Raw genomic sequence first — 72,089 nt, 5'->3', positions numbered from 1 at the left:
TCAGGAATGGATTCAATGACTCTTGCTAACATCCATGAATTCCTAGGGGCAGAGTAATCGACTACCAGAACAATGTCTCCCACAAGAGAAGTTTCTCATTTTGTTATTCCACCTTTGTCTCTGTTGCAACTCTGGCAAGTCTTCCCAACACCAGCGCTTCCAAAACAAATCAGAAATGTACTGCACCTGTTTCCATCTGCGTCTAGAATACAGATCAGCTTGGTCAAACATTCCTGGAGGCAATGTAGGCTTTATCTTGAGTAACAACAAGTGATTTGGTGATGTAGCTTCTAGATCATTTATGTCACTTAATGCTGCTGTAACTGATCGACTGTTGTTTATAGACTTTGCCTGACAGAAAACAATTTGAGGGCATTCCTCATCAAGAACTTGTTCTCTAACTGTATCATTAAGGATTTTTCATACTGAGCTTATCAGTCTCTCCCATGCTCCTCCAAGGTGAGACCCAGTGGGAGGATTAAAAAACCCACTTAATTCCTTGTTGACTGAGGTGGTCTTGAATTGGTGGTCTTGCAATCTCAATGTGCACTGCATGAATAGCCAAGCAGGTAAAGATAACTCCATATTTCTTGTGAAGGCTTCTTCCACTTTAACCATGAATGGTCCAAAGTAATCTACACCTACTCTTGTAAAAGGTGGATCATCTGGTATCACTCTGTCCAATGGTAAATCTGCCATCATTTGTTTTCCTGTTGAGCCATGTAAATGACGACAAGTAACACATCGTGCAAGCATTTTTTCTGATTGCAGATTTGGCACCTGGCATCTATATTTCTGTTGCAGTGTAGAAATCATGTGATTTCCACCACTGTGTCTTGTTTTCTCATAAATATTCTGGTAGATCAAGCTGATGACATGAAGATCCTTCCAAATAATTATGGGCCGCTTGACTTCTTCTAACATAGCAGCATTGCAAAGTCTTCCACCAACATGTAAAATTCCATTGTGCATCTAAGGGTTTAACCTGTAGAACGAACAGCCTCTTTTTATGACTTTGCCATTTTGCAAAGCTGACCTCTCCTGAGCAAATTTCTCTTGTTGACAGTACTTCACTATTTCAAGTTCAGCCTCCTTCAAATCATCAACTGAAATGCTAGCTCCTTTCCATATCACTTTGATGTCCATATTTTTTTGTCCACTCTAATTGAGTTAGCTGGAGTCTCTGCAGTAAAGTTCCAACAGCATAGATTTAAACTTCAACATCCATGCTACAATGCACTGAAGCTTTATCCAAGATGATTCATCAGTTGTTTAACTGAATATTCGCATGAATTTAAGTAATGCTTTGCACTGTGAGACTCGTCCCCGATTTGACACATTACATAATAAAAAAAAGTGTGTGCAGTATATGCCGTGCACTCTCTTGACTTTGCATATTGGGGACACATAAAGCGCTGTTATGCACAGATCTCGTTTATGTCCGCTGGTGCTGCCGTTAATCCACGGGTCATGTAATCAAAAAGTAGGCTACATGACATTTAATTATGGATAGCAGGTTAATAAGACCAAACATTCATGGTGCTAACTTTGCATACTTCCTCTAAAATATTAACGTGTTTCAAGTTATATTATATTTTTATTGACTGGTATAAATACGCATCATGGCCAGACATTTATAGTTTATATAAAAACGAGCGCTTACCTCACTTGACTATGTGGATCATATTGCAAATTCAGTTAATTCTTCAGTAGCCTTGACAATAATATATTTTATTAATTGATTGTTTTTAAGTGTCACAATCACCAGCGACCTCTAACCATCAGAGGTCGCTGAAAGACATGATCACTCATACCAACTACAAATCTGCCAGTTTATGGACTACAACTTCATACAAGCACTTCACCCACACCCACCTGCTTCCTCATTTAGACTGATTACACTCGCACCACCTGAGGATGGTCAAAGACTGATTACACACACTATTTAAGCAGCACACACACTCATTCACATGGCTGAGTGTTGTTTACTGTTAGTGACATTACAATGGGTTCTCCTAGTCTTGTTTTCCTGTGTTTTGATCTTAGCCTTGTTTATCTAGTTCTCCTGTTTAGCTGCCTGCCTTCTGACCTCTCGCCTGTGTTTGACTACGATTCTGGACTGCCTGTATATATCTGTTTGCACCTGTGTGACCATTGCTAGCCTGACTTCGAATAAACCTGCATTTGGATCCAAACCTCAGTTGTCAGTGTCACTCCAAGTGTTACAATAAGGACTGAGCTATTAAATATTGTAATTCTTTGAATGGAAGAAAAAACTTTATCATGTTTATGATCTGCCCCAACCTTCAATATTACAGAACGATTTATCAGATGATTTGTTAAGAGAAATATTAACAAAAGGATTTTCTTTATGGAGACGCATCTAAAATAATCAACAATCAATAATTCATTTTGTATAAATGCAACTTTTATTAGCAATAACTTAAACTGAAACATACCTTTGTACATGAAAGAGCCAGGTTCTTGGTAACCTTTCAGACAAGCTTGTTGCATAAGAAATGACGCTTATGGCGTCTGCTTCGCGGGCATTTCACGTTGTATGCGTCACCGTCGGATTTGCATGCATCATTTTGATTAAGGCTTTTGTCTCCCAAATTCATATAATAAAAAGAACGATAAAATAAAATGAATACTGAATACTGTATACTCTTAACTGGAAATGTTTCTGTTCAGATTAAAGTTTTTTTTTTTTTTTTTTTTTTTTTTCCTGCAAAATGTCATTAGTTTGCATTTTTCATTTCTGCTCCTTGAACCCGGATCAGATCCCTGCATCATGTCCTGTGTATTTATACCCCTTAGTTTGGTTCACTCATTGTCCAGTATTCTCAGGTGTGCTTTGTTGGCTTTCCATGTTGTTCCTGTGTTATTGATGTCCTTCCAAGTGAATGTTTGTAAATAAATCTACATGTCTGATAAGTCCTAAATCCTTTTGCCTTTCTGAGTAAGTCAAAGTGTGACAACAGCCAATTTAGTTAATCCTGTTTACCAACAGTGCATGTCTTTGGTTTGTGGGCGAAACCGGAAGACAGGTAACACAGGTAGAACATGCAAATGCCGCCACACAGAAATGCCAGCTAGTCCAGCCGGCACTCGAAGCAACAACTGTTTTGCTTTGAGGCAACAGTGCTAACCACTGAGCCACCATGACACTTTTCTGATAACTGAAAACTTTTAATTAACTGAAACTAATAAACTTAAACAGATCAATTTTGCTAAGGACATTTTGACTAAAAGGAAAAAAGTGTTGAAGAAATGCCATACAATATAGCATGCTAAAAACAGTATGCAAGTCGAGTAGTATGTCCGAATTCATTGTATTCGAAAAACCGTTTGTAAGAAGAACCTGAATGACCTACTATGAATGGAAGTAAAGCGACACAACCGCCTTGGGTAGGTCATGTGAGAATGACAAATGGTTAATAAAGAACATCCATGTTCCATTCATACTTCTCACGTTCATTCTACATAGAAAATACCTTTCTGACAGCCATGACATAAATTTAAGTTCAAATGTAATAACTATTCAAGTAGTAGGTGCTTTTTCTCACATATAAAAAGAGTTTTATGACAACTTGTAACTAATTTTAACTTTATTTTTGCTGTTTTGTTAATTGTATATTCTTGTATTATGTGTGTTTAGGGTTTAGGGGTGGAGCAGGGGTTGGTGATAAACGTTAATCCTTTAACAGTACAAAAACAAATTACAACAGAAGATGTAAGGTCAAATTGTTTAGAAGATGCATAACCTAAACAGCTCAAAGCACTAACTGTACTACTTTAAACTTTGACATAATGATCTAATTTGACTCTAACCTTTTTCAAGGTGGCAAATTGCAATTTTAGAAATATTTTCCCTGCTACTTGCAACCAGAAAGGTTAATTGCATGTTAGCTGTCCACTGTACATCATTTGGTGAGTTCAGGAGTAATCAGCTTCTGCTGTGTGCCATAAATGTCTGCTGATTGTTTAGTGCCCTCAGGTTAGAGTAGAAATGCTGACCATCTTCTCCTGAGTAATCATCTTATTAAACAGCAGTGCTAGCAGCTTGGACCTGAGCATATCAAACACCCCCCATCTCCCCGCCCCCTGATTTCACTTTTTTGCTTTCATTTCTCTGTATCATTTAAAATATTATTTTTATGATGGACTGTTTTTCTTTCTTTTTTTTTTTCAAATAAATTTTGGTTATATTGGTTTAATAACTTAGTTCTGTGTGTGTGTGTGTGTGTGTGTGTGTGTGTGTGTGTGTGTGTGTGTGTGTGTGTGTGTGTGTGTGTGTGTGTGTGTGTGTGCGTGTGTGTGTGTGTGTTCCACCAACTGTGTGTTTTATTACTGAAGCAGCTCTTCCAAAACCGAAAGTTACTTCGTCTGCCCGGCAATGTGTTGGCTTTCAATTGAATGAAAAACCAATTTAGATCTTGAGCCTAAAGTAAAATTTTGTAGAAACTGTGAAATGCAGCCACACATTGAATCTGAGGTCTCATCTCATCTCGCTATCGCTGTCATCCAGACATCAATAAGTAGACGCCACATAAACGTCAAGTCGCGAAACCGAGGCCAGTACCAGCTGAAACCCTTGCGAAATGTCACAATACAGCAATGAAATTAACAGGTAATGTCTTTCAGCCAAAAGTAGGATGCTGTAAAAATGCAATTAGAGCCAGTGTTATAGAAGTAGAGTTGCCTGGCTAAATTTCTAATAAAATGAAAACAAACACACTTGGAAAACAGGACCTGACAGCCGTAGTGTATGAGTGTGTTTGAATGTGTTTATGGGTGTTTCCCAATACTGCATTACAGCTGGAAGGGCATCCGCTGCGTAAAATATATGCTGGAACAGTTGGTTCATTCCACTGTGAGAATATAAAAAAACACTTTCTTTGCTGCCATCTAGTGCTTCTTTGTTTTTACACACATGTGCCTTTCAGTAAATAGTGAATTATGAATAGTGTGAAATGCTTTTGGCTTAATACAATGGCCTTAAATATAAAGCTTATGCATTTTGATAATGCTCCATTTTGGATCAATTCTTTCCATCACTTTTCTCCTCCTACATTGACTATGTTTACATGGACATCAGTAATTGTATCATTTGCTTTAATCTAATTAAGAGAATAATTAGACTAAGGTGTTTACATGAGTTGCTTGTTGAGTGTTTCTTTCATGATCGCGTTTTACATATTATAGCACATAATTCGATTAACGTCATTTTGTCACCTCGCTATCCTCATTTTCCTCCTTTCATGTAATTTGGGGGTTTCATTTGTCAACTTTAACTGCAGTTTGGCACTTTCACTTTTATTCACGAACATTGCATGCATTCGTACCGTGGCAAATGAGATATTGGATGCAACTATGTCCTACATGACGGTAATAGTTCAATTAAGGTGTTTACATGTATGTACTGCACTTCAATAATGTGATAAAAATCGACATACTCCACAAGTCTTCATTTGATTTCTATTTTATTCGATTATACCCTAAATCTGATTAAAATAATACAAAAAAAATTCTGTTTTAATGGTAGACTCTTAATCAGAGTACTGTCTTAATCACATTAAAATCGAATTATTGGTGTCCATGGGACCGTAGTCATTGTCTAGCACCCTGTGTATAGCATGTGTTTAGATGGTGGACCCATTGAAAACTGAGAGATGCAATCTCACACCTTGTCTTTTTTTTTTTACAGGGGAGACAGAGACACAAACTTCATACACATTCACATCAATTCTACACCAATTTCACACCTGAACAATGACCACAGTGTGTGAAAGAGCTGCCCCTGTTGTGACTGAGTGAGAGGTAGCTTGTTAAAACATTTGAAGGGGAGTGAACAAATACTGCACACCTGCATTGTCCGTTTCTTTCTGTCAGCAGGTGAGATTTTATAAAAGGTTTTCAAAATTTTGGGGAAAATCTGGAAGTACAGGAATTTTATTCATTCACTGTAAAAAATGCAGGGTTTCACAAAGTTCATTAATGTTATCCCATTACAAATTGACTGTATATTTGACACAATTAAGTAGACTGAACATAAACAATTAAGTGGTTACAGAAAAATCTCAATAATTGTGATATTTCAGTTCATTTTAAATAAGTAGTTTGAACAAGCATTTTTGTGTTGCTGTGAAATGTATTTCACTAATTTCATTGAAGAAGTGAACCTTATGTAATGCATACATTCATTCAACACAGACTGATATTGTTCAAATGTTCATTCATTCATTTTATTTTATTTTTAGCTTAAGAGGTTTTTTAATCAGGGGTCACCACAACGGAATGAACCACCAACTTATCCTACCAGTTTAATGCAGGGTATGCCCATCCAGCTGCAAACCAACATCGGGAAACATCCATACACTCTTATATTCACACAAACAAACACTATGGCCAATTTTAAGTATATCAATTCACCTATGCTGCATGACTTAAAACATCTGGGTTTCTGGGTTCTGAAGCCTCATCCAACCACAAGGAAAAAAGGTGACAGCCATCCAATCAGCACCCAGGCCAATAACAAAGGCCCAGAAATGAGCTTTCTTGAGGCTGCCAGGCCAAACCTGACCAGAAAGGGGAAACTGGAGAAGGTACACTTGATGGATAAGAGGCATTCAAAAGGATCCAAAGGGCCCGCACCTTGAATCCATTCTCTGCACACCGGACTTCAATTGCCTCTTCTTGCTACAGATAAATGCTTCTGACACCGGATTGGTGACTGTGCTTTTCCAGATACAGTGAAATGAGGAGCATCTTGTCCTTTACATCAGCAGGAAGCTGACCAAAAAACTACGCTGTATAGTAAGAAGCTCTCACCATCAGGTGGTCCCAGAGCTGAGGTACTTTCTGCTGGGAAGGAAATTCACGATATACACAATCATGCCTGCTACAATAGATGGCATGGACTAATGAATGCCTGAGTCATGAGGTGGTTCCTTGCGCTCCAGGTATTCCACACAGGTATTCGATGTGCCACCATGCCAGTACCGCCAACAACAACTCGGACAGCCTCTCTCAGATCTTGGCAGCATATTTTGGTCTGTCATGGGTTACTCCCCACCCAACCCTTATCTCCCCATTGTTCTATGCTTCTTCCTTCCGCTTAGGACAATATGGGGAGGAGATGGGGGGGGGGGTGGAGTGGGGGCGCTCAGGGGCTCAGAGACCCAAGTGGTGAGCCACGATTGCATAACAATGATGCTAACCTGTTTCTCTGTTGCTATGACCGATTGGCTCCAAAGAGGAGAGCATGCCTGCCAAAACTTTTGTTTTTCTCGGGAGTATTCCTTATTTCAGACCAATCGCCTGCAACCATCCCATTTTGTTATTTCTTCTGGGAAAGTCACGTAATTTTGATTTTCTTATTTATATACAATTGTGCCATCAAACTGTTGTATGAACAGAATATCACACTCGTAGCAGTGAATATATGGCTGCGGCCTGTGGCCTCCTGCCAACGCATGCCTCCCACCAGTACTGATAAACAGAAATATCGCACAGCTACTCGTGTGATATTGCTCATTTATGTAGTTTTTGAATTTAAAAGTGTGTGTGTGTGTGTGTGTGTGTGTGTGTGTGTGTTTGCGTGCATCCCCATCGTCACAAATACTTCAAAAGTCCTGTTGGAGTCGCATGAACCCAAAATTCTCACAGAAATCAGTCAAATTTGGTGATGGAAAAATAATAGTTTGGGGTTATATTAAGTATAGGGTCATGTGCAGGCCCGGATTAAGAATTCAGAGGCCCCTGGGCACAATGTCTTGTAGGCCCCTACCTGGTCACACCCCTATTGTTAAATAAATATATATATATATAAAAATAATAAGCATATAATCATATTCTTTAAATAAAATTAATCTATAATGTATTGCCTGCATTTTAAAGTAAATGATATACAGTACATATATTTCTAGTATGAGATTTAATAAACTTTTAAAGCATTTAAATCACACTTTAAAACACACTAATAAAACTAGTGAAAACTAATGAATTTTATTGTACTTGTTCAAGTTCAATGAAGCAGTACGAAAATTTTATATTTAAGGATATTTTTAATGTATAATCTCTACACACTTATAGTGCATATAGTGGATATAACACCTCTCCAATCCAGTTCTATGGATCTGAGTCTTCTATAATACACACACTTATTAATGATTCCTACTTGTCTTCTTCGGGATGAAGAGTATAGGCAAAATCTGATATGTAGTGGAAAAAAAAAAACAAGTTCATCAGACGCTGCCATGTGCTTTACGGGCTATGCTACTTGCGCTATTGTATGTTGCGCTCTTTTGTTATGTTGTCTCTGTCAATCAGTAGCTTATTCCAACGAGGTGCACTATTTGCATTTAGCCTAAATAGATACTCCAAAATTGGCATATAAATATATATCCCGGTAAAACGAGTGCTTGCAAGCACAGGAAATCCCTCATTCAGAAAATCCAGCAAACTTCTGATCACTTCCTTAGGGGAAATGTTTCCTAACTACAAAACGCTTGCTGAAGTTGCGCTACCCAGACAGCAGGTAGTAATCGGCCCAAGCTTGGCTGCCCTTTGTTACCTCCGGCTCCGACTCGGCATCAGCAAGTGTTATCCAGTCTAAGTATGGACCGCAGCTCGCTCCCGCACATGCGTTTGTGAAGCGGCTGTAAAGCACTGGCCTGATTCCTGTTTTCAGCTATATAAAGAAATGAATAGGTGGATAAATTCAAAAGCAAGATACAAAATTATACTAAGATAAAACTTAGGAACAGAGAGCCCAACATCTCCCACAAGCACCAAGGTGCCATGAACTGTAAGAAACACCTTCTTAATTGGATGTCTGGTGGAATTTTCATGCAACCAGAAAAGCAGCAAGAAAAAGTTATTAAAGCTAAAGCAGAAATGTGAAATTCAGGGCCAACTGCAAAATATAAGCCAAGAATACCCACAATGCCCTAAGGATGTGAGTTGACCTCTAGGTTCATTTGCATACAGGCACAAGTTGGCATCCATGGTAACTAGACATGGACTTGGGGCTTGATTTGATATTAATAACGTTGCCTCTGCTGCTTAGTGAAGTGGAGCAGAATATTTTTGTTGATTAATGCAAGTCATTTTTAAAGGCTTCATGACCAATAGCAAGACAGTCAGTTAGATGTTAGATGACATCTGGTTTTAAAATGAAAATAAATGGAACTAATGAAAGCAGTCCAAAAAACAAAAAAACAAAACAAAAACAAAACTGAAAACTTGATCCTTTGCAAATATAAATACACTTTAAAATTTACTAATACACAGTTACTAATTCTAAATTACTCATACCAAACAGCATGACCCAAATGCAGAGATGACTGCAATGGTGACACAGTTTACTTACAGTGTGATGAATAATGCACAAGAAAAACACAGTTTAATCAACAGGACAGGCCAGGGCTTAGTTTGTGCCGAAAATGACCTCTGAAGTCTGATCCGGTGCATCATTTTACTGATGATCACATTCCACCCCCCGGCCCCCGCTCTTCACTTTCTTCAACCCTCCCCAACCAGAGATACCTTTCCTTCTTCTTGTAACAAGACCGTTACCCTGGTCTGTTCTGGGACCTCACAATTTAAAAATTAAGCACTGGGGCATATAATGGAAAAACAAGCTAGGCTGCATTTCAGTACTCACTAAATGAGTGAACTTTTTTTGATTGTTAGAGTTAGTAATATAGAGAACTGTGCTTAGAGTTTAGCAAAAAGGTGAAATGAGTGAATGGTTTCACTAAAGGCTAATTTATACTTTTTCCTGGCGTGGCATCATGGACCTCTGCTGACTGCTCACGCACCTCATGAAACAGATGAGGCTTTTATACTTGACGTGTTCTCTGTTGAGATATTCTTTAAAATAACAGGGGGCAGTCAAAAGAAACCGGTCGTAAAAACAGACAGAAAAACATAGAAGTGGGACGTTTCAAAACTAGGTAATATCATTAATATTATTCAAGATTTTTAAACTAAATATTTTTTATTATTTTATAAAGATTTTTTAATTATTTTATTATTATAAAATATTTTCATAATCCTTCAAGATGTAAAGAAAACTATATGCATTATTTGCATCACTTGCTTTAGTTCATGTCTCGTACAGCTTTACCTAATTAAGTTTGTTATAAATATTAATGTCAACAGAACATGGGTTGCTCTACAAATATAAAACAATAATATATATATATATATATATATATATATATATATATATATATATATATATATATATATATATATATATATATATATATTATGGCATAAATAAAAGCATTAAAAAATTACACTTAGCAAAACAAATGTCTAAACATAAGTAACTAATATGTTAAGGTTTTACACATGGCCAATAACAGTGGCTATTATATCTATCTCCATACGGATCATTGCACAGAAATGAAAATTATTTACACCATATTTAGCTGCCAGCTAGCTCTCCAGAACACTCACATTACTGCCCACTGAAGCTAAGCAGGGCTGCATATGGTCAGTACCTGAATGGGAGACCACATGGGAAAGTGAGGTTGCTGCCGAAAGTGTTGTTAGTGAGGCCAGCAGGGGACGTTCAACCTGTGGTCTGTGGTCTTTCAGATGAGACATTAAACCAAGGCTCTGACTCAGTCATTAAAAACCATTAGGTTCTGTCATTAAAAATCCCAAGATGTCCTTCATAAAAGAACTCGGTTTAACCCTGGCATCCTGGCTAAATTTGCCCACTGGCCTCTTTACCATCCCCATATCATAATTTGCTATGTCATTCTGTCTCCTCTCCACCAATCAGCTGGTGTGTGGCGTGTGGTTTGGTGCAATATGGCTGCCAATGCGTCATCCAGGTGGATGCTGCACACTGGTGGTAGTTAAGGAGGTTCCCCCCAATGTGTAGTGCTTTTAGTATCTAGAAAATAGCTATATTAACATAAGGAATTATTATTATTATTATTATTATCATTATTATTATTATTATTATTATTATTATTATACTTTAATGAAAAAGCAATTGTCTATTTATAAAGAATTTAAATTTTGTATTTACAAAGCATATAGGAGTCTACTGTGTGTGATCACAAAGTGATTCATATTCTACTCAAATCAAATGCAATGCTGTGCGAACTGTTTGCTCGAGTCTCCAAAACTTTTGTGCACTGTGCCAGCCGAAATCATGTCGCGTGCACCCAAAGCAAACCTCCGCCAACTCCACACATGATGACGTCACTTCCGCCACGCACACTCAGTCAAACTAGAAAATGTGTTAAATATGAATCAGCCTTAAGTAGGTCTCAAGTATCACTTTAGTGTCTCAGAATTTAAGTAAAAAAATTAAGTATTTAAATATAAAAGTATTTCACTTTAATTAATTAAAGGTGCAGTGGGTGATTGTCTTCAGATACATTTTATTTGTTGTTGAAAGTCTCTTCACAGTCTAGTACTGATTAAAGTAAATGAACTAAATGTGTTTATGTATATTTCTTTTATTCTGGGTGAGTCATAAAACTAAAAAAGTTCATCCAATTAAATATTGTCAGGCTGACATCTGCCATTATTCTGATAAGTAGCTCAAACTGTCTTTCAATAAATGCAGATTTGGGCTTTTGCGCATCTCTGTTTACGCAGATCCACCATTCGCTGTGTGCCCGCCAGCATGAGCACCGTGCGTTTACCTGCACATGAGACAATCACAGATACGGAGAAATCAAATGCTCAGTTGAAACTTTTGAATATCCTGAATCCATATTGGAGTACGCTGGAGGAAGGACGACACCATGGCTGAAGTATTACTGTTAGACAGGTAATGTTCTGTTTTAAAACTATTTTAGTCATGCTAAGCTTATTTAAGATTGTGTTGTGTTATAAATGGCTTATATGCACGGACATGTTGTTCAGCCACTGAAATTTCCTGGCGAAAGATTGATGTGACTATTTTCAGTTTTATAAGGGACCTTTTACAGCATCGATAATGTAGATTTTTTTTTTGTTTAACAAAACATCTATAAATAGCGCTATTCTGCCTAACCTGCTTTATTGAGCTGAAGTTGCTTTTATATTCACATTGGTTTACTTTTGAACAATTACAGCCTTTCTATACTGTTTACCATTCTACTCTGAATATTCGCTCTAAAATAGCATGTAAGTGTGGCTTAGCAATAAATGTATATCTTGCACGCCGCCGGCCAAACGCTGATTAACTGTTACATTTCTCTGTGGCAAATGACATGAACTAGTGGGTTGTCTGCTGTTGTGACGCAGTGCATGTGTTGGTGGTTTCAGGGGGTGTGGCTTTGAATCACAGTCCCTCCCCACCTTCCAAAGATAATATGCTAAGTGGTTAGCATTTTTGGTAACACTTTACAATAAGGTTCATTAGTTAATGCTTTTAAAAACATGAACTAATCATGAACAACACATGTACAGCATTTATTAATCATAATTGAACATTTACTAATGCATTATTAACATTTAAATCCGTGCTTGTTAACATTAGTTAATGGACCATGAGTTAACATGAACAAACAATGAACAACTGTATTTTCATTAACTTACGCAGGGGTCTCAAACTCAGTGCGTTATCAGCCCTCAGTGCAATATTTTGTGGCCCGCGCCGACCGCTGTACACTGACAGAATCAGCGGAGCGGGGAGAGAGAGCGCTCCCCGCTCCGCTGATTCTATCCGTACACAGCGGTCACTGGCATTCCCCGCCCGCCGTGTAAACAAAGGGGCGGGGGTGCCGGTGACGTCACCACGCACCCCGCCCCTTTGTTAGACGCTGTGACGGGCAGGAAGTGTTAAGGCTGATTTATACTTCTGCGTCAAACACCGGCGTAGGCTACGCCGCTGACGCATAGCCCTTCGCCATGGCCATCGTCACTGACGTGCACCTCTAAAAAATTGTAACTACACGTCGCAAAAACGCGTAGCGCAAGCTCTGTGATTGGTCGGCTTGCTAGCGCCGACGAGTCGGGCGGGACCGAGAGCCGCGCGAATGGCGCGAGCGATTGTTTACAAGTGTGGAGTCCCATGAAGGAGCTCCAGATGGAAAGTTTTGCTCTGTGTTTACCTCATGGTTAAAGTTGTTGCACGTCCGCCGGTTCCTGCCTCAAAATGAGCGAGTTTGAGTCACTTGTACATCCAGGAAGTGTTCAGGAAAAGCAAAACAGAAGCGAAGAAACTCGACACAGAGGAACATTTACACCTCACTGCCCACTAGCGTTTCGGAAGTGTTAATGCAGACCAACGGAGACAGCGCGCAGAAGTATAAATGCACAGCCACGCGCGTTGCCTGCGCCGTGAGTTGCGCCGGTCACTTGACGCAGAAGTATAAACCAGGCTTTAGGAGGGAACTCGGGCCGGCCAGAACCAAGGTAAGCTGTTCCCGCCCCTGCCTGCCACTTAGCTACCTATCTGCAGCCTGCCACCTACCTAGCTACAGCCTGCATCTTATATACATATCATAGGTAGATACAGACTGGTACAGACTGATGTGACTAGAGTGGGGTGGGGGTGTTTTATTTATACATATATACGCCTTTTTTTTAGGTGAGGGCAGGCACGTGCACACATAGGGCTCAACCTGTCAGTGCACATGCCCTTTTTAGTCTTGGATAGAAAGTGCCCTTCCAAAATGATCAAAAGTCCCGCCCTTCAGTAGGCGCGCGACAACACCGCTTTTGAGTACGCGCGCGACAACACAGCTGATCAGTACGTGCGCGATAACACCGCTCTTCAGTACGCGCGCATCCACTCTGCAGATCTGCACCAATTTTTCTGATCTGCAATCAGATTTGTGAGAAGAAGCGCTGTCAAGTCTCTGGCAGCAAGGAGTAGGCAAAAGATGCCATGTTCAGAAGAACTGTTCATAATCTTCACTCAATGTTCTAATAATGTTCAGGACACTTCATGTTAATAATGACATTTAAGGACTTTTTGTTTGTGAAATCCCTTATGCGGCCCAGCCTCACCCAGACTTTGCCTCCTGTGGCCCCCAGGTAAATTGAGTTTGAGACCCCTGAACTAACGTTAACTAACATGAACAAATACAGTTGTAGATGTATTGTTCATTGTTTGTTCATGTTAGTAAATGCATTAATAAACATTAACTAATGAACCTTATTGTAAAGTGTGACCACATTTTTAAAGATCACCTACTGCATCTTTAACTAATTAACATAGATGGCAACTGCAATTATCAGGATTCAAGCTTTTTATGGGTGTTGGCCCAGTTAGGAAGTCTGTACTTTCTTTAAACAACAATTAAATATATGATTTTAGCAGTTATAGAGAATTGCTTTGTAAAAAAAACAGCACTTTAAGAACTATAAGCAATTTTGTGTTTAGCTCTACCATCAGGGTGATCAGGGCTAGCCTGGGTAATGTGAGCAGACTGGGTTGGATACAACCATCTGACAAAATTTAAGTTGTAGACTAAGTGCCTACAGCTTAGTTAGGTCTGCACAATCCTTTATAAGACAAAAAAGTGAGCTTCCAACAATTTGGCCACATTTGGTCATCTTGTGGCAAACCTGTATAAAAAAATCATGTAACTTTTTATATTCAGACTGATTGGTCTTTTAGGACTGAAAAGTTACCTCTGGACTTTTTAAACAATTACAATACCGTTTTAGTGCATTGTTTGAATCCCAATAAGAGCTTGCATTCTGGGCTTTTTCTTCCTTTAAAAAAAAGTTTTTCTCTGCTGTCTCCTTGGTTTTGGAGCAGAGCAATAAATTGTTTGCTGAATACTATTAGCCTTTGGATTCCACCGTTGCTGTCAGACAGAAGTAGATATATTAGGTCCTGATTGATTTCATTATTATTCTAAACTTGGTGTGGCAGTGTTGTTTTATTTCAGCACTGAGAAAAAAGAAATCTGTTTTAGACATTTGAAAGAAGGATTACTAGCCTACACATTTAAGTCAGTAGTGTGCTATAAACAGTGACAATAGTGTGCTGACGTTTTGCCTTGGAGCAGTGAACAAAGGAAAAAGTGTGGAAGTGTGTGCATGTCTTTGCAAATCTATGTAACTCTGCTGAGTAATGAGAGAGCTTTAAAATAGTGAGTCAGTAGCTTTCTCTCTCTCTCTCTCTCTCTCTCTCTCTCTCTCTCTCTCTCTCTCTCTCTCCTGCTATAGCTCACACTGATGCTATCAAACAAATCCTGACAGCAGTGGCCAATAAACTACATCACGTCTGTGACTTATGGTTAAGCTTCTGATTCTCATGCGCGCACACACACACACACACATACACACACACACACACACACACACACACACACACACACACACACACACACACCACATATATATATATATATATATAATCTAATCATATATATAATATAATCTATCTACTGTTACAATTGTTGACTCATGTTCACGTTAGTTAGTAGTTAGTTAGTTAGTTTATTTATGTAACACATTTTTTTACAACACAGTGTTGCTCAAACTTCTAAACACAATCAATACTAAATAAAATAAAACCTACATGACATACATAACAATTAAACATTAGGCAAACCCCTCAACATTAAAAAGGCTCAAATGCTAAAGAACAAAGATAAAGTTTCATACACGTTTTAAAAACAGATAGAGTTGGAGTATGTCTGATGTGGGGTGGAAGCCCGTTCCAAAGTTTTAGGGCAATAGCAGCAAAAGCCCAATCCCTGCTTATACCAGGACCTTGGCAGTGGTGTAAAGTACTTGAGTTAACAAACTTTTTCAAATTTTTTCGTAAAACTTCATAAAACAAACTTTTTTACTTAAGTATTTTTTGTCTACTTTGTACTTGTACTGAGTATTAAAAATATAAGCAACTTTTACTCTCTATTTGACTACATTTTTGATTGAATACATGTACTTTTTACTCCACTACATTTGAATGCACACTTATCGTTATCGAGGTAAAAGTCTAATGTGAATTTAATGTGAATTTAGTCAAATTTTGTCTGGCTTTACAATGGTATTGTAAGCATAATGTTACCATAAGTTAATACAGTTACTAATATGGCAAAAACCACTGCGACATGAAATGACTATATTGCAGCTTAATTAGCAGTGACATGCTAATTAGTATAGTTAAATAAAAATATTGCCCCCCTCTGCATGGTCCAGTATATGACTCCTTGATATGATGACCTTGGATAAAAATATCACGGTTTTGTCACCATCCTGCAGTTTGTCTCCATTCCCCTAGAGGTCCCCGTGTTTCCCCTCTGTATTTGTTCTTCCTCATGTGTTCTTGTTTACTTAATTTAGATCACCTGTGACTTGTTCCAGCCAGTGTATTTAAGTTGTCACTTTGTCTGTGTTCCTCACTCGGTGTTTGAGTGATCTCTGGTGAACTTGCCTTTCATTTCCCTTGATCTCCTGAGCTACGTCTAGTAAGAGTGTTTTATTTTCCTTGCTGCTGACTGCATTAAATATCTGTTTGTTTTCTCCCCTCGTGGAGTTTTCTTTTCATGTTTATTATACTGTAAGAGTATTTTGTATACCTCATTCTGAGAAGAACCTAATTTGTCTGTTTTGCTACCTCATTTTTGAGAAGAACCTAAGTTGATATTTTTTCAACTTCCTCTGTGGCTTAGTGGTATACACATCGGTTTCCACACCAGAGACCCGGGTTCAAGACAGAAACACCGAGTCAAACATGGACCCAGAGGCACTCAGTACCAAAGATCTGTTGGCAGTGATTGGCAGTCATGAAGCTTCGTTCCAGCGTCATGAAGAGGTTCTCCGTCGTCAAGAGGAGGTGATGACAAAACACTCAGAGCTCCTTGCTGATGTCACGTCGTCCATTCGGCAACTCTTTCAAAGCCTTCCTGGGGTTTCTTCTCCTGCTTCTCCTGCTGCACCACCCCTAAGTACCAACAGTCCTCCCATAGCTCCAGTAGCTGCTGCAGAGCCCCGACTTCCACCCCCCAAGCCATTCTCAGGAGATCCTAGTTCCTGTCAGGGATTTCTCACCCAGTGCTCTCTTACTTTTGAGCTTCAGCCCTCAAGTTTTCCCACTGACCGCTCAAAGATTGCTTATATTATCACCCTTCTGACTGACAAGGCATTGTCTTGGGCCTCTGCGGCATGGGAGTCCCAGCCTAGTTATTGCCAGTCATACACAGCCTTTGAGAAGGAATTCAAGAAGGTGTTCAATCACCCAGTTAGTGGACAGGAGGCTTCCAAACGTCTCCTTACTCTCCGTCAAGGTCCTCGCAGCGCTGCAGACTTCGCCATTGCATTTCGAACTATTGCAGCAGGTAGTGGATGGAATGCTGAGGCCTTAAGAGTCTGCTTTCTGGGCGGATTAGTTGAATCCATTCAAGATGAGATGGCCACCCGGGAACCAGCCAAAGACCTAGAATCCCTTATTGATATGGCCATTCGCCTTGATATTCGCTTGAGAGAACGGAGAATGACTCGAGGCAGAGCATCCCAGTCCCAAACTCCTGTTCACAAACCTGCATCTCCAGTTCATGCTCCACCAGTCAGACTTCCCCCAGTCAATGAACAAGCTCCCGAGCCTCCAGAAGATATGCAGCTAGGTCGTTCCAGACTCTCTCCCAGTGAACGGGACAGACGGATGAGGGAGCGACGATGCCTTTACTGTGGTATGTCTGGTCATTTTCGATCCACTTGTCCAGAACTGTCGGGAAACGAGGGTCCCCACCGAGTTACAGGAGGACTGTGATGGGGAAAATAAGAGTTCCTCCTGCCAACACCGTTCTAGCTCTCAAAGCTATTTTGTCCTGGGAGAGTCATCAGTTCCCAGTCCAGGCAATGATCGATTCAGGGGCCGCAGGTAATTTCATAGATCTCTCCTTGGCGAAGAAACTTAAGATTCCTACCCACCTTCTCCCTCATCCCCAGTCAGTAACTGCTTTGGATGGTAGACCCCTTGAACCCGGCAAAGTAACTGAGGCCACTCAGTCCCTGAAGCTTACCATTGCTAAACATCAGCAGGAGGAGACTTTCTACCTTATTGACTCTCCCGAGTATCCGGTCATTCTAGGTCATCCCTGGTTGCACAGACATAATCCCCATATCAACTGGTCTACTGGTTCCATTCTAGATTGGAGTCCTTCATGTCACTTCACCTGTTTTACCCAGAGCCTCTCTGCCCCTCATCCCGAGCCTCAAGATTCTGTAGATCTGTCTCAAGTTCCCGCTGTCTATCATAAGTTTAGGGCAGTATTCAGTAAGTCTCGAGCCACCTCTTTGCCACCTCACCGCCCATACGACTGTGCAATTGACCTTCTCCCCGGTTCCTCCCCTCCTAGAGGCAGAGTCTTCTCCCTATCTCCCCCTGAACAGGCTGCTATGAATGCTTACATCCAAGAGTCCCTGGCAACTGGCATCATCCGAGCCTCCACTTCCCCAGCTGGTGCTGGCTTCTTCTTTGTGGGGTAGAAGGATGGGGGGCTTAGGCCTTGTATTGATTACCGAGGTCTTAACAAGATAACCATTCGGAATCGATATCCCCTGCCTCTTATGGCTACTGCCTTTGAGCTGCTGCAGGGAGCTTCCATTTTTACCAAGCTCGACCTTCGCAATGCCTACCATCTGGTGCGGATACGGCAAGGAGATGAATGGAAGACTGCTTTTAACACCCCCACAGGCCACTATGAATACCTGGTGATGCCTTTCGGCCTTACCAATGCCCCTGCCGTGTTCCAGGCACTTATCAACGATGTCCTCCGAGACATGTTAAATATATTTGTATTCGTTTATCTGGACGATATACTTATATTTTCCAAGTCCATGGAGGAGCACGAGGGCCATGTCAGCAGGGTTCTCCAAAGACTCCTTGAAAATCATCTCTTTGTCAAGCCAGAAAAATGTGAGTTTCATGTTTCCCTGACTAAGTTTCTTGGGTACATTGTCACCCCTGGTCACCTGGAGATGGACCCTAGTAAGATTAAAGCTGTTCTCAACTGGCCTATTCCAACCACAGTAAAAGAGGTGCAACGGTTTGTGGGCTTTGCAAACTTTTACAGGAAGTTTATCAGGAATTTCAGCTCAGTTGTGGCTCCCTTGACAGCACTGACAAAGGGAGGAGGAGTCAAGATTGAATGGGGCCCTAAAGCAGCGGCTGCCTTCCAGGATCTCAAGGATCGATTCACCTCAGCTCCCATACTCTCTATCCCTAATCCAGACATACCCTTTATGGTAGAGGTGGATGCCTCAGATGTGGGTGTAGGAGCCATTTTATCACAGAGGAATGAGGATGGAAAACTACACCCCTGTGCTTTCATGTCACGTCGCCTGTCTAATGCCGAGCGCAACTACCACGTGGGGGACCGAGAGCTGCTTGCTGTTAAGTTGGCCTTGGAAGAATGGCGCCATTGGCTTGAGGGCGCTCGACATCCTTTCCAGGTACTTACAGACCATAAGAACCTAGAATATCTCCAGCAGGCCAAGCAACTGAACCCTCGGCAGGCTCGATGGTCTCTGTTTTTCAACAGATTTCAGTTCATCCTGACTTATAGACCCGGTTCCAAGAACCTTAAGCCTGATGCCTTGTCCCGAGCCTACTCTCCAGAGACACATGAAAAACCTGTTTCTTCTATTATTCCTAGTTCAAGGATTGTTGCCCCCCTCAGATGGGATCTGGAACAAGTGGTCCGTAAGGCTCAAACCAAAGAACCTGATCCAGGGAATGGACCGTTGGGGGCTCTATATGTCCCTCGAGCAGTGCGAGCTCAGGTCTTGCAGTGGGGTCATGAGTCTGTATTGACCTGCCACCCAGGTAGTTCCCGTACTTTAGAATTCCTCCGACGTCGCTTTTGGTGGCCTTCCATAAAGGAAGATGTTAAAGGTTATGTGGAGGCCTGCCAAGTATGTTGTCAGGGAAAATCATCACACCAGCGACCTCAGGGACTGCTCCATCCCTTACCTGTTCCCCACAGGCCTTGGTCACACCTTTCCCTGGATTTCATTACAGGACTTCCACTCTCCCAGGGCAACACGGTCATATTGGTTGTGGTGGACTGATTTTTCCAAGGCTGCCCGGTTCATTCCTCTGCCCAAGTTGCCATCGGCTAAAGAGACTGCTGAGCTCATAATAAGCCATGTTTTCAGAGTTTTTGGCATTCCCCAAGACATTGTTTCTGACCGAGGTCCACAATTTCTGTCCAGATTCTGGGGAGCTTTTTGCAGACTCTTCGGAACCACTGCCAGCCTATCATCCGGGTTCCATCCTGAGTCTAATGGTCAGACAGAACGAGTTAACCAAGATTTGGAAACCACTCTACGGTGCATGGCAGCCAATAACCCCACCACTTGGTCATCTTTCATAATGTGGGCTGAATATGCCCACAACACCCTCAAGTCCTCAGCCACCGGACTTTCCCCTTTTGAATGCCAATTTGGTTATACCCCTCCATTGTTTCCTGAGAAAGAGGTCCAGGTGGGAGTTCCCTCAGCCCAGCACTTTGTTCGACGCTGTCGACGAACCTGGAGGAAAGCTAGAAGCGCTCTCCTTCGAACCTCCCTGAGATACCAACATCAGGCTAATCGCCGTCGTCGAAAGCCTCCTACTTTCCGGGTTGGCCAGAGAGTCTGGTTGGCCACTAAGAACCTTCCACTCCGGGTTGAGTCGAGAAAATTCTCCCAGAGGTTTATCGGGCCATTTAGAATAGCCAGGAAAGTTAACCCTGTTTCTTATCGTTTGTATTTTCCTCGTTCACTTAGAATTAATCCCACATTTCATGTCTCTTTATTAAAACCTGTCTTGTCTTCTCCCTTTGCCCCCCCTCGCAGACCCCCTCCACCTCCCAGGATCATTGACGGCCAGCCAGCCTACACGGTCCACCGGATACTGGACTCCAGGAGGGTCCAGAACTCACTTCAGTATCTGGTTGACTGGGAAGGCTACGGGCCAGAGGAGCGCTCCTGGATTCCTGCCAAAGACATCCTGGACCCTAGTTTAATCCGGGAGTTTCATACCCAGAGGCCAGGGTGTTCTGGTAGGAACGTCAGGAGCCGTTCCTAAAGGAGGGGGTCCTGTCACCATCCTGCAGTTTGTCTCCATTCCCCTAGAGGTCCCCGTGTTTCCCCTCTGTATTTGTTCTTCCTCATGTGTTCTTGTTTACTTAATTTAGATCACCTGTGACTTGTTCCAGCCAGTGTATTTAAGTTGTCACTTTGTCTGTGTTCCTCACTCTGTGTTTGAGTCATCTCTGGTGAACTTGCCTTGCATTTCCCTTGATCTCCTGAGCTACGTCTAGTAAGAGTGTTTTATTTTCCTTGTTGCTGACTGCATTAATTATCTGTTTGTTTTCTCCCCTCGTGGAGTTTTCTTTTCATGTTTATTATACTGTTAGAGTATTTTGTATACCTCATTCTGAGAAGAACCTAAGTTGTCTGTTTTGCTACCTCATTTTTGAGAAGAACCTAAGTTGATATTTTTTTTAAAAAAAATCCTTGTTTTCTGGATTCCCTCTTGGAGTGTTTTCGGTTGGGTCCAACATGACTTCCTCTGTGGCTTAGTGGTATACACATCGGTTTCCACACCAGAGACCCGGGTTCAAGACCCGGTTGTGACAGGTTTCATGGTAAAGTGATTACTGCTCTAAAATATGTTCTTTTTAAATGTCTGGGTAAAAAAAAAAAAAAAAAAAAAAAAAAAAAACATTTTAAACACAATATATTTTATTTTGAGGAACATTTAAATTATTTTGGAGCATTAATCGTGTCAGGCTAAATGATGAATTATTGACTTCTGTGGTCTTCATTAAATTTATATTGAATTTAAAACATCATCTTTTCTGCTGAGATATTGTTGTCCTAAAAAAAATAAATAAAAAATAACTAAATAAAAAATCCTACACATACCTTGCAGCATGTCATAAAACAGTATTTACAGAAAATTTTGACGTTTCAAAACCTTGACTTTTCCGAACAACGGTATACCTTAAAAACGGTTATTGTCCTATGCCAACCTCTGAGACTGACAGCTGAATCTCTCAGAAAAATGAGAAAATCTTAAATTAAAAATATTGAATTAAAATAACTACAATAACCCTGATATTTTATCAATATTTCAGAAACCACATTTAACATTACCAGAATTTTTTTTTTGGGAAAAATTGTTGTGCTTTTTTTTTGGACATTTGAGTTTGACAGACGTTTTGTTTTATTTTTTAATCTATTTTGCTCTGCCTTTTTGAAACACCGAGGTCTTAAATGACAAACGTCCTTCATTTACCAAATAAAGTGATTCTAATAGGACTTGCATTTTAAACATTAAATAAGTTAAAAAGATATTATTTTTTATTTCATATATTAAGGTTTTAGTTATGATACTCCCAAAATAATTCCGCAGAAATCTGCAGACTTTTACCAAAATTCTCAGCAGAAATAGCAAAAACGTGCGCAGATTCCATCTGCCCCTACTAATAAGTAAGGTGGTGCCAGATTATTTAAGAGTTCAAAAACAAAAATTAATAGTTTAAAATCAATCCATGACCTAACAGGCAGCCAGCCAAGAGAGGAAAGAACTAGAGATGTGCTCATAGTTGCGCATCCCTGTCAGAAGTCTCGCAACTGCCGTTTGTACTAATTGCAATCTTTTTAGGAAATTTTGACTAATAACCACATATAGAGAATTGTAATAGTCAGGTCTTCCCAAAATAAAAGCATGGATCACCTTCTCAAAGTCATTAAAAGAGAGAAATGACTTAAATTTTGCCACAAGTCGTAAATGGAAAAAAAAAATGGATTTAACAACTGAATTTACTTGTTTATTAAATTTTAGCTCACTATCGATATGAAACAAGTTTCTAAGAACAGGTTTTTAATAAATTAATAGCTCACCAAAACCTAATAAATGCAGAGGGTTAGGATCGATAAACCAGACCAGCTCAGATTTTTCTTCATTGAAATGTAAAAAAAAAAATATGTCAGCTAGGTCTTATATATATATATATATATATATATATATATATATATATATATATATATATATATATATATATATATATATATATATATATATATATATATTTTTTTTTTTTTTTTTTTTCAAAGCAAACTCCATATACAGCTCTCTCCTAAATTAGTTTTAGGCCAAACATGCCTGTTTATTATTTGTAATAATGAATGCATACAGTATATTAATAATAAAGGCTGGTCCTGCTTGGCAAAGTCAAGACAAATCTTCTACTGAAAAGAGCAATTTAGGTCTCTCTGAGGTTTTTATGGCAAATATTGATATTGTGTCCCATCTCACATTGCAGTGGGACCCAATAACTCAATATCTGTTTAACAGCCCTTCTTAATAAGAGTTAAACATCAGCAGGCCATCTGCTTCAGCACTTCAGACTATTAACATGCTGTTATTAGCATTTCCCTCTTTGTCCTGCAGCTGTTACCCCATAGAGAGCTCTACTTCCTGTGATTTCACTGCTTTGCACTATTCCTTTTTTTTGTATCCCTTTATCACGGCTGAAGCACATCAACCTCTACATTTTTTAAACAGTTGTTTTCCCTTTTATGTCAAAGCACCACAGAGATGAAAAGAGCTGCAGATGTTGCCTAAGTGTCCCCCCAGTCCTCTTGGGTTTAGGGGTAGGGGTGCTGTAGGGCCATGTAATAAACTTTTTTTTTTTTTTTTTTTTACAGTATAAAAAGCATTATGCCTATGGAAAGTTCAATTCAATGGAATTCAAGTTTACTTATAGAGCTTTCACAATAATTATAGCTCCAAAGCAGCTTCACAAAAGGTCTACATCATTATAAGTTAAGTGAAGGGTTGACAATAAATAAATGTACTTAACTTGCAGTTAAATGGTATATCCTTCCAAAACAATAATACATACATCAAATAATAATACATGTTCAATGAAATGTGTTTGTGTATTAAGATTTTGTTGTCCTCGAAGATCTTGGGTTGTAAGCATCATCTCTTTAAACCCTCATATGATTGGCATCATCACTTCACAGGTCTTAAATCTGATCAAGTGGTGCTCCACAATCTAGGGCCGTACTCACACTAGGTACAGTTGCCTCGAACTGGGCCAAAGAACGCTTGTCCCCCCTCCTGTCTCCCCCGACGAGAATCGGGCCTGGGCACGCTTACGTCATTGATGCTGCGCTGTTCAGTGAGAAGCGCTCTCACTTAGCACAGTGGAGATTTCTCTAGTTATATGGTTTCAATCGTTTGATATGCAGTGACATGCAGTCAAATATTTCACCAAACAGTCCTTATGGATGCAGTGACACGCAATCAGATCTGCGAACAGATCCACCGAACAGATCCGCCACTTTTGGTGCTCAGGAGGTGCTGCAGGAATGAGGAGGTTTGCTGACGGCGCGTAGCTGTCGTGCAGTGAGAGGTTTGCGTCTTTAATAAACTACGGCAGTTTGCATTTACTGAACAGTAAGAATGATTAATAAATCCATATGAAACAGTCCCTTGAAAGTCACGTCTCGCTTTCAGTTTCGGGCTTTGGCGCGTTTTGCACTCACACTCCAAACGTAAAGCCCAAGTGAGCCCAATTCAGCGCACTCAAACTTATCAAACGATCCGGGAAACAGGCCTGGGCACGGTTCGGATAGCATAGAGCGAGTAGGCTCTAAATCATTCACACACAAACACACACACACACACACTACAGCCAATTTGGTTCATCCAATTCACCTACACCACATTTGTATGGACTGCTGGTTAATCCAGAAAACTCTCACAAACAAACAGCACATGCAAACTCCACACAGAAATGCCAACTGGCCGAACTGGGACTTGAACCAACGACCTTCTGCTGTGAGGCGACAATGCTAACCAATGAGCTACTGTGCCACCCTGCATCTAAAAATATGTTTTGTATATGTTTTTTGCAATCATGTTTGAATTACATACACTACACAATTATGCACTACTTGACTTTGTCATTCCAATCACAGATTAAACAGAAACATATGGCTTGTTGCTAAGAGCATGAAGTGCAGCATTAGGAATGTGAAAGACTGGATTAGGGCTGGTCGACTAAATGATACTACCGATATTCAACACTAAAAATAATATTTTATTTTATTTTCTTATTATTTGCATTCTGTTTTTTTTTTAAATTATGTTATATTAAATGTTATACTAAAATAATTTTCATAAATGTCATGTGAATCAAATAAATAATTATGTAGTGGCAAGTAATAATTAAGCTTTGCTTTTGTATTTGTAATTATTCAGTTGAGATACACAATAGCAGAATGTTGTTTGTGTGACTTAGGCTGATGACTAACCTAACTGTTTTATATGCAATTATGCTGGAAGAGTTTGTACTATTTGATCCTATTTTGCCTATTTAGATTGTTGTAAACTTGTGTACATTGACTAATAAGCATTGCATGTATGTGACTGTGAGACTGTTTTTAATGTATCATTCAAGCATAGCATACTGTTTTTAAACAGGAGGGAGAATAATCAATTGGTGTACTACAGTCTTTAGCTACATGCTAAATTAGAAACTACTAAAACTCCTAAGAGTTTTGCATTTGGAGCAATGTTTACATTTTCACTTTTGTAGTCAATGAATAATGAAGAGATGAATGATCTCTGTTGCTGTCTATGCAGCTGGCAGCATATTTTGGAACAAACACTTAACGTGACAGCAATATTACTGATTTCATCACAGCAATCTCTTTTCCGGTATCACTTAGAGTTGTAATGATTATCTCTGTTTACCTGTAATTATTCATAAATGTTTCTTTCTTAATGCAAAGTGACATAAAATCAACCTATTTTAAGAAGCTCTATGCAGAAATTAATAAACAATTTTGCAGTAATGCCATAAAGATGTTAACTTGTCAAACATTGTTATTAACTTGTTTACAAGTACTGAGTCGTGGCTGGAGGAGCATTCAGAATAGCTGGCGGTTCATTACGATTTGGTGAGCCAAAGGCAAATTAAAGAATAAATAAATAAATGAACTTTAAGCCTTTAAAAAAAAAAAAAAAAAAAAAAAAACAGCCCACTATAATGCTATTGAATGTTAGCTTCAGTTTTGTTGTATTTAGCATATGCGAGTCATTCGTTTTCATGTGTATTTCTATGGTTTTTGTCACCCTGGGTGAATGACTCACCTTATTTCTCATGCAGTGTCTTCTCTGCTGTGCCAGCTTGTTATCGTAAATGTGATCAGCTTGTGCTACGGCTTCTGGTAAGATTGTGTACATTTGAAATTAAAAATGCATAAAAATGTAGACTGTAGTCTACTGTAAAGTAGCTCTACATATGCAAACATATAAATATGTAACACTATGAGTAGATCTAATTGTGCGCCAACCTGCTAAAACCTGGGTCTCCAACAAATGATGGTGAATTAAGCTGCGGTCACACTGGGCTTTTCCTCCCATAGACTTCCATTTATACGCGCACGAATGCGTAACACCCGATTTTGTAACAGGCCAGAACACATTTGACCTAATAATATGAAATACATATAACATATAATACGATTAATACTTGAACTGGATAATAATGTAGTACATTTAACCACAAGAAAAAAAAAAAAAAACATGTATATTTTCAAAGGTCTACATTCACCCCCACCAAAGTCCACCATGTCCCCATGCCTGGGCTTGAAGAAAAAAGAAACAGTAAAAGATAAATTATAACATTTCATTCAAACAAGTGTTGCGATTCACAGTCTAGGGACAACACAGGGAAAAATCATTGCATTTCTCATGCAAAAATTACACAACGCTTGAGAGTTACACCACCACACATTAGCCTCACATTTAAAAAAAACTTGAAGAATTGCGTATCTGATAGCCAACTCTACAGCAATGGGAAGTAACCACTGCCTCCTTAGAAGGTCTTCCAAGCTCAGGATTTGTAAACCTTGTGGGTGGCTTCCTCTGTCTCCCAGATTTTTTCGCTTGAACACCAATCACATCTGTAGGTTCTACCACTGAAATCACTGGAGCCTCAGGCTCAGTTTCATGAAGTGAATGTTCAAATGGCTATTCACGCATATCTTCAATAACTCCCTCATGATCAGTGTTTTGTTTGTCTAGAGCTTCGACTTGGTGTCCTAGTACCTGACCCATCTCCTCCCCAGAGGAAATAGCATAAACACCTTGTACCTCACAACCCCTATCTTGTTGATTCCCCACTATGGTGTTCAACCCCCAACAGTGTAGAATCAAAAATCATACAAGATCCACAACCATCTTCTGACTCTGTATCAGTCAATGATAAATCTCTCTGTAAAAAGTTAGAAGATTCATGTTCCTTTTTGTATTCTCTTCATCTTTTCCTGAGATTATGGACTTTGGAAAGGGTTTGAGTTCCCCTTTCATGACTCATTTTTTACTTGAGGTTTCAAAGGCAGGATATGGTTCCTATGCAGAGCCTTTTTAGACCCATTGCCACTCTCAGGTACCAACGTATAGACTGGCAAATCAGATAGCTGAATCTCCACCACATATGGATCTGAATGCCAATGATCCACCAGCTTGTACTTACCCTTTAGACCCAGGTTCCTAATTAGCACCCTATCTCCCAGGTTGAGGCTTTAATTGTGCACTTTCTTATTATACCTCAGTTTGTTTCCCTCGTTTGCACGTGCAGTAGCAGTAGTCGCTAAATCATATGCATGTTTTCTCATTTTCCCTACAAATGTACCAAATGAAACTGGCATAACATCCAAACATGAGGAAGTAAGGTGTACAGTTTATCCAGTTGTTTCGTAGGGGGTGCAATTATAAGAGTAGGCTATAATGAACAAAATATTTCTCTCACAAGGTTCTTGCAACCGTCAAAGATTTCTGGTCTCTCCATTGAAAAGCTTGGGGAAAATGTGTAAAATGACTAGTAATTACCAACACATTCCTGACATTCCGGTTGTCTGGCTCAATTGTCAAGAAATCAATACACACCGTCAAGAGGACCAGAGCTGTGTATATGTGATAGAGGTGCACTTCTCCGAGGCAAAGTCTTCCTCACAATGCAACGGTCGCAATGATCTTTTACTGCAGACTTCATTTTAGGCCAGAAAAAACAATCTTTCACTAGAGCATATGTCATATCTAAACCCAAATGACCATTTTTCTCATGAAGAGTCTTTAGTACTGCATCTCGAAATCCACTTGGTAGCAACAATTATCGTATTTCACTCTTGTTTGGCCTGACAATGACCCTGTACAAAAACCCTTGGTCAATCAACAAATTGTCCCACTCCCTCTTTAGAAATTTCATAGTTTTTGCTTATTCCCAGACCACAGTAACCCAAGGCAAGGATCCATTTGCTGAGCCACACTTAATTCTCTAGGTGCTAGATCAGGTAAATACTCAGTGGTCAAGGATGTATGTTTACACTACATATTTCCTCTCTCAGTTAAACAAATTCTAGCTTATGTGCTGCATAGTTCCCTTCCGAGGCAGAAAGACTCCGACTAATGAATGCCACAGGGCGCAATCCTTCAGGATGTTGTTGATAAAGCACTCCACCCAATCTATCCAAACTGGCATCTACATGTAGCACATAAAGCAGCAAAGTGGCTGTAAAAGCCAACATGGGTACTTGCGCCAATCAAAGTTTAAGCTCCTAAAAAGCTTGGTCACATTGGTCATCCCATTTACACCCAAATGGATCTAATGGTTTTAAGTATGCCACAGTAGTTTTTTTTTTTCCTGTGGATAACCTTTTAGCAACTGGTTGAGAGGTCGGCACAAACTAGAGTACCCCTTCACAAACTGTCGATAATGCTCACAAAAACCCAAAAAGGCCTTCAACTGTGTAACTGTCTGTGGTCTGGGCCAAATCACTTTAGCTTCCACTTTGGATGGAACATTGGCTATTCCATCTTGTGACACAATGTGCCCAACATAAGTCCCAGATGTCCTGCAAAACTGGCATTTGTTCATGGACAATTTCAAACCCTTTTCCTTAAGGTGATCTTTATTGGATCTGTTTATCACAGTAACAGTAAAGTTATGGTGTGGTAAAACAGAAACAGTTTGTACTTCAGGCTTCACTAACAAATCATCTGACACATCATCTGGTCATCTGGTTGCTCTACCAGCACATGTTTGTCAGCAGGTTGATCATAAAATTTTGGTTTACCCTTTATTTGGCATATCTCCCCAGGTTTCACCACAATGGGTGATCACAATGTGCTGTGTAAACCAAACAGTACAATGCCTCTCACAATCATCAGATGAGTTGTCAGATCTTTGCAGATCCTCATAAACTTCCCTAACAACAGGGTGTATAAACATTGTCTGCAAAAAAATGTTCACCTAACCTTTGTTCATAAGATTTAAGAAAGCGTCTCACTACATTAGTGTTAGTGCCCACCAGAATGGCAAATCTCGTCTCTGGTTGAGAATATGGACAAACAAGTGCAAGTGTCAACAGTCTGTGGTAAGCCTACAACATTTTCAGTGAATTCGAGTTTGATCGGTAAATAATTATACGGGTATTTGTGTGAACTCAAACCCCATTTTCAAGATTCTCCACTGGCATTTAAGGTAGGTGCTGCAAGTAAGCTTATGCTCCTTCAATTTGGACTTGTACTTCGGACGTTAGCTCAATCAAGCCAGAGGGAATGTAAGCAGAAAGGGTGAAATCAGTAACCAACCAAAACCGAAACCAACTGGACTGAGACGCTGTGAATGAAACACCACGCAGACAGACGAAAAAAAACACGAGTACAAGAGCTCCGCACACACCCACGACAGCGCGCGCACACAGAGACAGACACCATGACAGAAACAAGTGCTCTACCCAAGGAAACTCGAGCCGAGCACAACAGGACAGGACTAGACAGGGCCAGTGTCCGGACTATGCCACCAAAACAAGAATTTACATGACCAGAATGGCAGAACACTGACACAATATGCAGACAACTTACTCCACACGTTTGCCAGAATGCATTTTACATTCAAAGTAGCATACTACAAACTGCATATTTAGTACAAAACTGTTGAAAATACCCTATATAATATAAAACTACAGCATGTACAGTAACAGTGTATGTAGTGTATACATCAGGATACTGTTGAGAAAAAAAAAGTAATTAAAAAAACAATTCATTAACAGTTATAGTTACTATTTACTTAATTCCAAAAAGTTTATTCAAAAGGTTCATTTAATTACTTACACCAAAAAAGAAACACATTACTGTTACATGTAATTTTTGAGTTACTTTTCCAAACAAAAAAATAATGCTTTCGTTCAAAACTATTCCGTTCGAATGCCTTCAAAACATCACTTTAGTGCTGTAATTTTAATTGTTTTCAGTCACAATTTTAGTTAATTTGCATTCTCATAACTAAAACACAAGACAGATTTAAACACACAGTAATTTTTATATAGTCAGACCAGCAGTACAAAAAATAAAATATCACAAGGTTATAAACCAGCGGAATAATATATTCTGAAACATAAAAAGCAAGACCATAGCTAAACCTTAAACATCTTCCTTCACAGCTTGAGTAGGGAAATAGCAACAGTATACAACAAACACAAAACATTTGACATAAATAAAAGAAAGTAATCTGAATCATCATTCAGAATCAATTTAGTGAAACTAAGCACCAAAAAAAAATAAAAAATAAAAAAATGTATTAACCATTAATTGCATGCATTTTAAATGAAGTTTATTTATAAACTAATTTTGAGAGGATCACATGCTTATGATTTATCACAGCCGGTCTCGTATTAGCTAATCATGATCTTCAAATTATATGAATCCTAAGCTCCTATAAATAACCAGTCTTCAGTCCACTTTATCTTCGTTTGGAAGACTGCTTTGCATACAACTGTGCTCCAGGAACCTATTGCAAGCCAACAAACTCCATATTACAGCATTACAGCAACCATCATCATCGTCATCATCTGCTTACCACCATCACCTCCCTATCTTCAACGAAATACAACACCATAAACAACGACAATATCCACACTTAGGAAAACAACCAACAAATCAACATCCTGCAAGATAACCCCGATCTTAGTGAATCTTCTCCCGCAACTCAACTTCTCACAGCACCACCAGACTCTCAACCCGAGCCTAGGGCCGCCATGAGAGGCCAGCGTATAACACGCTCCACATCCAATTGACTTCTCCGCCACAGATCTCCTGCTCTATCCACTTCAAGATATCAAAATACTTCACCCACCTCATGTTATAGATCCGCCACCTCCTTCGTCCATCCTACCAGGGGTGAAAAGTAACGAATTACATTTACTCACGTTACTGTACTTTAGTTTTTTTGAGAATTTGTACTTTTTAGTTGAGTAATTTTTAAAATCTGTAATTTTACTTTTACTTAAGTATAATTTGCCTAAAGTATTGTACTTTGCTACATTTTAAATCATATCCGTTACTGAGTAAAAAATACATATTTAAAATAATGCAAAAAAAAAAAAAAAGAAGAAAAAAAGACGCGCTGCAGCGGCAGAGTGAGAAAAGTATGCAGTGAACTTGTCTATTTACTGTTGCTGGAGTTGAATGGATATTGCCTGATTTTAGAAAGTTTTCAGCTAAATGCCTGTCAGCCCCAGCAATGACAAGGTAAGCTATGAATACGCTTGCCTATTTCCTACTCTTTGTGGCGCTTTTTTCGTAATGTGCATTGTATATGGTTGCCATGACAGCTTAAATGGATAACTCACCCTAAACTGACAACTCTGTCACTTACTTGTAATCAGCTAGTTTGATCTGTTTCTTATGTTAAACATTAAAAAAGATCTCTTTTTAGGAGTGCTGGAAAGTTGTGTCTATTGATTTCCATAGTAAATTTTCCCTGCTAATCATGCTTGTCCTGCTAGTCATATAAGTTACATGAATATATTCGGAAAGATTTTTATCACCGAAACAACACGGGCCAAACAGTATTTTGTTATGATGCAACCGCGGAAAAACTTTGCTGCGCTTGATCCGCGATATATCATTACTTTGCGGAAATAAAACAGTGCGCACATATTGATCCAGACCGTGATAGATGCGGGAAGACTTTCCCATCGAACGCACAATTACGGCTGAAGCAGCACGTGCGCCACTCATAGGTAGTGCAGAAGCAGCGCGCAGGTGTTTTACACAGACTGCATCAGCAACAAGAACCGGAGTTTCGGCGTTTTTTGCACAAATTATATGTATCTCTGTTTATTTTAGTTACTATCTATCTTTATATATAAATACACTTTCTATGTTTACTTTTCATCTGCATCAAGACCTGCAGCAACTTCATCCCGTGCCTTTTCCTTATAACCTGCAACTCTTTATTTTACAAATTATATTGGTAACACTTTATAATAACTACACATTATAAATCATTTATTAAGCATTAGCAAATAGTGAATTCATTATCCGTTAAGCATTAACTCTACATTAATAAACGTTAGTAAGCAGTTTATAACTGCAGCTACAAATGCTGTATTCTTGACTTATAACCACATTTAAAATGTGCTTAATAATTGTATTTTCATACTTTTTAAATGATTATTTTTCATTACTAAATTAAGTATCGCATTATTTACAAACCAGTTGTCTTTAAGAGTAGTTGAGGGTTTTTAGGATTATTCAGAATGAGTTAGTAAATGATTAATAAACTATTAAAATCAAAGTTTATATGTCTTATTATTCAGGCATATACTAATAGTCAACTAATATGTTATTAAATGCTTTATTAACCTAATTTCATGCAGTTTTGTGACCTAATCTAAAGTGAGGACTATTTATGCTTTATAAATCCCTTATAAATGACAACTAAAGGCTCAGAATCAAATGAACTATAATCTTTGCAATCTTTTCTAAAATGTAAAATTACTGTAAAGTTTAAACATTGCTGAATAACAGGAGTGTCAAAATACAACAAAACTGGATAAAACAACAATATAATAATTAAACAATGTAATAAAATGTAATGTTTAAACTCAACAGTGATTTTATTTTAGATCAGGCTGTGTATCTTTAATTGAATAGGAATGAATAAATGTCATTTTTCCTGTTTAGAATTTAACTGAGCCTTTATTTGTCATTTATAAAGGATTTATAAAGCATGAATATTCCTCACTTTAGATTAGGTCACAAAACTGCATGAAGTTGAGTTAATAAAGCATTTATTAACATACATAGTAACCATTATTATATGCCTGAATAATAAGACATATAAACGTTAATTTTATTAATCATTTACTAACTCATTCTAATTGATCCTAAAAACCCCTTAACTACTCTTAAATACAACTGGTTTGTAATTAATGCGATACTTAAATTTAGTAATGAAAAATAAATAATTTACTAAGTATGAAAATAAAATTCTTAAGCACATTTTAAATGTGGTTATAAGTCAAAAATACAGCATTTGTAGCTGCAGTTATAAACTGCTTACTAACGTTTATTAATGTAGAGTTAATGCTTAACGGATAATGAACTCACTATTTGCTAATGCTTAATAAATGATTTATAGTGTGTAGTTATTATAAAGTGTTACCATTATATCATAAAGTTGTGTATACTTCTCAAGCTCTATGAGGAGTATCATTCATGTCTTTTTTGGCCAGCATGATGTAGGGCTATTTATAATAAGACTTACACAATACAGTTATAATGATATTTATACATGATCAAACTAATTTGCAGCTTAGCAAAACTAATAAAAATAAATAAATAAATAAATAAAAACTTTTTAAAATGTGTTATGTAGTTCGGGCCCAAACAAATATTTGCTGCAATTTTAATAGTTTAAGTCAGGGTTTTTCAAAGTCTAAGACAGTGGGCCTCCCTTTTGACACAACTTATCCATTGGCGCCCCCCTCCTCCCAAACACGCACACACACACACACACACACACACACACACACACACACACACACACACACACACACACACACACTGTAATCCCGAATAAGTTGACAAAACTCAAAAAATTTGAGGTAATCAGTTACGTCAAATTTTTTAAGTTATGAAATTATCTATTTTAAGTAAACAGAAACATTAAGTTTTGAGTTTGTTGTACTCATGCAAGACACTTCACTCAACTTAAAATACCCAAGTTACTCAGCTTATACGTTTTAATTGCAATTAACTTAATTGTTTTAATTTTTCCAAACTTTAAATACTTAGTCACCCAGCTCATACATTTTAATACCAATTAACTTAATTGCTTTAATTTCTTTCAACTTTAAATACTTAAATCACCCAGCTCATACATTTTGATAGCATTTTTTAAAATTAACTTCTCCATCGTCAGTTTCACAAAATTAGCCATTATTTTAATCTTTAAACCCCATAAATCTGTCAAAATAAATCTGTAATTTAAAACACACAGACAATACCATTTTAGACATTTATTGTTAAAGAAAAAATGTCCAACAGTACTTTCAAATTTGTCTCCTATGCAATTACAAATGTCTTAAAACGATAAAAACTATTAGACATAAAGAGATTGAAAATGAACACTATTCTGAAATTGATAAAAATGACCCACAATGTAAATATGATATCAGACATAAGAGCCTCAAGAAAAAACAACTATAAGTTTGATAAAATTTAATAATACATTAATAAGTGTAAAACTTACTCTTAAGGCATTCGTTAAAAAATAATAATAAGTGCACATTCTGTGAAGTGACTCGTTTAGTGTAAACTACACAGAAACTGTATATATATATATATATATCGTTGAAGTCAGAATTATTCGCCCCCATTTATTTTTTCCCCCAATTTCTGTTTAACGGAGAGCAGATTATATATATATATATATATATATATATATATATATATATATATATATATATATATATATATATATATATATATATATATATTGTAGCGAGGCAGAGGGAAAACAGCGACACAGTTGGATAAGTTTACAGACAAGTCCCCGGAGGGTGCTTTATTTTCAACGTGAATGGGGTGTAAACGGTGCTCTTCTTCAAGGTGAGGTGCTCTGGTGCTCCGGGAAGTAAGTGAAGGACAGTGAGTAGTCAGATGTGGGATTGTCACGAGCTGGAGTCTGCTGTGGAGAGACAGAGAGACAAGCGTTAGCGCATGGAGTCATTGGGTGAATGAAGCTCATCTTCTCCTTGCGTGGGCTTGGTTTATATGCCTCTCCACTTGATGACGTCCAGCTGTGAACGATCCTGTGTTGATGATGGTCCAGCTGGGTTGAATTAGCGACCAGGGCGACGTGGCATGTGTGCGCTCGTTACAATATATATATATTCAGTCTTGGTTGAACTATGATTCTGTCATTTACTTATTCCAAACCTGTTTGAGTTTCTTTCTTCTGTTGAACACTTAAAAGGTTATTTTTGACCAAAAAAAAAAAAAAAAGCTGAGACCTGTAACCACCGATTTCCACAGTATTTGTTTTCCTATTAGAAAGTCAGTGGTTACAGGTTGTCAGCTTTACTTAACTTTTGTGTTCAACAGAAGCAAGAAATTCAAGCAGGTTTGGGACAAGTGAAGAGTTAGTAAATGGCAGAATTTTACATTTGGACAAACTATCCCTATATATAATAAAATGCATATTTACCAATTAAAGGTAAATAAATGTTTTGAAGTTACTACCCCAGAGACAGTCTTTATTAAGTTAAAAAAAAAAAAAAGCTCTACATCAACTCATTCTTTAAGGTTTCCATGCTACGAGACTTTTTATTTTCCATCATCCATGCCAAGCAAAACTTTTTGCACAAGTTCAAAGTCCTTTACTATATATTATGTGAAGAGCATACATTAATCCATACAAGACAAGAAAGGTCTGGAAGTGTGCTGTGGGTGGTGTCCAATTCATTCTTCAGGACAACAGAGACCCTCAGTGAATGCAGGGCCAATAAAGCATCTTCAGTCAGCAGGATTATCAATCTAAAAACATAATTCAAGGATATTAATGTAAGGACAGTATCAAAATGACTGAGCCAATATTATATGATTCATCAACTATTCTTGATTACAAATATGTTTTTAAGTAAAAGTTTTCAAAACTTTCATCTTTTCATTAAACATGCCTAATTGTGAAAAGAATGAATGAAGTCTTACCATGGTGTTCCTAAAGAATCTTAAGTCACGCTCACGCAGCAAGACCAAAAGACCTCTGATAACAGTAGTCCGTCATGAACTGACATCATTCAGTTCCTGGAAATCAAGAATCAATTTTTTAAAAATTAAAAAAATAATAATAATTCAAATTATATTTTAATGTATACTTTAACACGTGACCCCAAACATACCTGCTCATCATAAACCTTTAAAAGATTAGCCAGGGTATCTGCTGTCTTGCCAGTTTTGGATGCTGTTTGCCTTAAAATTGTCATCAAATGAAATAGGTGGTGGTCCAGTTTTGCAAAGAATTTGTGGGGAAAATTCTCATTTGTAACATGTTGGTACTCTGCAAACAGCAAAAAGAAACAAGAGAGAATTTCATAAAACAAACCCACACCACAAAATATACAATTCTAGAAAAAATGTATTAATATTATTATTATGTTTAATTTACTTATCTATTTTTTACCTCAGATGAAAATCAGGTATTGATCAGATGTTGAAAGCAGGATCTTCATGTTGTAAACTGAACTCAAGGTCTAGCTGAAGTTTCACTTTCCTTGCTGCAAAAGTATCATTGATAAATACACTGTAATATTTATTTTATCTGGATATGCCAGGCATAGTAGTACAAAATAAATATTTTACCCACCTTTCACATGCCTCCATTTAAGAACCTATCTGTAGTCAGCAACACCTGACCTTCAATTCTGTATGTACACAAAGTCACAGTGTCATTTAGCTGAGAGTGGAAGTAGTACAATTGCCTGATGTCTAACGTTAACCTCCAAAACGGTTAGCAATAGAGCTGATTATCATGTTAGTTGCTTTAATTCGATGAACACAGATTTAATTTAAACAGTATTGAAATTTCTAAAACTGAATAGGACGACAAAGAAATTTAAGGCCTGATTTTAAAAGCTAGAAATAACAAAACTTACCTTATTGTCTAATGATGTAAAAATATATAGACTAAAATATTTGTATTTTTAAGATATAAATATATTTTAAGCTACAAAATTTGCACATCAGAAAACTGTCTTCTTTACCACGTCTTGAATATTTTGTTTTGTTATTATTTTATTTAATAACATAATTTTGTATTAATGTGTTATAGATATGCATACTTTGTTTTTTAGGCTGTTTATATTCTCTTCAGAGTAGACATTTTAAAAAATAGATTGAAAAAAAAAAAAAACTTTTATCATACCTTTAAAATACATTTGACCTAAATGACATTTAAACTCACTTAACTGACCGCATTAATCAGGTAATTATTGATATGCAGAGATGTCGTCTTAAGCGCGAGGAAATATTAAGTGTTGATCAGTGCTGGTGATTGAGGTAAAGTTAGTTTTATATTTACACATTCAGACTTTCTCCTTAATAATATAATTTCAGAAAGGTAATTTTTGCATATTCTTAATGGTGAAATCATATTAGCAGCCAATGACTTTCAAAGTACAACATTGTTCAGTCAAAAAAAATAGTGCATTTAGTGTAATGTTGTTTTCATGTCATACTTGCATGTGATTTCAGAACGAATAGACAAAGAACCATGGTAAACAATTTATGGAGCGAGTCACAAGTTGTTACTAAATGAATGTATGAATATAAAACCAACTTTACCTCAATGTGGTAGTGTAAAATGAAGCTCTGCTCTGTACCTGCTCAGGTGAGGAGCGCAGCTTAAATGTTCTCCGTCAGGCTATCCTCATACATGGATCAGCAAGCAACAAGCTGCGTGTGACAGAGTTAAGTTTTGAGACTACGTTTTTGCGCGTCATCAGAAAATACCGTTAAGTGTTTAGGCGGAGATCATTTGAGTTATGATTAACGTTACGTTTCTTGCGCCTTTCGTTTCCGAAGTGCCTACAGATCGCGAAGATAATACCACATTCACAGACTGGATGGACTTCAGCGCAGCGCCATGACATGCGGTTGTGAGAGCGCACGTCTCCATGACAACTTCAGCACAGGCTGAGAAAAGGCATACTCGCCCCAAGATTTAAATTTTTTTGAAAAATGTAATCTGCCGATTTTAAATATTTTTGTCTTTATCACACTCTGTTAAAATTCAGAGTTAACACATTACAACTAACGCTAACATTGCACTGATTCTAACTTTTTAAACAGTAATGTTAACGTTAGTTTGCAACAAGTGAGGCTAAACATGTTTTCTGTAATGTACGACACGTAAACGCACCCTGATTAACTCTACATTACATTGAACTGTTACTGTGATTATATTAATTAAAACATACATTTAATATTTCTTGGATTTGTAAATATTTTACTTACTGTAGTGTGAAGCGAGGCCGATCCGCCATCTTGAAAAAAACGAATGAAGCATGAGCACGTACGTGAACCTGGATGACGTCAGACGCAAAATCACTAGGCTGACAGAATTTGAGTTAATGAAACTTTAAAGAGACATTTTGTATAGATTAAACCCAGCAGAATTGTTCACCTTACTTGAAAGATTAAATTTTTTCAAACTCAAAAATAAGAAAAAGTTCTAAATACTCATCAAGGTTAATTAGGATAAACGAATTTTAATGATTTAAGTTAATAGAACTCAACTCAATTAATTAGTTACAGCATTAGGGTTTACAGTGCATATATATATATATATATATATATATATATATATATATATATATATATATATATATATATATATATATATATACAGTATATATAAAGACACAGACAGATGTCAGACTGTTAACTCACTTTTATCATCATTTGCATGAAAGTGCAATTATTTACAGAGTAATAACAAGTATTTTAATATATCGTTTTTAAAACTAGGATGATGGTTCAATATGAATAGAACAGATCCAAGAACTGTCCATCCCAGTCAAAACAGTAGAAGCTTAGTGAGTCTCATGCTGTCATTAGCCAAAATATTTTGACAAACCACACATAAAGGTCGTGCTTCATCAGCTGGTCCTGTCCACGTAAATCCTAAACTCAAATACTGATCATCATATCGTCGTCTTTTGGGTTTAAGCCCTGAACTTGAAGGCTTTTGTGGCGAGGGGGCGTGGCCGAGAGCCGTGGGAACGGAGTGAGGCCACCGCGTAAGTGGATACTTTTGCTTTCAGTTTGATGGCAGTCTCCGTGAGGAGCTGCCGTCCGTCAGTGTTAATAAATCATTTTAAAACTGCGTCGGTTCTCCGCCTCCTTCTTCCCGGCGGCCAAAAGGCTGTGAACTTTATTACAGCTTTGAATCGGGGGGGTCTCAGAAACCGACCCATTGTATTAGCAGGCATATACCTGTATTGGCGGGCTTGCCAAACAGAAGCGAATTCACAGATATGGCCTTCTGGGTAAAAAAGGTTTTCTTATATTTGACGAATTATTATTTTTTTTGTTCTGTTTAATTAAAACATTTAAATATAATAAAAAATACATATAATAATTAAACTTAATTATTATATTTTTATAATAATATATTTTTTCCCGCGCCTCCCCTGACATGCTCTGGCGCCCCCCTGGGGAGGCGCGCCTCACACTTTGAAAACCCCTGGTTTAAGTTCATTTGATTGACTATATCAAAATCTGTGGATATTATCGATGCATTTATTGTGTAAAATAAAGTTGCTACCTTTTACTGTAATAAGCTTAGTACACAGCTTATTACATACATGCATATTTAATATGTAAAATAAAAGATGTTGAATACTTAGATCTCTGTGTGAAGCCTCATCTGGGTCAGTTGGCATTTCTGTGTGGTACAGGTGAATTGGTTAAGCTAAAATTGTCCGTAGTGCATGTGTGTAAATGAGTGTGTATGGGTGGTTCCCAGTGTTGGGTTGCAGCTGGAAGGGCATCCGCTGTGTAAAACATATGCTAGATAAGTTGGCGGTTAATTCCGCTGTGCATGGCGACTCCTGATTATTAAAGAAACTACGCTGAAAAGAAAATGAATGAAAGTATTTATAGACATTGACATACTTTTGAAAACTGAGTCATACTTCTGTTGTTACTTTGGTTAAAGCAAGGGTGTCCAACCTCAGTCCTGGAGGGCCAGTGTCCTGGAGAGTTTAGCTCCAACCCTAATCAAACACACCTGGACCAGCTATAATCAAACTCTTGCTAGATATACTGGAAATTTCCTGACAGGTGTGTTGAAGCAAGTTTGAGCTAAACTCAGCAGGACACCGGCCCTCCAGGACCGAGTTTGGACACCCTGGGTTTAAAGTAACCTAAAAGAAATACAAAAGTAGTGTAACACATTTCTGAGACAGTAATATTGTAATGTAACTAATTACAAAAAAAAAAAAAAAAAAAAAAAAAAAAAAACACTAATATATAATATATTGATTTGGAAGTAACTTGCCCAACTGTATTCTTAACATTGTTAATGTTAGTTAGAACCAGGATTAGATATTAGCCCCTTTCACACACGCAGACCTTTCAGGAAAATTAACGGTAATTTTCAAGATATTTACCAGTATCTCAGTGTGAAAGGGGCTATTAACTTTGAACTGGGAACTTTGGGACTTTGAACAAAATTGTCTGTGCACAATTTAGCTAACATAGCAGATGTTGCATTAGAATTCGATAATTTGTTTAAATTGTTAAATGGTATAATCTGTAAAATAAATAAAAACAACTACATTTGGGTTATAATGTATGTTTTACAATAAAAAACTAAATGTAGCATGTCTCGCTGTCATTTGAAACATGCAATTCATAACACATCAGAGGACATCTATGCAGTGTGTAAACTTACAGGGCGGTGTTGGTCAGTAATCTTACTCGGCACTACGTTATTGAACTCCAATATCTCTGATCTCCAATATTAACATGAAAGATTTAAAAATAAAAGGCATTTTTAAAAAGGAACAACACGCAAATCGCCAACAAATAAAACTGGCCCTGTGGAGTTCAGCACCTGTCTTGCCAGTGTATGCTGTGTAGTGTGTATAGTGCCCTGTCAACTGCCGCTGGTGAGAGAAAGAGAGAGCGCTCGTTAGAGCTCAAAGCTGGCATATAACCAAAAGCAAGAACATATTGTCATAAATATTCCATCAACAATACTTATCAAAATATTTGTATATTTCCATGAAATGTTTATTGAGATTGTGGTGTAATCTGTATCTGTCTGATCTTGACAGAAGCTGTAAATTGACACGCGCGCAGTGACAGCAGTGATATTCAGCTCTGACAAGAAACTTTTAGCTAGCCTGTATAGTTTAGATTTTTACATAATGTTACATTACTCAAAATTTCTTTCAATTTTTATTTATAGTTTTTAAATAAAATGAGCGCTAGCTTGTTTAGCTGTGATCATTTTGCAAGAACCATATTTCATATTCGGTTTATTCTTCAGTATAGCCTAAAGATTTGTTAATTATGTTTTTTTTTTAAATGGATTGTTTATAAGGACTAAGCTATTAATATATATTACATTAGGCTAATTAATACATTAAGGCATTGAGGTCAGGTAGTAGGACAACAAATCAAATCCATGTAGTGAATTACTGTTGAGTGGTATAGGTGCGTGGTATCAGCCTTTCATGTCCGATACGAGTACGTGTATTTTAACCAAGTATCCACCCGATACCTGATACTGGCATCGGTGCATCCCTACTTTTGAGAAATAGTTACTCTTTACTCTTTACTCATTAGTACATTTTTAATGAGTTAATTTTTACTTTTACTTGAGTACATTTATAGACATGTAACTTTACTTTTACTTAAGTACATTTTTTGGGAAGTAACAGTACTTTTACTTGAGAAGAAGATTTTATTATTCTTTTCACCTCTGCATCCTACAAAGAGAATCACTGTCATGGAAATCAGGACACTGCTCACCAAACTCAAAATCCACTCACCCAGATCACTCAATAAAGCGGAACTCCTCAAGTTTTACCACAACGCAACATCAGACTCCCATCCTTCCACAAGCCCTCCTGCTAGACCAGCCACACAAAGAAATAGTTCAGTTTTACTCCATATCCACAAGCCTCCCGCCCGCTACAAGGAAAGAAGTAATCCAAACAAAAACAGACAGCAAGCTACTTCCCCACAAGACCGCAACACCAGGAAACCCAGCCGCTTCAAATGTTGTCACAAACGCTTCCACTTCAAGACTCCATTCAAGAAAACCCTGCCTCTCACCCTCTTCCCCAATCCCCCCCAGCTTTCTTATCAGTCCTCATTTCCCTTCTACCTCTAATGCTCCAATTCATTGTCTTACTTTCGCTCCTCCTGCCCCTCCTCGAAATCAAACTTTATTTTTTTTCTCTCCAACCCTCTACCTCCACTCCCATTCAACCTGAATTTTCTTCTCAAATTCCTCCCGCTAATATTTCTCCTTTTTCTTCCTCTTTTTCCACTGCTCACTCAAGCACTGACCCCGTCCATATTTTCACCTTCCCTACATCAGTTTCCTCTGCACGCCACCCGTTCTCCCTGCTTTCTGCCACGTCCCTCCCTCTGCCAAATAATGCTCTAACCTTGGAACCTCCACCCATCTCCAACTCTGCTCGCAACCAAATCCTTTCAGGTGCTGATATATATCTCATTTCACTCCTCTCAACTATTGCACCTCCTGTAGCGGAACGCCATGTTGATTGTGGCAAATTCTCTGTCTCCCTGAAACCTTCAGCCAGTAATCAATTCCGCATATTAACCCCTTAATTTTTCATTGCCTTTTTAAGATTCAGACATAATTTGATCCACGTTCCCCCATAGGAGACGTGAGTTAAATGGTTATATGGCAATCATCGCCGAGTTTGCTCTCTTTCCTTTGGGGACATGCACTTCTACACCTATCACAAATTATTCTTCGCCAAATGTGCACTATGAGTGACCCAGTGGATTCAGTGTCCTTACTGGGGGGCTCTGGACACTGAGCTCCACAATCGGGTATTTATAGGATGCTGCAATCTAACCTGCGCTGTCTGCCTCTCCAGTCTGCACCCCACTACCTCCTGTCCTCTAATCACTCCCTCCTCGGATCCAGCGAAACCATCTATCAAATCCACCAGCTGTTTCTCAACCACCCAGCCACAACATCCCTTCTGTCTGCTTCCCTCAAACCCTCCCTCTCTAACCGTGACAATTGCATGAATTTTAACATCAGCAGATGTAACAGAATGCCCTGCAGATACCTCCATTTATGTTCATATTGTGATGACGCCTATGCCAAAATTATTTGCTAAGTCCTAAGAGCAAACAATAAAAAATGAAAAAATAAAAATTGCTCTTCGACTCCCGTGAACATTCCTAACCTTGCTCTAGAACTACGTTCTCACCCTGACACTAATTTCTCTGAGTTTTTTATTTCAGGTCTAATCTACGGATTCTACTCAGACGTCTCAGCTCTCTCTTCACTCAATCTCTTTTGTCCCAATTTGCAGTCTGCTACCACTGCTGATTATCTTATTAAAAACAAAATCGACAATATCTTCATGATCGGACCATTCATGGCTCCTTCATTCAATGTCATCACGCAGAGTTTAGGAGCCATAAATGAGAGGGCTAGACCTCCTTTACTCGACTTTCTTATTCTAAGTCCATTACAGTAGTCCAGACTTGAAGTCATAAAAGCATGGATTAGCTTTTCTGCATCTGAGTTGGATAGCATACTTCGTAGCTTTGAGATATTTCTCAGATGAAAAAAGGGAGTTTTTGTGACAAAGGATATATGATTTTCAAAAGTTAAATCGCTGTCTAATATGACACCCATATATTTTATAGTAGAGCTAACGCTAACTTTGTATCCCTCTAACTGAAGCTCGAGTTGTGGGCTCTGCTGTGTACGGGATTTATGCCCAATAAGTAATAATTCTGTTTTGTCTGAGTTTAAGAGAAGGAAATTGTTGGTCATCCAATCTTTAACATCTTTAATAGACTCAGTTATCTTAGACAGTTCAGACATCTCATCAGATTTAGTTGAAATATATAATTTAGTAGCATATGCATAGCAGTGAAAGCTAATCCCATGTTTTCTAATAATGTCTCCCAGGGGTAGCATGTATATTGTAAACAGCAAAGGGCCTAAAACTGATCCTTGATGCACCCTATACTTTACTGGGCTGACTTTAAGACTATATATTAATATTCACAAACTGGTAACAGTCAGCTAAGTATGACTTAAACCATTGTAGAGCCTGTCCCTAAACACCTGTATAATTTAAGTGGTTGATGAGGAAACTGTGCTCAATGGTGTCAAATGTGGCACTAAGATCGAGTAAAACTAATAGCGAGATGCAGCAGCTTGGTCAGCAGCTAAGAGTAAATTGTTGGTTATTTTTACTAATGTGGTTTCTGTACTGTGATGAGCTCTGACACCTGATTGGAACAACTCAAAAACATTGTTAGTCTGCAGAAAGGAGCATAATTGGGCAGAATCAATTTTTTCTAGTATTTTAGACATAAATGGAAGATATCAGAAATAGTTTATTGAAATAGGTATATAATTAACTAAGTTGCTAGGGTCCAGTTGAGGAGGAATAATAACTTAATAATAGGATTAATAACTTGTAATAGCTTGTAAGGATTTGAAACATCGCCTAAAGATAAAGAAAAGTTGATAACGTTAAGAAGAGGTTCTCCTATAACAAGTGGCAATTCTTTCAGCAATTTTATAGCTTTTTATAATTTTATCTAGCTCTTCCTGTTTTATGATTTTGAAGCACTGTAGGTTGTTTTGATTCAGTGGAATGTTTACTGGATCTGAAGTATAAGGCAGTTCTGTCTAAAGCTTTTTGTTTTATCACTGAAAAAAGTCATGAAGTCATCACTACTAATTTGCTGTGAAGCATTTTGTTCCAAAAATGGCCAATTAATTGTTAATTTAGCAATGGTGTTAAATAAAAATCTAGGATTGTTGTGATTATTTTCTATCAGTTTGCGGAAGTGCTCGGCCATGGCAGATTTTAGAGCTCTCCTATAGCTGGACACACTGTCTTTGTACACAATTCTAAAGACCTCTAAATTTGTTTTTGTTTTTTTTCCATTTACGTTCCATGCCACAGGTTGCTCTTTTGAGAGTGTGATTATGACTACTATACCATGGTGTAGTTTTATTCTCTCTAGCCTGTTTTAGTTTGATGGGTGCCACAGTACTTAGTGTGCTAGTAAAGGTGGCATCCATACTGCTCCGCATTTGCCTTTGCGGGTGCATTTTGAAATAGAGAAAGATCAGGTGGGTTATTTGTGAATTCATCTTTGGTGGATGGAACGTTAGTTCTACTGGGGGCGATATATCGGAGAGGATCTGCTAATTTCAGATAAACACAGCTTATATAGTAAGAGGCATTAGCCCCATAAAAGTTGCAACTCGAAAATTTTCTGGCAAAAAATGCCTAATAATTGATCTTTCGGCCCCACACAATTCTGTTTTTCCTAGCATTAACAACACTATTCCATTACACGAATATTCGCTCAACTACCACGACATCAAGCAAGCTATTGCTCTCAACAAAATAGCAATGCCTGGCTAGCTAAAGTAGACATTTCATCTGCCTTTAAAATCTTGCCAATCCACCCAGATTTTTTGGTATTCATTCGTGTTTCCAATTCTATTTTGCAGTCTAACTAACTTTCGGATGCAAAAGCAGCCCAAGAATATTCAACGTGATGTCAGAAGCCTTATGCTAGATTTTGTTTAAAAATTACAAAATCCCACACCTCATTCACTTCCTAGGCGATTTTCTCCCCCCTTTCTTCACCTCCAGCTAAACACCTAGCGATCACCCAACAGGTTTTCGCTAATCTAGCAATTCCTCCTGCAAAGGAAATAACCTCAGGACCAAGTACTTTAATTGAACTTCTGCGCATTAAACTAGACTTGCATAAATTCCAAGCATCCCTCCCTAAAGATTGACCTAATCATTTCCTTATCCCTGATATTCCTAGAAAAACAGACATGCTCAAAGCGTGAACTCCTATCTATTCTGGGCCATCTCAATTTTGCCATGCGCATAACTCCTCAAGACCGCTCATTCATTATTCACCTCCTTCAACTCTCCACTACAGTCCATGGTTTAGTAGAAACTAACCTTCTTTCTAAACCAGTCGCGAGACCTCAGTTGGTTTGCTGTTTTGTTTACGGCCATTGCTAGGTGACGGTCATGAAAACAAGCACCGAAATGGAAAGACTTCGACACATCACGGTCATTCTACTTTAAGTGAAGCTTTTGGTTTTGGACAAACAGAAAGTGACTTGTGCCCATCTGCCGCAAAAATTTTATAAACATTCAGAACATTACACAGTGTCTGCACAAGCTGTTTTTGGAGGAGAAAAGCAGACATCAATGTGTTTGCTCTGGCTCAGTCCCATGCATGTCAACAAGGTTCGAAATGTGACACACACAAACGCAAACTAACCTTATGAAAATGATAGTTTGTTGTACAGTTGGCGGTTCACTTTCATGATTTGGTATGATTGCATTCACATCAGAAGTGAACCGTACCAGAGTTTGCATGGACCGTACTCCAGACCACCTCTTTTTCAGGTGGACTTGATTACGGTTCACGGGTGCACACCTGAGTTCAGAATTAACGTTTACACTAGCTAAATGTAGTGTACTATGACGTCAAACGAACCCGGTGCGGACCAAAAGTGCTAGTGTGAAAGCACCCTTAAGCAATGGAACGGCTGTTCCTTTTTCTACAGCGACTTAGTAGCATCCCCCATCGACTTTAATTGATTCACAGATCCTGCTCCGTCATTTGGTTTTGGAGGTTTCTATAATGGGCATTGGTTTGCTGTCACATGGCCACCCCAATTGACTTCCATCCCAAAAAAAAAAAAAAAAAAAAGCTCTTTGGCCCTCTTCGAACTCTATCCAGTAGTTGCATCAAGCATTCTGTGGGGAGATGAATGGTCCACATCTAGCATTCTCATTCATTGCGATAACCAAGCTACTCTACACTGCATTAATAAATGGCGTTCTAACTCCCCTATAATAATTCCTTCTTCCAGCCCCTAAACACCCCCCCCCCGTCTTTTTCCCATACCGAGTGCTTACAGTTCTTACTCTCCTTGCCTTTCAACCTCTATTACCCCACTACAAAATTTCTTTCTTGCTTAAACCCAAGAAGCTCCGACCCCCACAGGGGTCTCCCTGAGCTCTAACTCCCGCAGTAGTTTCCCCATCATATCTCTTCCTGCCCACTACAGCCCCCTACCAAGCCACTTCCAGTCTCTTCATAAACTCCTCAACCCCCCCCCCCCCCAAACCCAATACCCCAACAACCCCATTAGTCCACAAATTTCCCCATCTTCCCTTGCCCTACCTAGCATGTCTCATGCCTTTCCCATACCCTTATCCTACACTACTACAGCTGGATGCTTAGTCTCTCAGCTTCCCTCATAACACCCAGTCTCCACTAGAGCCCACCCTAGCCCTTCCCGCCAGACCTCCCACAGGAGCCTCTCTTCTTCCTCATCTTGCCATATTATGTCCATTTCCCAGATATAGCTCAAATCTTATTGTCCTTCATAGCCGTCCCCTTGCAAGGCCTCACTCAGCCGGATATAGCTCCAGTCTCCTTGCTTTTTTTTTTTTTTTTTTCTGAGACTCTGATTGATTTATTCTAAAAACAACACCTATAACTCATTAAGAAAATTAGCTCAATCCTTTTAGACCATTAGCCACGTTGCAAAGCAAATTTTTCCGTCCTTATATTAGCAAAAGTGGATTCTGACAAAGACTTAATGGGCCCTCAGAGCCCTCAGTCTCTCTCACATGTATATTCTACATCACGCACATTCGGCTTCTCTTGCGTAAGTAAGAAGATGTACTGTAGGTAAATATATTAGGTTATATAAGTAATGCATTACAGTATTAGTTACTGTCAAAAGTAAAGCCGCTAGAGTAACACATGAATAGTAACACGTTATTGCCTAAAACTGGCTGTAGCCACAATATAGAAGAGTGTAAATTTTATTATTAGCACTACAATTTGCATTAGCAGATTTTAACACAATAAGCAAAAAACACGGTTTCTGCAGATATCATAAAGTCAAATTTAACACTTTTTAAGACCTTTTTAACCCTTTGATGCACAAGCTATAAAATATAGAAACAAATAAGCTTAGACGGTTCACTTTAGACCCATGTAGTGCATCAAAGGTTTGAGACCATAAAGTATTAAATTTAATCCCAATATTACAATATCAAAAACATACATGCACAAAGAGAAAATGCTAAATCACAAAGTTAAATTAAAATAAATGTATTCAAATTGAACAGTACTAAAGACAGGTTAGATGCACCATTGAATTACAGAAAAAAACAAACAAACAAACAAACAAACAAACAGTTTAAGACTAATTTATTCTTGTTTTTTTTTTTTTTTTTTTTTTTTTAATGTTTTTTTTTAATGACGGGGCGTTCCAAAGAAACAGACAGTAAAATCAAATGGAAAAACAAAGTAGGACGTTTCCAGTACTTAGGTAATATCTTAGGGGATATATTAATATCTTTGAAGATTTTTAAGCTGATTGTTTTTTTTTTTTTTTTTTTATAATTTTTTAAATACATTTTTTTATATATTTTTTATTTATTTATTAATGTGTTCTAATGATTATAAAGATTTTATAACCATTTAAGATTTTTTAAATGAAACTTTGATCAATCACTTGCTTTTCTTCCTTTCTCAGGACAAATCTACCTAATAAAGTTAAATATTAATAACAGCAGAACAAAGGTTGCTCTACAATTATATTTTTTATTAAGGCAAAAAAAAAGTACACTTCCTCAAAATACTGACATTTTTATCAAATTTTTTTAAATTATTTTACCCACTCAACAATTCACACATTATTGTCTGGCTAGTCTGTGTTCTCTACTTAGAAGCTAAAAAGGCAGTAATGTTCCAAGATTCCTGATCATTATCACCAAAAAACCCTAGAAATTGGACATCAGTTTATTGTAAAGTGATAGGTTCATATACATATATTCCTTTCCAATTATCACATAATTTGTTACTTAATTTTAGTTTGTAACTTGTAAATTATTTTAAATTCATAACTGTAATATATACATCAGTGTGAAACCTGTGAATGGTGGAAAAACATAATCTGTAATATTAAAACCAACTGGGTCTCCACTTTTGCATGGCCTCTTTTTTGTTTTAACAAACCTTACCCTCAGTTTTTTCCAAACTTTCACAAAAACTTTCTTCCTTTTCCACAGCTGTTGCAATTTTTAGCCAAGAATTATTAGTCATCTAGTTCTCCCTATAATCACGCATGGATGGATCATGAAGATGTCTGTTCAATCATATCTGTTTCAACCAGTCACTTTAAAGTGTTTCATATTCAATTCAAATGCGGCGCCGCACAAACTGTTCATCTGAGTCTCAAAAAATTTAGTGAGCTCCGCTAGCCAAAATCATGTAGCACGCATCCAAAGCGAATTTCTACAAACACAAGGATGACGTCACATTCGCCACGCGCACTGAGTTCAAAAATAGAAAGCTGATTGGTTACTGCATGTTGGTCTCATTTGTAGTTTTAATATCGCAAATTACACTCGGACTAGTGAAATAAAAACTAAAACACCATGAAAACCTAGCAACAACAACAAAAAAAGAATTTAAATGAGCATTAGATGTAGCGTTACATAGACATCTGAAAAATAAGACCTGTGGAAAAAAATGTTTAAGACCTATAACAGCTAATTTAAGACTTTTTAAAATTTTAATTTTTAAATGGCTGACTTTTTAATACTTTAAGACCCTGCAGAAACCCTAAAAAAAATGGATGCATTTTTGTACATGATGTATACTGTACTAAGATGTTGCCTTTTTATAATATTTAAAGCATTTTACTTATTAAATAATTGATTATTTTGATAATGAAGTTCCTCAATTCCAATTTTGTTTCTGATGTTGTAAAGTGGGTTTATATAAATACTAGTGTGTATCATATGTGAATTAAACCATTATACAAATGTATAAAATGTATTTCTTTGTTATGTATAGGTACATAACTATAATATAGATGCAGAAAGAACTAAAGCAAAAAAAAAATGAATAAATAAGTATATATATATATATATATATATATATATATATATATATATATATATATATATATATATATATATATATATATATATAWTTTTTTTTTTTTTTTTTTTTTGCTTTAGTTTTTTCTTTATTCTTTTTTATTTATACATATATATATATATATATATATATATATATATATATATATATATATATATATATATATATATATATATATATATATACTTATTTATTCATTTTTTTTTTGCTTTAGTTCTTTCTGCATGTTTGTTTCTTAAACTATATATATATATATATATATATATATATATATATATATATATATATATATATATATATATATATATATATATAGTTTAAGAAACAAACATGTTTACCAGCTATTAACTCTTCTCACTTCACAATAAAATGGAAAGCAATGGTGTGACCTGACATTAATAAGGAGATGGGAAGACACAGTGCTTGACTGTCATCTGACCAGCAGCATACGGCTTTTTATGTGGCCATTGAAAGAGCCTTTAATCATGTTCTCACTAAGCTGAATGCTTTAATGGCTCTCAAGGGACAACATCTGCCTGCATGTGTCTTCTAACTTCAGATGCCTTAAACTGGATGAGGATAAAGAAACTTGGCAAGAATGTTCCAGTTTAACAGGGCTGCATTAATTAGATGGACGGAAATAGAGACAGCGAAACAAAATATGGTGGTGTGTCTTGGTGTCCAGCACTCACTCAACATGAGCTAAATGAATGTTAACTGGAGAGTGAAATTATCAGTTTGGAAGTGCAGTCACCATTAAGCATTTTATCCACAGCTGCAGTTTTTGAAGATTAGACACTTGCAGACACCAATTTTCATGGTGTAACTCTAAAAGACAGCTTTCAAATGTGTTTGCAATAGTATTTTTTTTTCTGAGGCAGAATGACTGTGAGGATAGTGGGCAGTCTCACCAGTACCACCTGGTATGGTACAGTTGCTGACCATTTTGTAAACATTCAGCATAGTTAGCTATACATTTTAGCTACTGTACTAAAATTAATAATAATAATAATAATAATAACAACAATAATATTAATAATCATAATAATAATAATTTTTGGTTTGGTCCAGACCGGACTGCTAGGATCACTGACAAAGTCTGCCCATGGCTTTGAACACATCCAAGTTTCAGGATTATTTTACAGACTACCCTGAGGCAGTGCCCATATAAAAAGCAAACAGAAAGGCGAAAACAATAAGCTGTTCCTTCTCTATAGCTGGGTGGGCATCCCTTAGTTGATCTTGGCTAACCAGGGTAAACTATTCTTATCCCGGCTAATAGTAGATGTCGTAAAGGTAAAACAGCTGCAAAGATCTGTTTACCATCCCAAACGAATGGCCTCACAGAGCGGTTTAATCAGACCCTGAAACAGATGCTCTGCTTGGTGGTGGCAGAGGACGGGTGCAACTGGGACCTCATGATCCTGTGTATGCTACCCCACTTGAACTCCTGTTTGGATGCCATTCCCACATTCCATCACCACATCTAAATTCCTGGCCATGTGGAAAGTATCTTACCTGATCATGGAGAGGATCGGGCCAGTCAACTACCATTTTTGTCAGCTAGGACAGAGGCAAGATATGGTGAGCCTATTGTCCACGTCAGTGAGCAGCTGTCCCTAGTTCAGAAGACAGAGCTCCAAACCATGGTCAGTCAGTTCAAGGATTTATTCAGGTCCAGGTGAACCTCTGTTATAACGCACGACTTCATGACACCACCCGAAGTCATTGCTCAGTAGCAGCCCTTGGTACCAGGGTACCATACCAGGTACCATAAGCTCACCAGGTAGTAACAGAGGATGAAGTTTAAAAGATGCTGAAGCTGGGGGTAATCAAACCATCCTGTAGACCAAAGTGCAGCCCAGTAGTTATGGTACCAAAACCAGATGGCACCCTCTGCTTTTGTAATGACTTCCGAAAGCAGATGAAACATCCAGTTTTGAAGGATATCCAATACCTTGGTTAAATGACCTGGACTAACTGGATAGGGCCACTTTAATTTCTACTCTAGACTTGACAAAGACACACTGGCAAGTACATAAAAAAAAAAAAAAAACAGCTTTCACTACCCCTGAAGGTTACTATCGGATCTACCTTCTCATTCATAGCCAGTCAGCTAACAGACCTGACAATGCTCCCTGGAGCCTCACAGCAGAACAAAGATTTTGAAAGCTCAAAGAGGCTCTCTTCTCCAAAGCTTCATACGACAGATTTTGTCTGCACCTTCTTCCTTTGGACTTTGGTCTAAATGTGGTGCTATCACAAGTTCATGAAGGAGAGTGTAGTGAGCATTCCAATCTCACGTTGCCAGAGAACCAAATTACAGTCAGCTCCATCCACACAATCAATGTTCACCATCACCATCACCATCAGCTGCGCTGCATGAGGGAGAAAGCATTTAAGCAGAGGATAAGGAAATATCAGTGCGCTACAAGCCTTCCAGAGACACATGCTAAGTCTGTCTCTGGCCTTTCCATATTCCATCGGATCTGCATTCCTCACCTACAAATGTCTGCACCACAATTAATACCGGACCCACCAAAAGCACCTTTCAGAGGCATCCCCTGTACAACTTACCATTCAACCCATTCACTTGACTTTCTAGATTTTCTGAATAAATCATCTACTGAGGGTTTTGTCTTGTAATTTGTCAGTCTTGCATTCTTTTTATTCCTCTTCTTGCCATAAAACACAGACACATAAATACATACACAGTATGCCTGCATACACGTGCACACATACACATATATATACAGTGTGTATAGCTGTGGTCGTAATGCATGCTATAGCTCAGTTTATGAATTTAAATGATCAATAATAATGCTTTATTATTGATTACAAATATCAGAACTTATAGTTACTTTTACCCCAAAATAATCATAGCAATGACTTTGTCTGCTTGTCTGAGACTTTTTCTTATGTATATAGAAAGGGAATTATACTTTTTTAAACACTTCAAACACATTAAGCAGGATCTATATTATTTAACACCATTATTTAAGTTCTATTTGTGCAAACATATACTATTTTAACTACTTTTAGAATGAGTTTTCTTTTTCTACAAGTTTGTTACAACAGTTATGCATGTTTATGTGTGTGTCGACAAAAGGGGTTTCCCCTTTAAATGTGTCGTATGTGATGGTAAATGAGGTGGACATTTCTTAACTCCAAACCTTTTAAAGTTCATAATGATGAGGTAGCTATCTATATGTTCAAGCTTTCTTGAGATAGCATGACAGCAGGTATGAAATATAGAAGGTCCTCTGTGTCACTCACACAAATACAAACACCTCCACGGTAAGAGAATTAAAATTAATTAAAAATAAAATGAATAAACATTTTGTCACAACACCAGACAGACAGGATCCAATTGCAAGTAAAAATTTAATAAGAACAGAAAAATAGGTATCAAAGGATTCCAAGTGGCCTGTAGTCGGAGAACATGCAGCACCAATCATCACTCCCCATCTGCTGCCACCCCAATGTCACGCCCGAGGACATTCCCCTGAGTTGTTATCAGACACACCTGCACCCCTCATCACTCCCTACATAAAGCTGCGGTCACACTGGGCGTTTCTTCCCATAGACTTCCATTCATACACACGCAAATCCATCAAACTGGAAACACAGGGGCTGTTTCTCAATTCCAAGAACGCAGAGAATGGACTTGCGTTCTTGTAGAGTGCGGTCTTGCCAGGTGTCCTCGGAAGAACGAACTCAGGAGACCGCGAGGGCAGAGAACGCGTCCTTTGAGAAATGGGATGCTGCGTTCTTCCTGATGGTCATGTGACCTTCACGCGTTTTAAATGGAAATTATTTAAACATTACAGCCTTCATACAACGATTTATTGTTTCCCCCCTCTTCAAAATATATACTTCGCATAAAAACATTATAAATATACTCTGCACAATATAAATAAAACAAATTTTAATACGAATTTCATCAAACAAACACCCTTAATGTGTTTATTCCTTTATTAAGATGTTCATGTTAATGTTTACTTTCAATGTTTCATTTAGGGAAACTCCTGAGGTAAATAAGTAATATCTCTGAACTTTAATAATAAATCTAAATAAAATGCTGCGCTTCCCACCTCCAGTCGCAATGACTTCTGGGACTTCCAGAGCGAGCTCGCTGCTGAAGTCTGCATCGGTGCGTCATCGATATCAAGAACACATCCGGGAAGTTTCACGCGTCCTCCGTACTTGCGGTCTTGAGTATTGGAACTGAACTTAGGCAGCTGATGATGACGTTGCACGAGAACACAAGGACGCAAGACCGCTGAAGAACGCATATTGAGAAACAGCCAGGGTCATGCTTTAAGTTTCGCAGATTGCTGCGGTGCAAAGTTCAAGCTTGATGAACTCTGACCTGCGAAATTGCATCACTGAACTGTGTGAAACCAATCGTGAATCAAAAAATTACATATCTGGACAGAAACTTGAAACATGGAGCAATTGATCACTTTTTAAAATTTCTAATAGGCTTATTTAATCCCACCCCTTTTCGCACCACCACATGGCAGAATACCGCACGCTCAAACTGTAATATGACCACAGCTCAACCCAGCAATTCCTGTCAATCAGTGGCTGCAATCCATGTCGAACGGTTGAACTTTCCCTCTCCCTAACTCGCCTTCTTCCTGGGATGTTTCCCCGGTCCATTGAACATTTAACCTGTAACTGCTTCTCTCAAACCTGTGGATGAACAAAGCTATCATTAAGCGAAGTGACTTTGCACTCTATTTCAGCTGGAAGATATTTGTTTACAACATAAAAAACTATTTATCAGCTCCACTGTAAAGAATCTCAGTTGCCTGCTTCTCCTGTTTATTAATTCACTACTTGTTTGAATAAATTGATGAAAAGAGATAACCCTCCTTGTCCTCATTGTGTGATTGTGAAAGGGCATTAAAAAAAAAAAAGCTATAGCAGGTCTTCCTGCCTCCTCTACCTTTAAATGCAGTTGTGTTTTGCTGTTCTTTTTAAATCTGCCCTCTGAGCTTCCAGATTATTACATGGGAGACTTTATAGCAATGAGCTAAGACCTGCATAAATTAAGCATCATTGTGTTTTACTAAAGAGCAATGATGTGCATTTGTGAACCGGTGGGATTTTTGATGGGGTATTTGAAAGTGACTATGTAGGAGGACATTAGAAGCATAGACATTCACTTTCACCAGGTAACACTCTGAAATTATAACATGCACAAGGGCAATTTCATGATAATTATACAAAAAGCATGTATTAAAGACAATATAATGATTTATTTTAGTTTAGAAGAGGCTTAAAATAGCACTAAAACACCATAATTAACTTCAACTGCTTTAAGTATTTTCTATTTCATACTTCAATTAAAATCTTATTGTCTTAATTAGGGGACTTCACCAAGTCTTTTCTCGGGGCACCTGAAACTGAAAGCAACTTTATTCCACATTGCTGGTTTAATATAATTGGCATTGTCACCAAATCAAAGTAAAAGCTGAAAAAATAAACATTGTGTTGTTTTCATCCATTCTGGGGTGATTTTGAGTATTAATTTGCCCACAATTTACTCTGTTTCAACTAATTGAATGATTTTGATGATTTTGATTCTTATTTTGACATATTTTGGAAAAATACTTTACAAATGTCAAAAACTCAATAATACAGTCTGGACAAATTTGCTACCCTTTTGTTATGTTTGTGGCTGTTTATGCCCTATTGACTTCCATTATAACACCATCTTTTGATTGCAGAATCATGACACCATATTATTATTGTTAACACCTTAGTTTACTACCCGCAATGTACCGTGTAAGCACAGTGAAATAACAGTGTACTTTTGTATACATATGTGTAGATATAAGGAAACAAAGTAATGTTTGGCTATTAAGGGGAATGCAACCAGATATGCAATGCACAAAAGTATCGCATAAGTATATTTAATTTACAGTGTACTTTCTATAGAATGCAAAGAAACAAACTAATGTTTTAGGCAATAAGATATAACAAGAAAATATCCAACGCGCAAATAATTGTGTAATTATATTAAATTTACGGAGTACTTTTTCTGTAAGTATTGTATAAATAAAAAGCAAACACCTGCTTAAGTACATTAATAATAGTAGCCTTACAGTTGGAAAGTTACATTTGGAAAGACCAGCTGTCCATTTCATTGGATGTATGTGTGAAGTTTTTATAGAAAATGTTATGTGGAACTTGGCCTTTAATCAATTTAAATGCTGCTGTACTTTTTTTTTTTTTTTTGTTCTTACTGTTTAAATATGCACATTTTTGTAATGAAGTCCAGCTTCTTCCCTTCTTGTTCCATAAAGTTACAGGGTAAATACACTAAGTAAAACCCAACCGTCCTCTACCTGCCTCCTCTACCTTTAAATGATCCAGTAGGAAATTGTGTTTATACGCCTCTGGCTATCTATTTAATAGGTGGGACAGGGACATCTTTAACATCAAATATTGACGTTCACCCTCCCTAAAGAGATCAGGAAAAAAAGGACCACCTACTCTACTGCAGGGAGACCAGGGGAGGTACTAGCATGATGAATGGGTGAGCAGATAAAACAGTAAAAGGATGAGACTGTCCATATCTCATATCATATTGGAGAAGTAGAGTATGACATAACACCAGGCAAGGGCTGAATTGGTAGTGTAAAGGCTGTGCTGGGTTATATGAAGCTGGAAAATTAGAATGAACCGGAAAATGACCTTGTCTAGGAGGGTATTTGAACTGCAAGGCATGTGGCACAGACTTGATAAAGGTGTGCAGTTTACAGTGGAATAAGGCTGCTGCTAAGGTAAAAGAGGAAAGTTACTCCCAATCATAAACTGCTAAATAAATATACTTTGCTTTCTTATTTCTAGTGGAACTAATGGTGAAGCATCTGGGTTTTTTGCATTAGGGGTTAACACTTTTTTTTTTTTGTACAGCTACGCAATTTACACGTGCCGTGTGTCATACCAATCACTTGATGCAGAAGTATAAACCAGGCTTAAGCCTCTACAGATGATCCAGAATGCTGCAGCTCATCTGGGGCCAATTTCAGTAAGGAGGTTCAACCAACTCTGAGTTTAAAGTTGAACCCTGAGTTGATTTACTGAGAGATTAAAAACTCTGGGTTTTGTGTTTCAAAATGGCAAGTTTGTTAAACTAGAGGAAGCAGGGTAAGTCAAGCCTGTTTCTGAAAGAGAAGTAACTTTAGTCAGTTACTGTGGTGGCTTACTCTGTGAAGCTAACCTGGTCAGGAGCAGGTTTTATTCTATAAACTCTGAGCTTCTGTCACATCCCTTACTTTTTTTAAAGACGAAGCAGTATTTCTCGCATTAGCCTTACGTTTCCACCCACCCATTTTAATGCTCATTTTGAATATGTGCATAAAAATAATTGATGGAAACGTCATGATGCACATAACTTTTGAAAATATGCATAAAAAACAAGTGCATAACTGAGTAGGAGAAACTTTTATTTGAAAGAATGTGCATAAACTACGATGAAACACTTTTACTAAACAAACTGTAGTATGTGCATTAAAAAAAAAGTTTGTTATAAGAGATCATATTATGATGAAAATGTGTGTGAATGGCCAAACCAGCAGGCTAAGCACACTGTAACACATCTTAAATGTTGTTTTGGTCATTTTAAAATGCCTTAACCGTTTCAGTATTAACGCTATTATATTATTAATGACCTCCAGAGCATCTGGAGCGTGTTAAGAGCGTCTGTTATCAGTGTCTCATGGCTTCAAATGCCACCATGCGTTCATTGTGTGTCAACATTGTCTTCTGAGGCACAAGTACATTTATTAAATACAGAAAAGATTGACGCAGCTTCTTCTACCACAGTAAATTCTGCTTTTACTGTTGATATTTGCCGCCCGTTTAATTAGGAAGTGATAATTTTGTTCTCTTTGACTCGTTGGATGGAAATGCTGCTTTATTCACACATCTTTTATGTGATATTCCAGTTTTGCACATAAATTTAATTAATATATGTGGATGGAAACATAGCTATGCCCACATTTCAGTCACACAAAGAACAAAGTCACGTACGAGAATGGCTTGTCATTTTTGAATAAATATTCATTCATTCATTTTCTTGTCGGCTTAGTCCCTTTAATAATCCGGGGTTGCCATAGCGGAATGAACCGCCAACTTATCCAACAAGTTTTTTTTTTATACAGCTGATGCCCTTCCAGCCGCAATCCATCTCTGGTAAACATCCTCACACACACACACACACACTACGGACAATTTAGCCTATCCAATTCACCTGTACCGCATGTCTTTGGACTGTGGGGGAAACCGGAGCACCTGGAGGAAACCCACGTGGACGCAGGGAGAACATGCAAACTCCACACAAAAATGCCAACTGAGCCGAGGTTTGAACTGGAGACCTTCTTGCTGTGAGGCAAACGTGTTACCCACTGCGCCACTGTGTCGCCCTTTTGAATAAAAAATTAGCTTAAATTCACTGACCTTCAACAGAGACAAGTAGATTAATTAGGATTATTATTCTTTCTAAAACATATTTTTAGAACTGCTTACATTCTAAACGTCATATCATCCTCTATCACTTGATCAATAAAAAAGGCAGACAAACAAGCGCACTTTTAAATCTATTAAAACTGATCAACGTGTATAAAAGTGGGAACGTGTGTAAATATTTTATAAACGTCACACATTACTTGTTGTATTATACCTAAATATTTAAATACTTTAGATGTAAAATTATGCATTAACTTAAGCAGCTATGTTTTCCCACGGTAATCGTCTCTGTTTTACTGATGCAGTGGTGTTCCTTTTAAAAATATATGGTCATATTTGCTATAACTTTGCATGAGCACATCAAGTTCAGTTGGAGAAAGAAATGGTGATCTCTTTTTTTAAGATGTTGCCATGGTCACTCGTAATATCTAAATAAATTCCATTGATAATGCCTTTTTATGGTCACGGTGCGCGTGTTTAAGACCCTGCGTTTCCGGTCTGACGCATTCGCGTGTGTATGAATTGAAGTCTATGAGACGAAAAGCTTAGTGTGACCGCAGCTTAATTTTGAGTTGGTCTACTTAAGTTTGATTGACCCAACTTAGATCAGCTGTTCTGAATCTCTCGGTAAATCAACTCAGAGTTCAAGTTTAAACTCAGAGTTAGTTGAACCTCCTTACTGAAACAAGCCCCTGGAGTTCCTTTACGGGACTCTACACTAGTAAACACCCGCTGCATCATGCTCACGCAGCTCTCTCCTCCGCCCACACTTGTCAGCGCTACCAAGCCAACCAATCACAGAGCTTGCGCTACGCGTACGCACTACATTTTTTGAGAGGCATCAACGTCGCTGACGGCCACGGCGAGAGGCTATGCCTCCACGCATATAGGCTGCACTGTAGCATATGCATGCACTTGACGAAGAAGTATAAATCAGCCTCTACAGAACAATTGCTGTAACTGCATCCTCTTACCTGCTCTTGAAGGTCTACAAGCCCTCCAGGAGCCTCCATTGAGGGAGTGAACACCACCATGTGGTACCATTGCACAGAGGCTATAAGTCACTTTCCAAAACCTTTTCATTTAATGTTTCACACTGGTGGAATGATCTTCCCATTCCCACTCAGACTGCAGAAAAGTTAAACACATGTCTCTTGGTTGGTTAAATGCAATTTATTTAAAAATAACAAATGATGATAAAACATACATTTTTTGTACTCCACTTGTGTTCTTGTATTCAGTATCCAGGCTGCAGTGTCAAGTTACCAATGCTATGATATATATTGTGCATGCAAGACTGTCAAACACAATCACTGAACTATTATATCACACAGTTTTATATTATCATTATAAATGGAACCACATTAAAATAACTCTCTCATCATACAGGTTATAGTAGGACATTGTTCTACTGTGCAGATTTTTTTTTTTTTTAACTGCAGATGTGCATAATAAAATATTATATGACAGAGACTTGTGAATACACAATCACAGCAAATGTAGGCAGCCACACTATCATTTTGGTCAATAAAGTAGATTGTTAAAGTATTCTGCAAATTCTGAATATATACATTACCCCATATTCTTCACTGCAACAGTATAAAATAAATTGTTGATACTGTGTGTAAAGGATACACATTTTTAACATTTCTTAGACAGTTTCAAATGGTCAGGATTAATAAAATGTTAGTAAAGGCTCTGTTTCTCAAGGTTGTAGCAGTACTTTAGCATACCTGCAAAACTATTTGCAAATGATTTTATGTCTGTCCTAAAAATAGTTATTTTATTATTATTATTTTTTTAAATGCAAATGGTTTGTTGTTGATGTGGTTCTATGCATTTATTTCCACTTGAGATACTAAGCTGACATTACTCTCACTCTCTGTGTCCTTCAAATACACTTACACACAATATTTTTCAAGAGTCAGCAACGCCAAAGCCAATCAACAACAAAACAAAAACAAGCTCCTAAACCTAAATGAAATGAGTGACAGAACTGTTGAAAAACACATTTATAGAAAACTGAAGCTGAAATGCTTGCATGGATGGATAGACAGATGGATGAACATGCAGAGGTAAATTCAAGGTTAAAAGATCATGCATAAGAGATAAAAAGATTGCTGGACAAATGTATATTTGGATGGAGGAATTGCCTTGACATTTCTGTGTCTCTAAAGGAGGGGCTGTTCCTGCCTGGCCCTGAAGCCAAGCACTAATGTTATCAGAGGTCCGCTGACTCAGTGCATGATGTCTGCCATGATAATGCAAACAGAGCAGACAGAGGAGAATGTTACACATGATTACTGCTATTAACTTGGCCTATTGGACACAGCATAAACAAGCTACCATACAACTTTATTTAAATAAAACATAAATGGTTGCTTAAGATATTTTGAAAAAAAAATGTTTGATTGGTTAGGATTACAAATATCTAATGTAATGCCAGTGCACATTAAATGTTATTTTTTTATTAATGATAACACTTTTAGAAGTAAATGACAGTGACAGATTTTGGAAAGGGACTGATTATTTTAGTCCTATTTTCCCAGGTAAAAAAGTGCACTAAAATGCACTTTATTTAAGTATACTTAGTACACTTTTCAGTAATGTACTAAAAGTGCTCTATTTTCACACACTAATTTTATACTTAATGTATTAAAAGATAGCATTAAGCATATGTTAAGATAAACTTAATACCATCTAAGTGTACTCAAATGTGCTATTTTGAGACACCATAAAATTGAACTAAAATGTGCTTTTAACATACTATATCTGTATTTTAAAAACAAATATCTATTTAGTTACAACTAGAAATACACTTGACCCCTACTTTTAAAAATTAAAATATATATATGACTAATTTAAAGTATAATAGTAATATATTAAAAGAATATACAAATTGTAAAAAAACTAAGTGTGCAAAATACTGTATTAAAAGTATTTTGGGAAAATGTACTTCTACTACAATACATTACTAATAGATTTTTAATAAAGTCAATTTGATGTAAACTTAAAATTACCACACTCAAAGTGTTAGTAATAATAATGCATTCATATTAAGTGTTCTTAAGTACAACTTTTGGGAAAATGTACTTCTACTACAATACATTACTAATACATTTAAAATTAATAATAATGTAGATTAACTTTGCACGCATATCTACATTAATAATCTGTAACAAATTATAATGTAGATTAAAGTGCTCTCATATCTACACCATTATTACTGTAATAAATTAGCTCAAGGTTATTCTTCCTGCGCCTTTTCCATCATTATAATGTTGCGAATTATGATTTAGATTACAGTGCTCGCGTATCTTCTGCACCATCATATATGTAGCGGATTAGCTAAACGGGAGGAAGATTCATTTGAACAGGGCTTCGAGTGAATCGACTCTTTAGATCCGAACAAACAAATCGTCCAGCAATGCGATAAAAATAAACCCATTAAGTTTGAGCAAGGTAACAAGAACAAAGTTTAAGACATTAGATTCATAAATATACACAGGCACCTTTCTTTATACAAAATTAAACTTTATTGACTAATCTAACAGAAACTAACACCTAACACAAACACACATGCATACAGGTGTAGAGGAAAGTAAAGGAGGTAAAGTAAGAGGTTGAGAGAATGTAATGATGGGAAAACCTCAGAGTTTGTAAGAGCAAACCAAGCAAAGTTTGAAGAGGTTTCAGAGCAGAGCGTTTCAGAGCAGAGTTTTAGAGCAGAGAGTGGGCGTTGCTTTGGTCCCAAGCTTTATTTTTAAAGTCTCTTAAAATGTTAATATTTTGCACTCGTATTAACATAAAATGTCAACGATTAATTAGTACAGCAAGTAAGCTTTAGAACAAAACTAAATATGAACCGTTTATGAGCTCGTTTAGCTTCGCTATAGTTACACATTTTATGCAGAGGTATTAAAACAAAAATATTGATGCAGGAGCAAGGGAAACGTTGCAAAACACATGATTACACATAAAGAGAGAGAGTAAAGTTTACATTAAAACATCAGTCTTAAGCAAGGAGCTTAAAGAAGTCCTGAACCATTCTTTGTTTAGTGCTGCATGGCACATTCCTTTTAGGTTGTAAATAACTTGGAATCAGGTTTCGAGTCTTCCCTGTGCAAAAGTTGGCTCATTTGTTGAATAAAAAGCAAAATAATTTTGTGTCTGGTCGGCCAGATTTGTTACACACTACTTTTTCTGCTGAGGCTGGATGAGTTCTCGGTTGTCCTAGTAATCTAAGTATGTGGCTTCAGTGAGTGCAGGGTGGCAATTCTTGATGTCAAGTCCACCCATCTCAGCTCCATGAAACCCTCCACAGACAAAATAAGCAGACTTCTGAGCTCTGACAACATCAGTGGTTGACAACATCATGATGCAACCTCAGCGAGATGTACATCTTGCACAAATTTCCTTTGATTTAGATGACAGTGAGAGCTAATGTAAAAACAAAATTGGTCTTGCCAAAGTGATCAAGGAGTAGATCCACTTGGGCCATGTGGTGTTCATTAAATCTTGAGATCTCAGATGAGGTGAGTTGTTCCTCCAGGTCCACAACCAGCTGTTGCTCTTGGGTTAAGCCACCATCTGTTTGTGGGAGTTGGGGACTCATGTGTTTAACATGATGAAGTTATTCCTTCTCAGCTAGCAGACCCGATAGTTGACTGGCTGCACCTAGTTAATGATGGCAAAATGTCACTACCAGGAGGCAAGAAGCTTACTGGTGGAAGTGGGTTTCAGCATGAGCACATAACCACTGGGATGGAATTCTGTGGTTTGGGCTGGCTGGTCATAGAAGTTCTGCTGGGCATGCTGGGACTCAACCAAATGTGCATAGATGATAAGCATCAATTAATTTGTTTATACCGTCTATGTGCCCAATCACAGTTCATAAGTGAGCTGGCTGCTATGGTTCCCAGGCTTGTGCTATATCAAGTACACTGCAGGGCTGGTGTCCAAAGAGAAGCTCAGTTGGCATATATTGCATGGATCCTTGAGAGATTTGCCAGTTTATCATGGTGACGAGTTCCACAGCCGACTCTCATCACTCAATGGCTGGAGGTTGAAGTGCTGCCCACTGAATCGGTGGTGTTACGGCCAGCTCACTCCCGACCGTACCATGAAAAGGATCAGACACACAAAAAGATATATAATGAATAAAACATTTATTAAAGGGAATAATAAAGTATAACAAACTGTCTAGGGATTTGAAATAAATAAGAAATCAGGTGAAATTCTCTCAACTAATACAAAACAAAAAATAAGACGGCAACACAAAAGAGTTGGAGCAAAATGACCTCTCTGTGGAATAACGGTCCACCAGAGGAAGTGCCGTTCTTCACAAAATATTCAAATATATACTTTCTCCACCCATAAATTAACTAATTAACGGTGATGTCACATGGCGAGGCCACCGAAAGGTAAAAAAGAGAAGACAGGGTCGTAACACCTCCCTCAAAAAGATTCTGCAAAGAATCAAAAAGAAAAAAAATAACAACAAACAATTACAGAAATACATCCTTTCATAAAACAGCTCACTCTTCCTCATCTTCCAGCACCTCTGGGCCCTTGAAGTGCAAAAAGAACAACAAAAGTGAAACATGCGATATGAATAGTTATACTCTAGAGAGTGTATCTGCGATCACATCATCTTTCCCGCGCACATGCTTAATTTCAAGATGGAAAGGCTGTAAAATTAGACTCCATTGCATGATTCGTTGGTTTGGTTTTTAATCCGATTTAAAAAAAAACAAGGGGTTATGATCAGTATAAACAACAATCGGTGCGGCGATCGACCCTAAATAAACCTCAAAATGTTGTACAGCCAGAACAAGAGCAAGGGCTTCCTTTTCAATGGTGGAATAAACCTGTTGATGACGATTAAACTTTTTTGAAAAGTAACTTACAGGGTGTTCTACTTGATTTGAATCCTCTTGCAAAAGAACCGCGCCTGCACCATAACCACTAGCATCAACTGCGAGACGGAAGGACTTCTCAAAGTTGGGAGCTGTCAAACTGGGGAACTAGCTCACAAGGCCTTACAATTTTCAAAGGCTTGTTGGCATGTCTCCGACCACTGTTACTCAATTTTTGGACTCAACAAATCAGTCAAAGGTGAAACAATACTAGCAAAGTTTTTACAAAAACTCCGGTAGTAACCAATCATCCCAAGAAATCGTCGTAATTCACGCCGATTACTGGGAGTTGGAAAATTTTAAATGGCTTCAACTGTTGCTCCAATTGGTTTAACGTACCCGTTTCCCACTATTTTACCCAAATAGGTGACTGTGGCTTTTCCAAATTCGGACTTCGCAAGATTGATTGTTAAATTAGCCTCTGCCAAACGTGAAAATAGGTCTTTGATTTGATCAAGATGTTCAGACCAGGTAGAACTATACAAACAACATCGTCAAGATAAGCCTCGCATCCAGACATTCCATGCAATACACGATTAACCAATCGTTGGAATGTAGCGGGGGCATTACGGACCCCAAAAGGCATCACAGTGTATTGATGGAAAGAGTCTGGGGTAACGAAATCAGATAATTATCTTGCACGAGCAGTTAAAGGTACTTGCCAATAGCCCTTAAGTAGATCAAACTTACATATTTGGCAGAGCCAACATGATCTACACAGTCATCTATTCGAGGCAAAGGAAAACAGTCTGGTTTGGTAAAAGAATTTAATCTTCTATAATCTGTGCAAAACCGATATGAACCATCAGGCTTGTTCACCAATACACAAGGGCAACTCAAATTATGAGCAAGTAGGTAGTTCACCTCTCTTTTTTAATGCTCTCGTTTTATTGGATTGACCCTATAAGCATTTTGTTTGATAGGACAAGAATTTCCTACATCAATGTCATGTTCAATGACAGTATTGCGACCAGGGACATCCAAAAAAAGTGAAGGAAATGACATCACTAATTCAATGATATCATTTCTCTTATCTTCCGTCAAATAAGACAGATGGCCAGACAAATCAGAAAGAATCTGAGAGTTGTTAAGGCGTCCATCTATTTTCCCTTGAGACAGAAGACTCCCATCCTCATTTTTCTCAGATAAGTCCTCAACCATACTGCAAGACAGAGAAGGGAACACAGAGAGATGTTCTAAACCAGAATGATCACATAGGGGCGCCACACTGACAGAGGCAAAACAAAAAGGAGCAACAAAAGGTTTCAACAAGTTAATGTGACAAACCTGAACTTTCTTCCGATGTTCAGGATGATATGCACTAGAAATATTTTGTTTAACTCGAAGTTGACGGAGGGCTTTTGCGAACTGTTTGGACATGAAGTTAGAACCTTGGTCTGATTGAATCACTTTGGGGATACCAAAGATAGACATAAAATCAGAAAGGGCCTTCATAATGGACTTCATAGTTATAGATCTCAGTGGGTAAGCAGCAGGATAACGGGTAGTCTGGCACATAAGGGTAAGGAGATAGTGATGACGAGCCCTGGAACGAGGTAAAGGACCAACACAATCAATAATCAATAGGTCAAAAGGTTTAGATGTCACAGGAATAGGCTGTAATGGAGCGGTTGGCACTTTTTGGTTCGGCTTACCAGTAAGTTGACATGTGTGACAGGAACGTATAAATCTGGCCACATCTCGTTTTACTCTAGGCCAGTAAAACTGTCGCATCATACGATCATAGGTTTTCCAAACGCCTGTATGACCAGCGAGTCCTTGATGGGCCAACTGCATCACAGATTCCCTAAAAGCAAGAGGGACTACAATCTGGGTTCTAGACTTTAAACTGTCATCAAACATGGCCACTCTCCAACAAAGTAGACCATCTTCAAAGAAATAGGAAGAAGAAAATTCACCCATATTAGACCCTGCTTGGGAGACTACGGTTTTCAATGTGTCATCAAGCTGCTGTGCATGAATTAGTTCCTCTCTGGGAACCTGCAACAGAGAAGTTAAAGGATACTTATCAACATCAGAAGAAACAGTATGTAAAACCTCAGGGGCATCAGAGTCTCGGCTTTGGGGTGAATTTGTAATTTCCTCCAGATCAGGGGATAGTGAAGAGCAGATATTTTTGTCTTTTTCAGGACTCTCTAGCAGATCACATGTAAATTCAGCCTAATCAACAGTAGAAAAGAAAGTGTTACCAAGTGAAACATCTGTAGCTTGGTTTTCAGGCAGTTGTTTTGCCATTGATCGGGTGACTGCACAGGCTGGAAACAAATTAGAGAAGGTGTTACTCTTTTCAACATTAGATTTATTAGGTGCAGATATTACTATGGGCAAAGCAGTCACCTTACTCTCTCCATAAACATTTCCCCCAGCTAAATCGTTTCCTAAAATAAATGTGATTCCAGGAACTGGAATGGCAGATCAAACACCAACTACAACATCATCAGAGATTATGGTTGAGGAAAGATGAATTCGGTGTAATGGCACGTCAACAAATCCCATTTCAAAACCTCTTACCAATACACAAGTTCCAGTAGCAGTTTCAAAACTTAAAGGCAACACTCCTTCCAAAAGAAATGACTGTGCTGATCCAGGGTCTCAGAGGATACGCACAGGGACCATTTCCTCAGAACCTAATAAAGACACAGCTCCTTCAGTGATAAAGAGTGTATAATCAACAAAATCATTCAACTTTTGGTCAAACAATGCACCACAGGAATGAGATAAATGGCCAGCACTTTCTATGAAAGTGTCATCTACAGTCGATGGGGCGACAAGAGAAACACGTTTTGAAAATTTCTCTTTCTTTTTCAGAACAGGGCATTTAGAAATTTTATGGCCAGACTTTTTGCAATAAAAACAGATGAGGTCTCTTGAAACAGTGTTTTTTCCAAGATTACCAACAACAGGTGCCCTTATATTTTGTCCAAACACAGCAGGCTTTTGTTTAACTTGACAAGACCTAAACTTATTCATGACACTTCGAAAACTGGCTGAACTAAATGTGCCCTGATGAGTTAAAACAAATTCATCAGCCATAATGGCAGCATCTGCAAGTTTACTCACTTTGTGTTCATTTAAATAAGTAGCTACAGCAGAAGGAACACAGTGTTTAAACTCCTCTAGAAGTAACAATTCTCTTAACTGCTCTTTAGTTTCAACTTTCATTGAAGTGCACCATCGCTCAAATAGACTCTCTTTTTCCCTTGCAAATTCAACAAATGTGCAATTTTCAGTTTTGATTAAATTTCTAAATTTTTGACGATATGCCTCAGGCACCAGTTCATATGCATGCAATACAGCAGTTTTCACAGTTTCATACTCACCACTTTGTTCCAGGGTGAGAGCAGAATAAATATATTGAGCTTTTCCTGTGAAAACACACTGCAACAACAAAGTCCAAAACTGTTTTGGCCATTTCAGCGATAAAGCAACACGCTCAAAATGATCAAAATATTTCTCTACCTCTTTTTCAGAAAATGGCGGAACTAATCTCATGTTACAATGAACATCAAACACTAATGCAGACGACAGCTCGCGGTGTTTCCGCTCGTTTTGCTGCTAATTCCAACTCCAGCTTCTTTAACTGAAACGCTCTCTCTTCCCGTTCTCTCTCTAACTCAAGTTCCAATTTTCGAACGGACAACTGTTGCTCTAGTTTACTAGCTTCAAATTCCCGTTCTGTTTCTCTCTCTTTCATAGCGCGACCCTTGCGATCAGCACGGAGCTTTTCTGCATCTAAATACAGCTGTTTCTCTTGTATTGACATCTCTGGGAATTTGAACTCACTTTCCACATCAATATCACAGGAAGAAAACACTGAAGATTCACAAAGAACAGCAGTTCTTACCTATAAAACTCCCCTTTCAACTAGAGATTGTTTCAAAGTTGTTATAAGGGTGTCCTTTTTTTTTCTTATCATGTGTAGTGAGATCGATACTAAAATGCTCGGCAATTTGTATTAATTCTTCCTTTGTACAACGCTCAATTAAAGCTTCCGAGGGACAAGCAAAAAAATCATCGAGTACTGAAGACATTTTTGTATTAGCATTCACGAATACAACACAAATAAACAAACAAACACTCCCGTACTCACCCGGAAACTGCCGTCTGTACAAAAACTACAATTCCCATAAGCAACTGCATCGGAATGAACTACAACTGAACGTTACGTATCTACCCCTTCACAAAAAACTTCAAAGACTATCCACAAGTCGGACACGTAGGTACGCGAGGAAGAGAGAAGCGCACGAATCACAAACGCCGTCAGTAACAGAATATATTCACCTTTATACTCAGAGAAACTCCAGCTCCTATCTAAGAAAACTAACAAATTCCTATCTAGTCTTCAGAGGTGTACCAGGCTCGGGGCGGCATTAAACGCTGAGCTCTGTGACAATCAGTCTTTAGACCAAGGTCCGAAAGCGTACCCCCGACAGAGATTAAAATCTCCACCTAGGATAACCTCCAAAAATAAGAAAGGCAAAATAATAAACAAAACAACAAACAGTGCACCGATAAAAGGATTGTATTCACAACCCAGCTGGATACACTCTTTCTAACCGGAGTTTCTAGTATATAAAGGTGAATAGCCAATCCAAAAAAAACTACTCACCCGCATAAAGGAATGCCGGACGAGCCACCCAATTTATGTTACGGCCAGCTCGCTCCCGACCGTACCATAAAAAGGATCAGACACACAAAAATATATATAATGAAAAAAACATTTATTAAAGGGAATAATAAAGTATAACAAACTGTCTCGGGATTTGAAATAAATAAGAAATCAGGTGAAATTCTCTCAACTAGTACAAAACAAAACATAAGAGTTGGAGCAAAAAAAGTTGGAGCAAAATGACCTCTCTGTGGAATAACGGTTCACCAGAGGAAGTGCCGTTCTTCATAAAAAATTCAAATATATACTTTCTCCACCCATAAATTAACTAATTAACGGTGACGTCACATGGCGAGGCCACTGAAAGGTAAGAAAGAGAAGACAAGGTCGTAACAGTGGTAGACAAAAACATAGGTTTTGTAGAAAATTGGCCAAGTTTTTGGGGTAGACCTGACTAGTTGAAGAGAGATGGTCTTCATCCCATCTGGGCTGGGGCAGCTCTCCTCTCTAGTAATCTGACATATAGTGTAAGTGTTGGCACATGACAAACTGGGGCCTTGATCAGGGAGCAGACAGATTACTCGGATTACTGAACATTAGATCCCTCTCCTCTAAAACTCTGATCTAAAGCTAGATGTACTTTGTCTAACAGAAACGTGGCTAAAATAAGATGATTACAAGACCCTAAATGAGTCTACATGAAGGATATCATTATAAGCACGAGCTGCATCTTAAAGGCAAAGGTGGAGACATTGGCATTGTATCCTGTATTTTTTATTATTATTTTTTACTTAGCAATCTGACTTCAAATTTAATTAATTTGAAGTAATAGTGTTATATATTGCAGTGTGCAATTTAAACAATTAATTTCGGTCTAAATTTATATTGACAACTGTACATAAGCCTCCAGGGCACCATACAGACATTACAAAATAATTTGCTGATTTCTTACCTGAAATAGTACTGGCCACGGATAAAACTGTAATTGTCGGTGATTTTAAACACATTTATGTAGATAATAACAAAAATATGCTTTAAGTCTGGCCTTCTTAGACATACTAGCCTCTGTTGAAGTAAAACAGCATGTCTCAGGGCCTTCTAATTGGCTTAAACATACCTTAGACCAGTGGTTCCCAACCTTTTTCTTTGGGGCCCCCCCCCATGAACATATACAAACATTGGAGCCCCCCCACCATATAAATACACACGCACGCACACACATATGTACTGTCTATATATATATATATATATATATATATATATATATATATATATATATATATATATATATATATATATATATATATATAAAAAAAAAGTTATTTATTTTAATTATTTTTACTATTATGTTGGAATTTTAAGCATGTTTTGATTTTGATTTTTTTAGTACTTGAAAATACATATATAATAGTAGGGCTGCTTGATTTTGGGAAAATCATAATAACGATTATTTTGGTCATAATTGTAATCACGATTATTCAAAACGATTATCAGTTAAAGTCAAAATTATTAGCGCTCCTGAGAATTTTTTTTTTAGAAATATTTCCCAAAATTATGTTTAACAGAGCAAGGAATTTTAACAGTATTTCCTATAATATTTTTCTTCTAGGCTTATTTGTTTCATTTTAGCTAGAATAATAACAGGTTTAAAAATATTTTGAAACCAATTTAACTTCAATATTATAAGCCCCCATATGCAATATATATTTTTGATTGTCTGCAAAATAAACTACTGTCATACAATGACTTGCCTTATTACCCTAATTAAGCCTCTGAACTGCACTTTAATCTGAATGTTTGTATTTTGAAAAATATCTAGTAAAATATTATGTACTGTCATCATAGCAGAGATAAAAGAAATCAGTAATTAGAAACGAGATATCAAAACTAATAAGTTCAGAAATAAGTAAAAAAAAATCTTCTTTCCATTAAACAGAAATTGGAAAATGGTTGCTAATATTCAGGAGGGCTAATAATTCTGACTTCAAGTGTATACATACAGTTATTTCCACCTTGCAAAGGAAAGAGAAATAAATACAATAGAATAAAAATATTAAACAAACTGATTTAAGCATCTTCACTGTAAGAAAAACACTTTAGCTACAGCAGTCCTTCAGTCAAGACTAGTGAGGGATTTTGTCATTGTTTGATTAATAATAAAAACAGGCGGCAGCAGGAATATTTCTCGCTGTCTCTTTAAGGGTTTCTCTTTCACATCTTTTGATCCTCAACTCGTTTGTTTATTACACAAATGAGGGTTAATATAAATAATCACTAAACACCGCATTTTGACACCTATTTAACCATTAATGCGCTCACGTTACGATGACTTAAGATGTCTGCGCTCCGCTGCTCGTCTCAGTGTGCGAATGAGACCGAATGCTGACCGGCCGCATGCTTCTGACTGCGGGTGCTTGGTGCACACACAAATAAGCATGCGGTCTTTCGCACTTTTAGAAGCAACAAACGTGAACAACTGGAAAGGGGGCGGTTTATGATGCAATAAACTTTATCTCGATTAATGCTTTTTTAATAATCGTTTGAAATCGAAACCGGATTTTCGATTAATTGTACAGCCCTATAAAATAGTGGAGCATTTTTATGCCTTTTTCTACCTCAACACTTATCCTCTCCCGCGCCCCCCTTGTGAACTCTGGCGCCCCCCTTAGGGGGGCGCGGACCCCAGGTTGGGAACCACTGCCTTAGACCTAACATTATCACATGATATCGATATTGATAAAGCTGATGTTGTGCAGCAGAGCGATGACATTACAGATCACTTTTTAATCAGATCACTTTTTAAACTTTTTAAAATAAAGTTTTTACGCAGCGGATGCCCTTCCAGCCGCAACCCTATTTCTGGGAAACATCCACACACACATTCACACACTCTCATACACTACGGATAATTTAGCCTACCCAATTCACCAGTACCGCTTGTCTTTGGACTGTGGGGGAAACGGGAGCACCCGGAGGAAACCCACGCAAACCCAGGGAGAACTTTGTA

At 37.8% G+C, this 72,089-nt stretch overlaps 1 long non-coding RNA gene across 3 annotated transcripts; it reads right to left on the bottom strand.

The window, feature by feature from the left end:
- Positions 1 to 35,587: 35,587 nt before the first annotated feature.
- Positions 35,588 to 38,350, bottom strand: LOC137496232 (uncharacterized). 3 transcript variants are annotated; one of them, XR_011016428.2, is made up of 7 exons: positions 38,306 to 38,350; positions 37,672 to 37,744; positions 36,657 to 36,714; positions 36,474 to 36,567; positions 36,193 to 36,350; positions 36,002 to 36,097; positions 35,588 to 35,827 (listed from the first exon to the last, which is right to left on the bottom strand). It is a non-coding gene; the product is annotated as an uncharacterized lncRNA (long non-coding RNA). The 3 variants fall into 3 exon arrangements; XR_011016425.2 differs by lacking the exon at positions 37,672 to 37,744; XR_011016427.2 differs by lacking the exon at positions 38,306 to 38,350 and having other exon boundaries at positions 37,672 to 37,970.
- Between the last annotated feature and the right edge of the window lie 33,739 nt (positions 38,351 to 72,089).

The sequence above is a fragment of the Danio rerio genome, chromosome 7 (assembly GCF_049306965.1).
Source record: "Danio rerio strain Tuebingen ecotype United States chromosome 7, GRCz12tu, whole genome shotgun sequence".
Taxonomy (NCBI): Eukaryota; Metazoa; Chordata; class Actinopteri; order Cypriniformes; family Danionidae; genus Danio; species Danio rerio.
The sequence above is the reverse complement of the archived record's forward strand: the minus strand, read 5'-3'. Positions and strand labels throughout refer to the sequence as shown.